At 43.7% G+C, this 72,089-nt stretch overlaps 1 protein-coding gene across 1 annotated transcript; it reads left to right on the plus strand.

The window, feature by feature from the left end:
- The first annotated feature begins 16,369 nt into the window (after positions 1-16,369).
- On the plus strand, positions 16,370-53,875 carry LOC122938492 (beta-Ala-His dipeptidase-like). Its single transcript, XM_044294042.1, has 12 exons — positions 16,370-16,443; positions 18,154-18,264; positions 23,000-23,143; positions 23,239-23,401; positions 29,312-29,394; positions 31,724-31,921; positions 34,287-34,371; positions 38,057-38,217; positions 43,872-44,036; positions 45,621-45,762; positions 50,692-50,839; positions 53,284-53,875. The coding sequence occupies exons 1-12, from the start codon at positions 16,441-16,443 to the stop codon at positions 53,345-53,347; spliced, it is 1,467 nt and encodes a 488-aa protein (XP_044149977.1). The 5' UTR covers positions 16,370-16,440; the 3' UTR covers positions 53,348-53,875.
- Positions 53,876-72,089: the final 18,214 nt, after the last annotated feature.

Genomic DNA, 72,089 nt, shown 5'->3' on the forward strand with positions numbered 1-72,089 from the left:
TGGTCTTGTTTGAAAGCTGGTCATACAAGACCAATATGACAGCTAAAGTCCAAGCAAAAGAGGAGAAATCACTGTTAGAAATCGAGTCGGGAATAATCACGGGTAAAACCTGCTTTTACTTTCACTTTCAGCTGCACTCACTGCATCCTGATTTCTAACAGTGATATCTTCCACTGTAATAAACATATTGCTGTCATTCTGGTATTGGAATGTCAGCTTTCAAACAATACAAAGCCCATATCTCTAGCTGAGATATGAGCAGCTAAAGCAGCCCCCTCCCTGTCAGTCTGGAGGGAAATAAGGGAGCAGCTGCAGAGCTGACAGGAGGAGAGAAAGATAGTAAAAAAAAAAAAAATATATATATATATATATATATATATATATATATATAAAAAATGTAGAAATGTGACATTAACATCAGTGTAGTGACCCACATAATAGAATTATGTTATTTTTACCACACAGTGAACGCCGTAAATAAATTCCACAAAATAATGTAAAAATTGCAGTTTTTTAATGTTTCCCCTAAAAATAAAATAATAATACACTATATATACCCCAAAATGATTTCTAAAAAAACTTTTCATGTGACTATTAAGAGGCTAAAGCAAATGTAATGCAGGGCTTGTCTGTCTCTGGTTAGCTGTATGTGAGAGGATACACACTGCTTTGGGGTAGTGGGGGAGGTTTTCTGCATTCTGATTAGTCTTGTCTGTCTCTGGTTAGCTGGATGTGAGAGGATACACACTGCTCTGGGGTAGTGGGGGAGGTTTTCTGCATTCTGATTGGTCTGTCTGTCTCTGGTTAGCTGAATGTGAGAGGATACACACTGCTCTGAGGTAGTGGGGGAGGTTATCTGCATTCTGATTGGTCTTGTCTGTCTCTGGTTATCTGTATGTGAGAGGATACACACTGCTTTGGGTAATGGGGGAGGTTTTAGTGGGGGAGGTTATCTGAATTCTGATTGGTCTTGTCTTTCTCTGGTTAGCTGTATGTGAGAGGATACACACTGCTTTGGGTAATGGGGGAGGTTTTCTGCATTCTGATTGGTCTTGTCTGTCTCTGGTTAGCTGTATGTGAGAAGATACACACTGCTCTGGGGAAGTGGGGGAGGTTATCTGCATTCTGATTAGTCCTGCTAGTTCATGTGAGGAGAGCAAGTGCTTATGGGAATTGAGGGAAATACAGGATGGCCTCAAGGACATGGCAAAGATAACCACAAGAAGTGCTGCAGAGGCAATCTTAGGAAGAAGCTGAAATAGAGTCACAGAGAAATAGGGTTGCTAAGGGCTGAATACAGACATCAGAAAGATAAAATTAACTGAAAAATAAAGCTTCATGAATATCTTCCCTTCAGCATCACATGCATTAGGGATTTCATTTTTGGTGGTAAAATGGCAGTTACACTTTAAAGAAGCAATCTGCAGACAGTTGTTTCAGGGTGATTGCCCCTCGTCAGTGCAGAGCAGAGAGTTCTGGCTTAACTGGGTGAGAGGCCTAAGTCAGGATTTGGGGGGGTACTATCTCTCCTTGGGGAGAGAGCACCTTAATAGTCAAGTCATTTATCAAGGTCTATTTAAAGGGTCGAACATTGACTTATAAAATAGCTGCCTTACATCTGGTGGCATTAGAGGCAGAGCTTGTTAAGAGCTCATTTGCATGCCTTTCTTCCCAGAATTCCAGAAGAGCATGTATGGCCTATAAGTCCCCAGGAGAGATAGTACCCCCCAAATCCTGACTTAGACCTCTGACCCAGTTAAGCCATGACCATCTTTAAAATACCCACTAATGGTCAATTTAGTACTGAAACTATGTATTGTAAAGTTCACCTGATTCTGCAGTCACACTATCTTCCAAGTTAGGGGACATATTAAAAGTATGATTGCAGGATCAGACTGTACAGTTTGTTGTCTGTTACCATGGAAACACATCTCTATGGAAGCTGTAGACAATGTAATTGTTTTGAAAAGTGGCTTCATTTTTTATTTTAAATGAAAAAATTTGATTTGGGAGGTATACATAAAATAAAATCAACTAACAAAAAAAAATATATATATTCTGTGGTTTTCCTAAATGTATAAACAAAACTAATAAAACACAAAAATAGGATTATCCGCAGTGTGAAATACCTCAGTCACAAAATAAGTGGCCTAACGGCTTAACTTCATAAGTAATGCATTTTTCGGGTAGGAAAAAGCTGATTAAGAGATCAGATCTGAATTCCCTGCCAGTCTATCTGTTAATATCCAGAAAGGAATGCGTGATAGCTGTAAAATGTTAATCAGAATATTAAAAATAAATATAAAGCAAATGTTATGTACAGGTGAAACTCGAAAAATTAGAATATCATGCAAAGTTCATTTATTTCAGTAATGCAACTTAAAAGGTGAAACTAATATATGAGATAGACTCATTACATGCAAAGCAAGATATTTCAAGCCTTTGTTTGGTATAATTTGGATGATTATGGCTTACAGCTTATGAAACCCCAAAGTCACAATTTTGAGGTACTCTTTGCTCAGGGGGTATGGATTAATTAGCTGACTAGAGTGTGACACTTTGAGCCTAGAATATTGAACCTTTTCACAAAATTCTAATTTTAAGCTGCATTAATGCAATTAATTTTAATTTGCATTACTGAAATAAATGGACTTTTGCACGATATTCTAATTTTTTGAGTTTCACCTGTACATGCAGACATATTTAACTCAATTAATGACCTTTGTAAGACAATATTCACTGCATTTTCATATGTTATCACTAGAGTTGAGCGAACCCAAACTGCAAAGTTCAGGTTAGTACCGAACTCTGCGAGTTCGGGTACCCAGACCCGAACCCGGACTTTTTCACAGAAGTTAGGGTTAGGTGTTCGGGTGATTTTATTATTTTCCATTATAACATGGTTATAAAGGAAAATAATAGCATTCTTAAAACAGAATGCTAAATAAAATGTCTATTGAGGGGTTAAAAAAAAACCTCACCTCATCCACTTGATCGGGCAGCCGCTATCTTCTTTTCTTCATGACCTGCAAAAGGACCTGCAGTGATGTCACTGCAGGTCCTGCTGAATGAAGATAGAAGTATGAGGTGCGCGATCAAGTGGATGAGGTGAGTTTTTTATTTTATTTTTAACCCCTCAATAGACATTTTATTTAGCATTCTGCTTTAAGTATGCTATTATTTTCCCTTATAACTATGTTATAACAGAAAATAATAAAGTGAAGTTCGGGTCCCCATTGACTTGAATGGGTTCCGGGTGAAGTTCGGGTCAAGTTTGAGTCCCGAACCCGAACTTTGACCTAAAGTTCAGCCATACCAGGCAAACCCGAACTTCCACGTGTTCGCTCAACCCTAGTTATCACTGTTATGAAATGAATTCTTAGCTCTTCTCCCAGCTCCCCTGATGAATCCTGTATAACTACAGTAGGAAAAGCATAGAGGGGGCAGGGCTTTACAGGGACACAGAGAGAAAAGTATACAGATGGGACCACCTTTTTTACGGGTCTTGCTCTATACATCAACATTTTACGCTACATGCACACGACCGTATGTATTTTGCGGTCGACAGATGTCATCCATTTGCTATACAGGTCTGTATGTCCATTCCGCAGATAATAGAACATGTCCTTTTCTGGTCCGTAAAATGAGGTCCACATCCCCTACAGTTCCTGCTCTGACCTTGGACAGTGTATCAGTTTGCTCGTATCCTAGCTGCCCTGACCTTGGCCTGTCCCTGACTGTGGTTATACCTGTCCCTTTGGTGCTCTGCACCAGCATCTCTAACCCCGTGGATCAATGGTCAATCACACAGAGACTACTCCAGGAGGTAGCGGCTTGGTGTCTCCTGCAGCAAAGTCCAGATCCCTGTATAGAGGTTAAAGGGCATTTCTTTAATGGTGGCCACAACACACATCAATTTATATCTGGCTTTTACTGGGTGCACATCTATTTTTAGTTTCGTCTCCTCCTCAGGACCAGTATTCTACAGATACACTTTTTTCAGATGGCACACCAATTTGCAGTGTTCACAGCTAGCTATATAATATGTAATATGTAAATACCAAAGAACTGCCAGGGTAACACCCTTAGGTTTAGCCCAAGGTCTCCCACTGCCATAGCATAATTCAGGTATAGTCCCCATGAAGTCCAATCAGGAAAGTATTATAGGAAATGATATGCCATGTCATATAGCCAACTAGCCTGTTTCAAACTAGACAAACAGAATAGTTAATGGTTTAAATTCAGCCTTGACTGAAAAGATTCAGACAATGCAAGGATTACAGAGAAAGGGCCCCAAGGACCTTTCACCTAAGTAAACCTATGTTCACACTGCATTCAGACATTATATTTGTCCCATTTGCCACGAAAGCCACTCAGCGAATATATTGTATAAGATATATATATATGTATATATAAAAGAAGGACGTATATATATGTGTGTATGTATGTATGTTCCGCGATCACTCAAAAACACAACCATCAATTTCAACTAAACATAGTATACACATCCCTTGCTACCTGGAAAGAAATCTTGTGGGGGGTCATAAGCCCCTACACAGCAGCTGCATGGAGTTTGTATGCTCCAACTATTTTTGCTACACACATATTGCTCTGTACCTCAAAAACTCATCGGTCAATTTCTACTAAACTTGGTACACATTTCACTTATTATCTGGGAAAGAATACTGTGGAGGTAACATGCTGGTACGCAATGAGTTGTCTGTCTATTTTTTGTCCATGTGCAACCAAACGACTGGAGCAATCTTTACCAAATTTGGAACACAGATACATCGGGTGCCTGGGAAGGTTTTAGACTGGGTCTCAGCTCTCTAGGATCTACTGTTCCTGAGATATTCCCCAAAAATTACCTGCATAAGCCAATACAAGCTTGCAAGTCTTTCACTTATATCCCCAACTGCCATACACACGGTCACATGTCCCTTATCAGCCAATAGAAGCTTGCAGGCCCTTAGTCTCCACATACACACAGTTTTACTCCAGGTTTCCATAACAACCCAGCCATTTTTCTTCACTGCTGTAGGTCAGCTTTAGGCTATGGCTACACGACAACATGTGTCGCGCAACATAGATGTCGCACCAATGATGCGTGATAACTTTTATAATGATAGTCTATGGTGTTGCACTGCGACATGTGACATGCTGCAACTGCGACATGACAGTCACACAAAAATGTATCTTGGATGGATTTTTTGCAACTGTCGTGCCGCAGTCGCAGCATGTCACATGTCGCAGTGCGACACCATAGCCTATCATTATAAAAATTGTTGAGACAAAATGTTGCACGACACATGTCATCGTGTAGCCCTAGCATTAAAGGGACAGGGTGCTGTGGTGGTCACTGTTAAATGGGCGGGCACTTTGGAGGTCACTGTTAGGGGGCAGGGGCCACTATAAACGGGCAACTGCTGTGGACGTCACTGTTAAGGCAGCAGTGTACTGTAAAGTCACTGTTAAGGCAGCGTGGTAGTGTGGATGTCACTGATAAGGGGGCGGGCCCCTGAGGAGGTCACTGTCAAGAGAGTGAGGTGCTGTAAAACTCACTGTTAAAGGGGCGGGCTGCTGTGAAGGTCAAAGTTAAGGGGATGGTCTGCTGTGGAGGTCCCATTTTAAAGTGGCAGGGCACTGTGGGGGGTCAGTGTTAAGGGGTGGGGGACTGTGGAGTTCACTGTTAAAGGGGCGGGGTGCTGTGGAGGTCACTGTTATGGGGGATACTGTCGATATCTTTTAACGACACACACAAACATTAAATTAAACAGATGAAATATACCCGTGCAAAGCCGGGTCCTTCTGCTAATATATATATATATTAAATACATAAAGTCACATTATTATGACCACCAGCTGACTAACTGGCAGTGGGGCTGGAAGTGACTGCGGTGCATCCTGCAGCTTCTGTAGGGTGCATGGGGGAGGTCTCACAGATGCTGAACTGGGTTAAAATCTACGGAATTAAGGGGCCAGATTAGTACTTGGAAGTTTTGGTCCAACTAGCCGTGTCATATGCAACATTGTCTTGCTGAAAGATCTAATCCACCCCAGGGAAGACAATCACCATGTATGGGTGTACATGATCTGCAAGAATGGATTTATATCCAAATTGGTTGAGAGTGCCTTCCACATGCATGAGTAACACCACTTGCTTGTGTTCTTCCAGCGATGATTGCAGGGTGTTTGTTCTCTGATGTTTCTCGCCTGAAACGCCAATGTCCATCTATATGATGAAGCAGAAAACTTGACTTATCAAAGAAGGCAACCTTTTCCCAACCAGCTGAGGTCTAATTCCGATACTGCTGAAAAAATTTCAGAGCCCCATATTCTGTAGAGTTTGCTGAAATACTGTTTTAGACAATGGTGCCATTTGTCCACTCACTACAGGGAGTGCAGAATTATTAGGCAAATGAGTATTTTGACCACATCATCCTCTTTATGCATGTTGTCTTACTCCAAGCTGTATAGGCTCGAAAGCCTACTACCAATTAAGCATATTAGGTGATGTGCATCTCTGTAATGAGAAGGGGTGTGGTCTAATGACATCAACACCCTATATCAGGTGTGCATAATTATTAGGCAACTTCCTTTCCTTTGGCAAAATGGGTCAAAAGAAGGACTTGACAGGCTCAGAAAATAGTGAGATATCTTGCAGAGGGATGCAGCACTCTTAAAATTGCAAAGCTTCTGAAGCGTGATCATCGAGCAATCAAGCGTTTCATTCAAAATAGTCAACAGGGTCGCAAGAAGCGTGTGGAAAAACCAAGGCGCAAAATAACTGCCCATGAACTGAGAAAAGTCAAGCGTGCAGCTGCCAAGATGCCACTTGCCACCAGTTTGGCCATATTTCAGAGCTGCAACATCACTGGAGTGCCCAAAAGCACAAGGTGTGCAACACTCAGAGACATGGCCAAGGTAAGAAAGGCTGAAAGACGACCACCACTGAACAAGACACACAAGTTGAAACGTCAAGACTGGGCCAAGAAATATCTCAAGACTGATTTTTCTAAGGTTTTATGGACTGATGAAATGAGAGTGAGTCTTGATGGGCCAGATGGATGGGCCCGTGGCTGGATTGGTAAAGGGCGGAGAGCTCCAGTCCGACTCAGACGCCAGCAAGGTGGAGGTGGAGTACTGGTTTGGGCTGGTATCATCAAAGATGAGCTTGTGGGGCTTTTTCGGGTTGAGGATGGAGTCAAGCTCAACTCCCAGTCCTACTTCCAGTTTCTGGAAGACACCTTCTTCAAGCAGTGGTGCAGGAAGAAGTCTGCATCCTTCAAGAAAAACATGATTTTCATGCAGGACAATGCTCCATCACACACGTCCAAGTACTCCACAGCGTGGCTGGCAAGAAAGGGTATAAAAGAAGAAAATCTAATGACATGGCCTCCTTGTTCACCTGATCTGAACCCCATTGAGAACCTGTGGTCCATCATCAAATGTGAGATTTACAAGGAGGGAAAACAGTACACCTCTCTGAACAGTGTCTGGGAGGCTGTGGTTGCTGCTGCACGCAATGTTGATGGTGAACAGATCAAAACTCTGACAGAATCCATGGATGGCAGGCTTTTGAGTGTCCTTGCAAAGAAAGGTGGCTATATTGGTCACTGATTTGTTTTTGTTTTGTTTTTGAATGTCAGAAATGTATATTTGTGAATGTTGAGATGTTATATTGGTTTCACTGGTAAAAATAAATAATTGAAATGGGTATATATTTGTTTTTTGTTAAGTTGCCTAATAATTATGCACGGTAATAGTCACCTGCACACACAGATATCCCTCTAAAATAGCTAAAACTAAAAACAAACTAAAAACTACTTCCAAAAATATTCAGCTTTGATATTAATGAGTTTTTTGGGTTCATTGAGAACATGGTTGTTGTTCAATAATAAAATTAATCCTCAAAAATACAACTTGCCTAATAATTCTGCACTCCCTGTATAAACTTTAATTACAGCAGCACGTGAACAGTTCACAAACTGCGCACTTTGGCCCAAAAGTCAATAATCATTCCTTTTTCGACACTGATAAACTGCCTCTTTTAGCTACAATGAGGGATATGTGTGCAGACAGCCTATCGCACACCTTATATACCCACCAAGCCAGCTCACGAGACTTGACTTCCTTCATGAGCTATGTGTTGTCAACTTTGAAAGTAGGAACCCAGGTGCAAAATCCTCAAAAATCTTGGACTGGAGATCCTCAGTGTTGAAATAAGAAACAAAAGGACAGCACTCCGGATGATGTGGAAGAAAATGGATCCCTTTATTCACCAATTGCAACATTTCAACTGCTCATTGCAGTCTTTACCAAGCAGTAATGAATATATACGGTATATATTTTTTCAGAAGAAAGCAGCCCAACTGCACTTGCTCCAGGATCTAAGGCCAATGTCCTGCTAACAATGCTCCAATAAAATGAGGCAGCACTTGGCTTGACAAAAGGCATCATTGAACAGGGCTGAAATGTAGCATGGGTAAATAAAGGGAACCTTATTAGATATATATATTGTGACACAGTGAGAGGTTTGGACTGGGAAAATGTATTTTCCTTCCAGCATGTGCTGCTGGGCTGATTTACAGCCAGGTGAGGTCAAATACCGGACCGGATTTTAAATGCCCGTCCGGGTTTTGGCAGCACCTGTGTCACGGCCATGGTCATGGTTGTGACTCCTGAACCGCATGCTGTTGCCTGCGGTTTGGTTTGGTTGTTCAACCACAGGTGAGGGCCGCTAGTGTGTTGCCTCACTTGTGGTTGCCGCGGGCAACAAGTTGTTTTGTATTGTCGCAGTATAGCAGCCTGAGCTGGTGCTAGGCAGCTTGCTGATCCCTAAACCTGTCTGTTAGGTGTGTCTTTTGTATGTCTGGTGTGCACAGGGTTTTGTTATGTGTGCACTTTCCCCTTTAAGTGGTTTCACTTCCCTGGTTAGTGTTGGAAGGGTTAATTCCCTCTCCTGTGTGTGTCTGTGGGGGTGTGGCCACTTTGGGCTATAAAGCCTCTTTGGAGATCTGAAGCTGGGGGGTTCTTCAGCCATGCTTTGCTGGAGACATCCTCCTGGTTATTCCATCTGCCAGTGGGGGCCACCCTTGTTGTCATAAGTTTATGTGATGTTCAGTTGATGTTTTCCTTTGTTATTTGGTGCAGCTATGGATCTGGGTTCCTGTGTGTGGATGTGTGTTTGCTGGGTTCATTTAATGCGTGTGGACATCAGCTTGCCAGCACAGGGATCCAGTCAGCAAGGCTGTGGCAGGTGGCTGGAACTAGTGCAGTTCACCTGCCATATCCATAGGACTGTTTGTGTTCCCCTTTTCCCTGCAGCTTGGCCAGTGATACTCCTGTTCCTCCGTGTTCAGAAGGAACAGGTCGTCTTACCCTGCTCCTAGTTCAGGGATCGGCGGAGGGTGAGTAGGGATCCGAGGTTCCTGAGCATGGGCCCTCCTACCTTCAAGGTCGGCTCATGCAGCTAGGAGTTAGGGTCGGATTAGGGATGCGTTAGGAGGTGACCTGCTCCCTAATTCTGTCGTCCTGGCCGAGCAGCCATTAACATCTTCCGTCATCGCACGGCTGAGGGTTTTCCCCATCCTCAGCCGTGACAACCTGGCTGTCCTTAAATAGGTCTCTGTGTTGGGATCTTGGAGCCTTGTGTCTGGATGAAGGCTTGCTACCTGTTTGGTGTGAAAACAGGTTGGTACCACTATCAGCAACGACTTTGAGGCAGAATTGCCACATGGTGTGAATTACCACCAACACCGCAAGGTGACTTTTTGTTTGAATATGACTGCTTGTTTGTCACTTCCCTAAAGTGTGAATATAACACTGAACTGCTGGATCCAAAGAACTTGTTGTTGCCTCTGTACTGCGTCTGTCTAACAGAGCGAGTCCCCACAATATATATACATATACTGTGTGTGTATATATATATATATATATATATATATATAGTACAGACATCCTCCTGGTTATTCCATCTGCCAGTGGGGGCCACCTCTTGAAGCTCATCAAGAGAATGCCAAGAGTGTGCAAAGCAGTAATCAAAGCAAAAGGTGGCTACTTTGAAGAACCTAGAATATGACATATTTTCAGTTGTTTCACACTTTTTTTGTGATATATATATAATTCCACTTGTGTTTATTCATAGTTTTAATGCCTTCAGTGTGAATCTACAATTTTCATAGTCATGAAAATAAAGAAAACTCTTTGAATGAGAAGGTGTGTCCAAACTTTTGGTCTGCACTGTATATATATATATTTAGTAGGAAGGAGCATTGTATAAATATCTGTACACACACAGTCTTCAGACCCTTTCACTTTTTCCACATTTTGTTGCGGCCTTGTGCTAAAATAAATTAAAAAAAATTGAATTTTCCCCATCATTATGAATACTTCATAATGGCTATTGAAAACATAATATTCAAAATCTTTGCTAATTTATTGAAAAGGAAAAACTTTAATCTTTCATTGACACAACTATTGACCATTTTCTCAGTACTTAGTTAAAGCACCTTTGACACTAGGTTTGCACACCTGAATTTGGTGATTTCCTGCCATTCTTCTCTGCAGATCCTCTCAAGCTCAGGGGGGTGGGGACTATCGGAGGGCAGCCATTTTCAGGTCTCTGCAGAGATGTTTGATTGGGTTCCAGTCAGGGCTCTGGCTGGGCCAATCAAGGACATTCATAGAATTGTTCCTAAGCCACTCCTGCGTTGTTTTGTTGGAAGGTAAACCTTTGGTCCAGTCTGAGTTCCAGAGCACACTGGATCAGATTTCCATTAAGAATATCTCTGTACTTTCATTCAGTTTTCCCTAAACTCTGACCAGTCTACATGCTCTACTATACTTCAGTGTAGGGATGGTATTAGGCAGTGCCTAGTTTCCTCCAAACATGACACTTAGAATTGAGGCCATAAAGTTCAGTCTTGGTTTCATCAGACCAGAGAATCTTGTTTCTCAGTCTGAAAGTCTTTTAGATGCTTTTTTTGCAAACCTACATTTGTCTTTTACAGAGAAGAAGCTTCTTTCTGGCCACTATGCCATAAAGCCCAGATTGGTGGAATGCTGCATTGATGGTTTCCCTTCTGGAAGCTTCTCCCATCTGCACACAGGACCTTTGGAGCTCAGCCAGAGTGACCATTGAGTTCTTGGTCAACTCTCTTACCAAGACACTTTTCCCCCAATTACTTAGTTTGGCAGAATAGCCAGCTCCAGAGAGTCCCCGGGTTGCTCCACACTTCTTCCATTTAAGAATTACGGAGAACTTTCCATGCAGCAGAAATTTTTTGTACCCTTCTCCAAATCTGTGCCTTCACACAAACATCTTTCTGTGCTCTTAAGGAAGTTTTTTCCTCCTCTTGGCTGGGTTTTTGCTGTGATATGCTGTGAATCCTTATATATATATAGGGTGTGTCTCAGAATGTGACTGCTGCCGCCAATCAAAGTCCTAAACAGTATACTGCTGAGGACAGTGATTGACTGCAACGGTGACGTAATGATGCCTATATATCACTGCGGCAGTTTGTAAACAAGCAGCGTCATGGAAAATGGGAACTGTAAACCAGAGAATGGTGCTGGAGAAAGTGGTAAGTATACAATCATTTGATATTTTATATCATTAAAGGGGAAGTCCGAGATTTTTAATTGTCTCGGACAACACCTTTAATTATCTGCTGAATGTTCACTATGGCTCCTCTGGCTTTGCAGCAGTCTCTACTTACACTACTAGATGGGCCCAAGAATGGAGACCTAATAAAAAAACATTACATTCTTCTTTTTGACAATACACAACTAAATTCTACTTTAACTGTTAAGTACTGGTTATATTGTTTTTGGTTACATAATGTGAGAGGCATTCAATTACAAACAGGAATTTTCATGTTCTGTTCTTATAAAGAGTGCAAGATAGACATGACTCATTGGACAAACAGATGTATGTCTGAACTTTTTCTTAGTAGATTTAGCTGCTCTTTTCCCCCTTCTTGTCAGTTCTAATCAACATGTTGAAGTATAAGATACACAATAAAGTTGTGCATCAAATTATCATTAAATCTTTGACAAATGAAGATTAGTAGACTGATGTTGAAGCACTTCGAAAAAATCTGAGAATTACTGTTAACGAGATCTCTGAAAGACTTTAAGTGTTGGGAGTGTAGAAACAATAGTTAAAGGGGTTGGCCACCCTAAGTATCAAAAATCCAAAGTGCCCCAGACAATAGCCAAAACCATGAAGTATTTCTATCGTGACATGTACTGGCTATATGTCATTTTTCTAACCTGTTCACCATGACATGCCTCCCTGGAGGAGCTCCCTCATTCCAGAAAGTAAAAATCCCAGCATGCATTGCAGCAAGCATGTTCAGAGGAGCAGTCACATGACATCTGCGCCCACCTGTGTTTCCATAGAGACAAGAGCCCCTCAGATAATATCAATAACTTAGTCATCAGTGAATAACTGCTGTACAGACATAGCAATAGGAAGTACCCCCCAGTCCCAGCAGCACACAGGAATATGATGCTAATGTATCATACATATGTAACTGGGGGGAGGGAGGGGGCCCTGTTCATAAACTTGCTGTAGGGCCTAGTCATTTTTAGTTGCACCATTGGATTTAAGCCATGATAGAAGGGGAGATTTAGCATTTCCATTGTTTCTAAAAAGTGGTGTTAAAAAGTTGCAAACTATGTGTTTGCGACTTTTTAACTGTGCCTTAAAAAAAAGAAAAAGGGGGAGCGTGGCAATGGCCTGGAGGGGGCGTGACCAGTCGCCCCAACAAATTTGCCAATTTTTGACAGTTTTCTGACTCAAATGAAGCCAGAAATCCACGGCAGCCTTCTGCCTTCTCAAACAGCTGATGTCACCGCCAGTTCTGTGAGAAGGTCTGACAGACGTTCTTCTCTACCTCTTGTATGACGTTCTTTGTTTTGGTTTCACTTTGTCATCTCCTTTCCTTCTGCCAGGTGTCACTTATTTAGACTAATCGTCTTCCTTTATATTCCCTCCCATACTGCCTCACTTTGCGGTTTATGCTACTTCCTGGATGAAGTGTTCACTGCTGGAGGCTGCTGCTGCTGTTTGCTCAGATAAGTCTTTTCCTTTATTGTGTTTCCTTGCTGGCTTGATTCTAGGTGACCCTGACTCTGTCCGTATTAAGTGCAGGGAGCCGTTGGTCGTGTCCCCTCACTATTATAGGGTTTTCAGGTGTCACACAGTCTTAGGTACATGGGCATGCAATCGTCTACCATTGAAACCCTTGCATGTGCATAGCAGTCATGGAGAGCTCTTAGGGTTTTATAGGGCTCACCTATATGCTCCTTAGTTTGGGATCAAGCCAGTCGGTCATTTATTTATAAGTTCCAGCTATCTGCAAATTCATCCGTGACAGCTGATCGGCGGGGGTCCCGGGTGATCGGACCCCCGCCGATCAGAAGCTGATGATCTATCCAGAGGATAGATCATCAGTTTAAACAAAGTGCAGAACCCCTTTAAGAAGATATATTAGTAAGTGTAATATCTCTCTACTTTCTTTATAGTTTTAATAAGTGCTAACAGAGTGGCCAACCCCTTTAAAGGTCAGCTTACATTTGAGGAATTTTTTGGAGGAAAGAAATTCAATTCAAATGCAGAGGTTATTGACACTGTGCAAGAATGGGTCTACATGCAGTCAAAAAACTTCTCTTCTGCAATTCCTAAGATCTGGGACAAGTATATTGCTGTGGCAGGAGAACAGATAGAAAAAGTGTTGCTTTGTTGTATTCAATCAAGTGTAGTTCACACATTTCTGTTAATATTTAAATGCCTATCATATATTCCTCTCTATCATCATCTAAAGAGATCAGCAACCTCCATCACTCCAACTGATCTGAAACTACAGTTTCCAGAATCCTCCTTTCCCATCTATGGGAGTTACAAGAACAGACAAGTAAGTATGCATGCTAGGAGTTGTAGTTTCACAGCAGCTGAAGTGTCGAAGGTTGCTCCAAGTTTAAATTCAAGTAATTTGTTTTTTGTGTTAATTTCATTTATGTATAAAGATATGCTCACACATTCAGGGTTTTAATGACAAAAAAGAAGGAAGTGCACTCTTTGCCATTACCTGGCTTTCTGCATGGATTATTAATAAATATGGTTGGATTGTTATCCAAATCACAATTATAGACAACACAATCTAACCTAAACAATCTAAACTAATAACACAAAAGCAGATGTACTGATCAAGTCTTAGACAGTGTAGGATCCTCCAGTGGCCCCAGCCTTTGATGCCTTAATGGGCCCCAAAGATCCAGGAGAAAAAAAAAAACATTTGGCTGCCTTTGGAGCCAATCAGTTGCCACTAAGGTCTATTTCTGTGATTTAAAACCCATTAAACTTTATTGATGATAATAATTTCCTCTTGTGGGCCCAAGGAACCCCAGTCCGACACTGGTCGTAGAGACAGGATCAGGGCAATTACCAGGGATGAACTTTTCTATGAACACTTCACAAAAACTATCCTGAGAAAAGGTGCTGCCCACAAACATTGAATCGATTTGGGTATTAATGATCGCATTTGTGATCATTCTTCATTGATTCAGGGATTGATTGCTGCATGTCAAAACAGCTCTCCTGCGGCTCAACAATCTGGCAATGATCAGGAAAGAATGATTGATTTCCGATCATTGCGCTTTGCATTGCCCCATTTAAACAAGCAATTATATTGAGCTTATTGAGTGAACATCCACATTGTGAAGCCTGTAACCTGTAGATCTCCATTTAGCAGCAATCACCTCCACCAAACGTTTCCTCCAGTCTAGTCTCTTTAATTGAAACACTTTTTGCCAATTAGTTCTTGGAAAAGTCATTAAACAAGAGGTTGTGCTCCATTAATAACATGAAAGGTACAACTGTTTGTGGACTATTAACATTGTTAGATTGTGTTCTGACTTAGATAACAATTTTATAAGTAATCAATGCACAAATCCTGGTGATATTAAAGACTTCACTTAAAGGGAACTTGTCACCTGGATTTTGTGTATAGAGCTGAGGACATGGGTTGCTAGATGGCCGCAAGGACATCCGCAATATCCAGTCCCCATAGCTCTGTGTGCTTTTATTGTGTAAAAAAAACGATTGAGTCCTATATGCGAGATGAGTCAGGGACAGGACTCATCTCAGGTTAATTTGCATATGTATCAAATCGTGTTTTTTTACACAATAAAAGCACACAGAGCTATGGGGACTGGGTATTGCGGATGTGCTAGCGGCCATCTAGCAACCCTCAGCTCTATACACAAAATCCTGGTGACAGGTTCCCTTTAAGGCTCTAATAACATATGTCAACGATCGGGACATTTATTGGGGATAAGCGCTTGTACCAATGCTCATTCCCAATAATTGACCTGCATAAATATGGTGCCAATCACCCAGCAAATCTGAAGCAATTCTACGTATTTCGGACAATCTGGTTACAGTTGTCCATCACCCTGTGTGAGCAAGAATTTGCTGCCAACAAACAAGGAGACTGTATGGGGATGAATGATGGCAGTAATAATACAGCCTCAACCATTGCTGCATGTAAATGGTCGAGTAGACAATGATCGGGAAGAAATGTTCATAGGAAGGTTTGTTCCCGATCACTGCCCACCCTCTTGTCCCATGCAAGTGCAACTGTAAATTGGATTTGGTGCCTAAATCTTCATCATATGCAGTGAATGGGGTTCTTAGTACTGTGATTCACATGCAATGTAAATATTAGCATGTAATATTGACCATGTTGAGGATTTTAAAATCTGCAGCATGTTCTATATATATTATGTATGGAAAGCTGTGGATTAGCCCCGTTAAATAACAATAAGGCTAATCATATTGCAGATTCTCTGGCACGCAATAGATTTGCCATAGGAAAATCCTAAACCTGTGAACATCATGTATACCTATTTTTATTGTAATTTCTGTATATCCTTTGGAATCCCACTTTTCAGGAAAGCAATTGTCCCTAGACCCCTATTGCAGATGCAAAATGGCCATTTGTGGCATAAGCTTCTATAGAGAGGTGGCCACGCTTCCATTGGCACACTCTATGGAGTTATGGAAAGAGTCTAGCAAGCAGAGCTAAATAGGGGATTATATTTTAGTTATAGATTAGTTTTATACTCAAGGTTTTTTTCCTATTCTAAAAAAAATCTATTATTATAACGCCTTTATGTGCAAAGTTAATTTCAGCATCTCACAAATACACAATGTAAGGCAAATATAAAGCATGTGTTGCCAGATTAATATTGTTTGCTTATCAGGGATTACTAACCAAATATTTAGTATTACTTTATCTCTACGTAGCCTGGATTAGTGGGAGAGGACTGGTGCAAGGGAGTGGCTAGTCACAGCAGCATATAAGAAGTCACAAACCTCTCAGTAACATCCAGTGGTGATCCCTTCTGCAAGGACTGGACGACACTCCAACCATGGTAATACAATGATTATTTTCCTTATATCTATATATTTTCATGTATTTACGTTAGCAATCTGTTCAAAAAGGAATTTTGCAAATGTTTGTCAAATGTTTTAGTTAGTATTACTAGCTAGAATCAAATCCAATCATTTTCTATCTGCAGAAAAAACTTCTGATCAGATAAGCATGACTGCTATAATTGTAGCATGTGAACAGTGAGCGGACAGGGGACTGATATCATTCCCATAATATTCTTGTGTTTGCATGGCCAGACTTCCAGATTCATTACCGAGACTTCGGTTTGCACAGAACCGAAATCCTTCTCAAATTTTTTTTATTTTTGGGCAGTAAAGACGCATCACATAAAAAAAAAAAAAGCATGCCTTTTTATCATGTTACATTAGGGAGGTTTTGGTGACGATTTTTGTTCACATATTTTTGAAATACGCCTCATATAGCCGTGTTTCAGCATACTAAATTACCCCCTTATTTTCGGACCCCTGCTTCGAGTCTGGTAAGGGTCCAGCTACATAGCAACACATTTATGTTGCAGCAATGTTGTGCAACTTATTTTTTGTCATGGTAGTCAATGATCTTGCAATGCGACATGCTGTGACTGCGGCAGTTGAAAAACATCCAACCAAGCCAGATTTTTTTTGTGACTGTTGTATCACATGTTGCATTACAACACCATTGACTATCATTACAAAAAAAGATGAGTGACATTGCTAGCTGTAGCCTTTTTGTTGCACGACACATATCACCGTGTAAGCAGACACTAAATCTTCTGATAACACTAATCGGAGAAATAAACTAAATACAGTAAAATGAAAATGTCTGTCTGTGGGGCTCATTGAATAAAGCAGGTCCAGCTGCATAGGAGTGCTGCCCCACTGTATTCTCTCCAGGCGTTTTTTTATTTTTTATTGTAGCACTGCTTTCCAGATTTCTGGCCATCTTGTGGACCATATATAATATTAACACAATGCCTCAACACATTTGGGTATAAAGTATACACCACCATCTCCTTTCTCCTTCCCATTTCCCATAATTCTGCCAGCTTAGTGTAAGACTGTATACAGGGAGTATAGCTGTCTGAACACCTACAGTAGCTTCTGCTGACAGTAGCTCCGTGATATGAATATGGAGATAATATCAACACTTCAAAATTGTGAACATATGCTGTAGCAAGTTTTGCAAAATTTCCTGTATGTGTTAAATTAAAGGGGTTTTCTGGGGGTAAAATAATAATGACCTATTCTTAGGTCATATCAGTGGGGGTTCAACTCCTGGCACCTTTGCAAATCAGCTCTTTGAAGAGGTTGCGGCTGTCCGATGAGGGCCATGGCCTCTTCTTAGACCAGTGATGCCGCATTGATCGGTCACAAGGCCCATGTGCAGCTCAGTCCCATTTCTTTGAATGGGCTGGGCAGCAGTACCAAGCACAGCCACTATGCAATGTACGCCACTATGCCCAGTATGCTGTGAGACGGCAGCAGCAGTAACCGGACTCCACATACAGCTGATTGGCAGGGGTACCGGGAGTTCAACCCACACAGATCTGACATTTATGGCCTATCCTGAGTATAGGTCATCAATACTGTACTCCCGAAAAACAAGCAAGTAATTGGCCAGTGGGGGAGACCATAGTCTACAGTAGAAACTACATTAGGTACTTTTCTAAACTTATAAAAACACATTTAACTTCTCTTTTCTTGTTTTACAGCTTTTTCTAGTGTGCATTGTATCTTTGCTATCTAGTCATGCTCTTTCTTCTCCTGTGCCAGACGATCCCTTATTTAAGTACATTGATGATCATAAACATGAATATATTCAGGTAAGCCAAGTCGTTCAGAAATGACTATTAAGCCAATGCTATTCTAGTTTAAAGGGAATCTGTCACCTGCTTTTACCATTTTAAGCTGGCACCATCGCTATGTTCACTAAAGTACCTTATTTCCAGCAGTCTTTTTTTTTTACTTTATTTCGTTTTGTAGATTTGTTATAAAGGCGCTTTTTATGTTATGCTAATGAGGCTCCAAGGTGCCCAGAGGGGCGTTTTTTTTTAATTCTCCAGTGCCCAGTGACGCCCCCCTGCAGTGCCCAAGAACGCCTCCTGATCCTCAAATAACCTCCCACAGCCCCGGCAAACGTTCCGCCCCCTCCCCACGTCATAGTCTACATTATAGAAATGCCCCGTCCTTCTTCCTGTCTGCGGCCAGAAAACTCGCGCAGGCGCAGTACCGCCTGCAGCCTGCGCGATCATCAACCTCCTGAGGGCAACAGCGCTCAGGTTACATCACTGGGCTCGGCGCATGCCCAGTGAGACTTTTGAGGCTGTTGCCCTCAGGAGGTTGAGGATCGCGCAGGCCGCAGGCGGTACTGCACCTGCGCGAGTTTTCTGGCCGCAGACAGGAAGAAGGACGGGGCATTTCTATAAGGTAGACTATGACGTGGGGAGGGGTCGGAACCGTTTGCCGGGGCTGTGGGAGGTTATTTGAGGATCAGGGGGCGTTCTTGGGCACTGCAGGGGGGCGTCACTGGGCACCGGAGAGTGAAGAAAACGCCCCTCTGGGCACCTTGGAGCCTCATTAGCATAACATAAAAAGCGCTTTTATATCAAAAGGACAAAACGAAATAAAGTAAAAAGAAGACTGCTGGAAATAAGGTACTTTAGTGAACATAGCGATGGTGCCAGCTTAAAATGGTAAAAGCAGGTGACAGATTCCCTTTAACAGATTTAAAAAGGCTGTAAACAAATTAAAGTGATGGTGAGGTGCAATATAAAGGCCCCCATACACATTAGGCTACTTTCACACTAGCGTTTTTACTGGATCCAGCAGGGTTCAGCAAAAATGCTTCCATTACTTATAATACAACCATCTGCATCTGTTATGAACAGATCCATTTGTATTATCTTTAACATAGCAAGGACAGATCTGTCATGAAAATCATTGAAAGTCAATGGGGGACGGATCCGTTTTCTATTGTGTCAGGTTGTGTCAAAGAAAACGGATCCGTCCCCACTGACTTGCATTGTGGGTCATGACGGATCCGTTTTGCTCCGCATCCCATGACGGAGGTTTGCTCTCCTATATGGGAACGCAACCAAATGGAATGGAATGCTTTTTGGAGCATTCCATTCTATTCAGTTACGTTTTGTCCCTGCATTGACAATGAATAGGGAAAAAACTAAAGCGTTTTTCTCTGGTATTGAGATTCTATAACGGATCTCAATACTGGAAAACAGAAATGCTAGTGTGAAAGTAGCCTTAGACTATTGTCAGGTAAAAATATTATTGTCAGTGGGACCAGCCAACAATCTAATGTGTATGGGGAACTCCAAAGTATCTGCCGACAGATAATGTCTGGAAAGTGAAAGATCAGGCGTGTTGAATTATAACGTCAAATCTTATCTATTCTTTTCTTGTACAATGACCTCTGCACAGGTCACAGAGCATGCTTAGAAAACTGTCCCACAGAAGTCAATGAGGTCCTCCCCTGACCATTGTATGGCCCATGGGGCTGCCATAAACCAATTTTCTTAATGCTTTCTAAATACTGTTATGAACAGCTCAGGGAATTTTCTGTAATCAGAAAATAACAGATTAGAAGAAAATATGTATTGCAATCTGGTTTTAACTGGCATAGGATACTTTGACACTTGCGGTAGCCATTTCCGGCAGGCTCTTCCTGCGGACAAAAAACTGCAACATGCTGCGGTTTTTGTCCGGCCACCTCTTGGCTTGTTTGCCGTGCTGTGGCCAGACCTCCGGCCCGTCCCCATTATAGTGAATGGGGCCAGAGTGGACTTCCGACGGCATGGTGGACTAGCGGTAGCACGGATCCGGCAGACTGTTTCCCTACAGCCTGATGGAAAAGGCTACCTCAGGTGTAAAAGTAGCCATATAAAAGTTTTGATGACACATTTCCTTTCAAGCTAGGAAGGGCAGGTATCAAAATTAATTAATGCAATGGGTGGATGCAGTAAGTGAGACGTATCACAACTGCCAGACACTGTAGTTTTGAGCTTGAGAAGTTTTCTAGTTTTGACTTTCAAGTTACTAATTACAATGCAGCTTGGTTGGCATAATGTCATGAGCATACAAAACTGACCTGCTGCAGCAAAAATAGCACAGCAGGCGTATTGGAGACAAGCCTTTAGCTAATGCTGAATCTCAATTTGTGCCTGGATTTCCACTTTAAATGTAATAACCATTAGAAAAAAATGCAGAATAATCTGTCATTTTCCAGACCACACAAATTTGGACATTTGTAAATGTAGTTAGGAAAAAATGTTGCTTTGAATGTGTATGGGCATGGCAAATAAACTAAGATATTAGAGAGAAATAGAATTAGATTTAGCCTTAGAACTCAAAAAGAAATTAGTAGTTTTCCCCTATCTTGACTTCCCCTTCCTCAACTCTTTGCCAATCTCATATTAAAATGTGAGAAAGGAATCTAAGTCTCTCTTTCACACCTCAACAATGGTCCCCAGCCTATAAAATTGCTTTAAAGCTTTACCTGAATTTTCAAAAAAAGTTTGCATAGTAGCTGAGCTTCCTTTCACAATCATAACTGTGAAGGGAGTTATGTTTGGGCTTCCCTAATGTTTTTTTTAAAATGTTTTATTCACCCATATTATTCCCTGTTTCAGCTGCACAGCTAGATACATTTCACTTATAAGGAGGGGGAAATCACATTTACAGACACATAGGAGGCTCCTATAATCTTCAAAAGCTGTGTAGAAGCAGTTCTTTTATCACGCTCAGGATCTCAGCTAGCTCTGACACAACCCCATTTTCTGTGAGCAATATTCTGTGTCTCTTCTACAAGGAAGGATCTTTCCTGACAATAGGCAGTGGATTCCAGTGTTAGGTAGAAGTGAGCCCCCTAGTGGCCATGAATTCACAGCTTTTTTTCAGGTGGATGCAGGCATATTTTTTAAATGAAGTGATTAAAAAATGTGCTAGTTACACCATTCTCTAGTAAATGTAAAGGTGTGAAAGCACAGTGACTCTTACGTAGCACTTTCTGTGTAAATCACCATGAGATACACAGTATTTGTAATTACTTTATCATTGGTGTAAAACACTGTACAAACTTTCTAAAATGTTTCCAAACATTCTTATGGATTGCTTGACAGGATATGATCAAGTCAGAACATGTTATATTTTTGGTGAATGCCCAATGCTTGTACCATTTTTGAAAAATGTATCCATTTTCTCAAAAGCATTACTTACTCTACGCATCAGTCAGAGGAAATTTTGGGCTAATCTGTTAGAATTTTTGTTTGCTTGTAGGGGTAGAAAACTAGTGACAGGTTTCCTTTACGCTTACTAAAGGTCTAATTACTATAATTAGTGATCCATTTGATCCAAAAAACCCCAAAGAATGATACTCTGTCATATCTTAAAGGGGTTGTCCCATCTCCCTGTTTCCAGAGCGAGATGGGACTAAACACCAACTTCAGGTGGCTGGGCTTATGGAAACACAGTTCCACACATGCTCCACAGTTTCTGTAACACTCACTGTAGTGAATGGGAGCTACGCTGCTTCCATAACTACTGAAAAGGGGCGTAGCTATAGGGGGTCCAGAGGTAGCAGTGGGTACCGGGCCCAGGAGCCTGAGGGGGTCCAAAGACCTTTCTGCCACATAAAAATACACCAGTAAATGCTTGATGGTCAAGGTACACCTCTGGCTGGAGGGAAGGGATTAAGTCAAGAATTTGGCATGAGGGGGTGCCGTTTAAATTTTACCTCAGGCAGCATGAAGGCTATGTGCTTCTCTGCCCCTGGTCACAAAGAACTGAGGGAAGTGGGGCCCAAACTGAACTCTTGCACCAGGGCCCATGAGCTTTTAGCTATGCCCCTGCTCCTGAACCTCAGCAGTTTACTCTCTGGTTCAAAAGTGGAAGTCTAACACCATTCCTACTCACCCGGACATAATCCTTAAAGAGCATGTGTCAGCATGAACAACTCTATTAAACTGGTAGATAGGGTTACTTGGTAGGGTTAATCATGCTGAGTTGTACAGTACCGTATATGTGTCTCTACATTGACCTGTTCCTGAGAAAATTTAATTTTGATTAATATGCAAATTATCGAGAAGCCAGTCAAATTACCATCTTGGAGCACCTCTCATTTATTGCCACTCAACCCTTCCTGTGGATTGACAGGGATAGACATGGTTCTATGTCTCAACGCATGCGCAGTGGATTTGTTGCTGTTTCCCAAGAAGGAAAGATACCTATTGAGCATGCACCAAGACAAAAAATCATAGCATAGGCGCAAAAATATGTAGGAGTTGAACTAATTTTCACTTCATAGTTTATGATGATGTGTCCTCAATTCTATTATAAGTTACTAGCATTGTTAATCATACAGGCTCATAAGAAACATAATGAAACAGAAAGTGGGGAATAATACAGAAGACCTAATTAATGTTGATTAAATATATGGTCTACATCCTATCTGTAGAAAACTTGTTAAATAAAGACCTTAGCAAGCATGTTAGAAAAAATATGATCAAAATAAGCATCTACTAATCTAAATATGCATATTTTTTGCAGCGATTGAAGGAAATGGTGGCAATAGAAAGCGATTCCAGTGATCCTTCAAAAAGAGATCAGGTTTTACAAATAATGCAAGTCACAAAGGACTACATCTTGCAGATAGGTGGAAAAGTAGAGATGGCAGAGCTTGGTGAGCAAGAGGTCAGAATGCTGCATCATCTTCTTATATGCTATTTTTATTAAGCTGGCACAATTCTAATAATTGCCTATCTAATTATTAAACAAATTTATTGCAGTTTTCGCCAGGTGTAAAACTCCCTCTACCACCAGTGATTCTTGCAGAGTTTGGAAATGACACAAACAAACCAACTGTCTGTTTCTATGGGCATATGGATGTACAGCCAGCAAAGAAAGTTGATGGATGGAAGACAGATCCATATATCCTCACAGAGGAAGATGGCAAGTCTTATAATACTTGGTATTTGTCATGAAAGTGATACTAGAAGTAGTCTACAATCAAAAAAACTTGAGCGTCACTGAGCATGGGCAAATATAAGAATCTTTCTAATAAGTCTTATCAGAGAAAATTGTATTCGTTTTGGAATGTTTGGCTCAAAATTCGTCACATAGATTCTCAGCACAGAATGTAGATGATCGCCGGTGAGCTGAGATCTTGAGGCAGGTTTTGCTCTCTTCTGAGGCCCGCTCTCTTATTGTTATTAAATGCAGTCCTTACTAAGGGGATACCTTCCACTGAGGCCTGCTCTCTTATTGTTATTAAATGCAGCCCTTACTAAGGGGATACGTTCCTCTGAGGCCCGCTCTCTTATTTGTTATTAAATGCAGCCCTTACTAAGGGGATACGTTCCTCTGAGGCCTGCTCTCTTATTGTTATTAAATGCAGCCCTTACTAAGGGGATACGTTCCTCTGAGGCCTGCTCTCTTATTGTTATTAAATGCAGCCCTTACTAAGGGGATACGTTCCTCTGAGGCCCGCTCTCTTATTTGTTATTAAATGCAGCCCTTACTAAGGGGATACGTTCCTCTGAGGCCTGCTCTCTTATTGTTATTAAATGCAGCCCTTACTAAGGGGATACGTTCCTCTGAGGCCCGCTCTCTAATTCTTATTAAATGCAGCCCTTACTAAGGGGATACGTTCCTCTGAGGCCTGCTCTCTTATTGTTATTAAATGCAGCCCTTACTAAGGAGACAACGTTCCTCTAAGGCCCACTCCCTTATTGCTATTAAATGCAGCCCTTACTAAGGGGATACGTTCCTCTGAGGCCCGCTCTCTTATTGTTATTAAATGCAGCCCTTACTAAGGGGATACGTTCCTCTGAGGCCCGCTCTCTTATTTGTTATTAAATGCAGCCCTTACTAAGGGGATACGTTCCTCTGAGGCCCGCTCTCTTATTTGTTATTAAATGCAGCCCTTACTAAGGGGATACGTTCCTCTGAGGCCCACTCCCTTATTGCTATTAAATGCAGCCCTTACTAAGGGGATACGTTCCTCTGAGGCCCGCTCTCTTATTGTTATTAAATGCAGCCCTTACTAAGGAGATACGTTCCTCTGAGGCCTGCTCTCTTATTGTTATTAAATGCAGCCCTTACTAAGGGGATACGTTCCTCTGAGGCCCACTCCCTTATTGCTATTAAATACAGCCCTTACTAAGGGGATACGTTCCTCTGAGGCCCCCTCCCTTATTGTTATTAAATGCAGCCCTTACTAAGGAGATACGTTCCTCTGAGGCCCACTCCCTTATTGTTATTAAATGCAGTCCTTACTAAGGGGATACGTTCCTCTGAGGCCCGCTCTTTTATTGTTATTAAATGCAGTCCTTACTAAGGGGATACGTTCCTCTGAGGCCTGCTCTCTTATTGTTATTAAATGCAGTCCTTACTAAGGGGATACGTTCCTCTGAGGCCCGCTCTTTTATTGTTATTAAATGCAGTCCTTACTAAGGGGATACGTTCCTCTGAGGCCTGCTCTCTCTCATTGTTATTAAATGCAGTCCTTACTAAGGGGATACGTTCCTCTGAGGCCTGCTCTTTTATTGTTATTAAATGCAGTCCTTACTAAGGGGATACGTTCCTCTGAGGCCTGCTCTCTTATTGTTATTAAATGCAGTCCTTACTAAGGGGATACGTTCCTCTGAGGCCCGCTCTTTTATTGTTATTAAATGCAGTCCTTACTAAGGGGATACGTTCCTCTGAGGCCTGCTCTCTTATTGTTATTAAATGCAGTCCTTACTAAGGGGATACGTTCCTCTGAGGCCTGCTCTCTTATTGTTATTAAATGCAGTCCTTACTAAGGGGATACGTTCCTCTGAGGCCCGCTCTTTTATTGTTATTAAATGCAGTCCTTACTAAGGGGATACGTTCCTCTGAGGCCTGCTCTCTTATTGTTATTAAATGCAGTCCTTACTAAGGGGATACGTTCCTCTGAGGCCCGCTCTTTTATTGTTATTAAATGCAGTCCTTACTAAGGAGATACGTTCCTCTGAGGCCTGCTCTCTCTCATTGTTATTAAATGCAGTCCTTACTAAGGGGATACGTTCCTCTGAGGCCTGCTCTTTTATTGTTATTAAATGCAGTCCTTACTAAGGGGATACGTTCCTCTGAGGCCCACTCCCTTATTGCTATTAAATGCAGCCCTTACTAAGGGGATACGTTCCTCTGAGGCCCGCTCTCTTATTGTTATTAAATGCAGCCCTTACTAAGGAGATACGTTCCTCTGAGGCCTGCTCTCTTATTGTTATTAAATGCAGCCCTTACTAAGGGGATACGTTCCTCTGAGGCCCACTCCCTTATTGCTATTAAATACAGCCCTTACTAAGGGGATACGTTCCTCTGAGGCCCCCTCCCTTATTGTTATTAAATGCAGCCCTTACTAAGGGGATACGTTCCTCTGAGGCCCACTCCCTTATTGTTATTAAATGCAGTCCTTACTAAGGGGATACGTTCCTCTGAGGCCCGCTCTTTTATTGTTATTAAATGCAGTCCTTACTAAGGGGATACGTTCCTCTGAGGCCTGCTCTCTTATTGTTATTAAATGCAGTCCTTACTAAGGGGATACGTTCCTCTGAGGCCCGCTCTTTTATTGTTATTAAATGCAGTCCTTACTAAGGGGATACGTTCCTCTGAGGCCTGCTCTCTCTCATTGTTATTAAATGCAGTCCTTACTAAGGGGATACGTTCCTCTGAGGCCTGCTCTTTTATTGTTATTAAATGCAGTCCTTACTAAGGGGATACGTTCCTCTGAGGCCTGCTCTCTTATTGTTATTAAATGCAGTCCTTACTAAGGGGATACGTTCCTCTGAGGCCCGCTCTTTTATTGTTATTAAATGCAGTCCTTACTAAGGGGATACGTTCCTCTGAGGCCTGCTCTCTTATTGTTATTAAATGCAGTCCTTACTAAGGGGATACGTTCCTCTGAGGCCTGCTCTCTTATTGTTATTAAATGCAGTCCTTACTAAGGGGATACGTTCCTCTGAGGCCCGCTCTTTTATTGTTATTAAATGCAGTCCTTACTAAGGGGATACGTTCCTCTGAGGCCTGCTCTCTTATTGTTATTAAATGCAGTCCTTACTAAGGGGATACGTTCCTCTGAGGCCCGCTCTCTTATTGTTATTAAATGCAGTCCTTACTAAGGGGATACGTTCCTCTGAGGCCCACTCCCTTATTGTTATTAAATGCAGTCCTTACTAAGGGGATACGTTCCTCTGAGGCCTGCTCTCTTATTGTTATTAAATGCAGTCCTTACTAAGGGGATACGTTCCTCTGAGGCCCGCTCTCTTATTGTTATTAAATGCAGTCCTTACTAAGGGGATACGTTCCTCTGAGGCCCACTCCCTTATTGTTATTAAATGCAGTCCTTACTAAGGGGATACGTTCCTCAGAGGCCCGCTCTCTATATGTTATTAAATGCAGTCCTTACTAAGGGAACACATTCCTCTGAGGCCTGCTCTCTTATTGTTATTAAATGTAGCCCTTACTAAGGGGACAGTGTTCCTTTGAGACCCGCTCTCTTATTATAATTAAATGTAGCATTTACTAAGGGGACAGTGTTCCTTTGAGGCCCACTCTTTTTTTTTTATTAAATGCTGCCCTCAATAACAGTACTCCCTTTATCTGAGGCCCGCTCTTTTAAATTGCAGTCCTTACTACCATGGCGTTCTTTGCCATGGCTTCACACGGTGCTCTAGTTCTTGCATATGTCATCACAATGCAGTGTAAGCATATGCACCTCACAGCCAATGAGATTAGCTGATAATCTGATTGGCTGTGTGGCGCACATGTTTATAGCGCGTAGCAATGACATATGTGCAGCATGCTATGCGAGAATTGGAGCACCTCGTGGAGCCGTTGCTAGGAACGCCATCGTAGTAAGGACTGCAATTTAAAAGTATAAAGCAGCATCGCCGGCCAGAGGTTGGGCACTACTGTGCTAGAGCTGTCAGCTGTTTTCTCAACTCGCATATGCACACATGGTACCTTATTCAGAAAAGTCACCTGAAACTATAGGTTTGCTTTAAAGAGGTTGTCCACACTACAGATATTGATGACCTATGCTCAGGATACGCTCAGGATCATCACAACCAGATCTGTGGCGGTCTAACATGGAGCACCCCAACTGATCAGCTGATTCAGGCAGCTGCAGTGCCAGAAACTATACAGCATATGGAGTGGAAGAAAACGCCTCAAGACACAGTGTAGTTTCTGGTGCTGGCATACTGCAGCACATCTCTCATTCACTTGACTGGTATCTGAGCTGCAGTACCCTGCCAAGGCTACTACACCATGTATGGAGCTGTGCTCCATACACAGTATAGATTCTGGCTCTGTTGCTGCCCAAAACAGCTGATTTGTGGGGATCCTGGGTGTAGGACTGATGACATCTTTAAGTTAACTCCAATGTTTTACTTCTCCTTTTGCAAGGGGGTAATAAGTCAATTCTAACAAAAAATCTAATCAGTGGCTAGATGCATTGTTTTAACTGACCCACTATATTATTTGGACATCACAGAGAAGGGAGGTTCAATATTTGTGTCCTTTCACAGTGGAGAGGTGCTTGATAGTTCTACCTGGGCAGAATTTGAATGGAAATACTACATTCCAAGCAGTGGCGTAGCTAGAAATGACTGGGCCCCACAGCAAATTTTTAAATGGGGCCCCCTCCCCCAGTCATTTATTCGCAACCCCTTCCTTTCATACCGCCCCCATTCCTGTAGCTAGTAAAGATCGCTCTCTCAGACCAGGGCCGGCAGCTGTTCCATCCGTTCCCTACACGTTTGTCTATACCGTCACTGTGTATGAGTTAATTGTGTAATACTGTTGAGGGGGCCCTGACAAAATCTTTTAGTCCTCCTCCTCCTGGATGGGCCCCTTCTGGGTCAGAGCCCCAAAGCAGCCACTTCCCCTGCTTCCCCTACAGTTACGCCCCTGATTCCAGGTACAGTAGCTGGCCAATCTCAGCCTACCCTGGCGATATCGACTGATTGTCAAGGGTTTCAGCAACTAGACATGCTGAGCTCAGCTGATTAACAGGTAGGGAATTGTTCAGATGAACTGAAATGAACCCAAGTTTTGTGGTATATTAAGGGTGGCTTCAGCAACAAAACATGCTGTCAGACGTGCTGGGAAAATAAACCAGTACAAGTGATTGTGCTTTATTAGGCCAGCTTTTGGATAGGGCTTTCATTTGAAAGTTTACTGTACTGACAATGTTATACTTCATGATTTGTTTTTGTTTGTTGTTCTTTTTTTTTTTTGTGCAAAAAAATCTACAGTCTGAATTCCCTCTTGCAAGTGTTGGATACCCTTTCTCTAGCAGTAGTGACTTAGTAGTCAGTGATGCAGTATATTATTAAATGTTATATCTAGAGATGAGCGAATTTCATGTTATGAAATTCGTTCACGCTTCGTTTGGTGGTAAAAGCAGAATTGCGTTATGGATTCCGTTACCACAAAGCATAACCCAATTGTATGACGGAATGCATAATGGAATGCCTTCAGAGGCATTCCGTTATTCATTCCATCATAATAGAAGTCTGAGGGCTGCATAATGGATGTAGGGGAATCCTCTTCCTCATAACGGAAACGGGACGGATCCGTTATGCAGCCCATAGACTTCTATTATGATGGAATGAATAACGGAATGCCTCTAAAGGCATTCCGTTATGCATTCCGTCATAGAATTGCGTTATGGTCCGTGGTAACGAAATTCTGCTTTTACCACCAAACAAAGCGTGAACGAATTTCAAAATATGAAATTCGCTCATCTCTAGTTACATTCTATGCTTATACAAAGCATATTGCCAGTGACCCATTTTTTTTCATTACATATGTGTATGTTCTCTTGTTTTAAAGGTAATCTGTATGGCAGAGGAACTTCTGATGACAAAGGACAAGTTCTGGCTTTGCTTCATGCAGTGGAATCTGTTAAGGAATTTGTATGTCATTTAGCTCCATACCAGAGCATTTACTGATTTCTTTTTATATACTTGCAGCCAGAGAAATTAGGATGTACTGTAAGGATATGACAATTTAGAGAGCTTGTCTCATTGGAAAGGGCCAGGGCAAATTAAGTAGGCAACTGCATTATCTACAGTGTCATTATACTTTCATTACCAAAATCCTTCCTACTGGAAGCAGTGGTGATCTTTAAGAAGATACCAGAAAGTTAGTAGGTGGTCTCTAAGCTGGTGATAAAGGTGCATTTACACCCCTCGAGAATTGAGTAAATTATCTGGAATGACTGTTCCCGACAATCTGGTCATGTAAATGTGCTGCTGATCACCAGACGAACTAGCAAAGCAGGCACCACCAGTCATGGCTTCTGGGCAGCAGAACGCGCTGTCCAAACAGCAATCTTCTGCTCATAAACCATGATTCTGTATGAGGACGAGGGATTGCTATAGCCATTCCTCATCCTCATACAGTGAAGGAGATCGCTGCATGTAAATGCAACGGTCTCCTTCACTGAACAAGCAGCTGACTGTCGGGAAGGAACAATTCCTTCCTGACAATCGGCCGCTCAGTTGGCCCATGTAAATCCATCTTAAGACCAGGGGCGTAGCTATAGGGGGTGCAGAGGTAGCAGTTGGTACCGGGTCCAGGAGCCTGAGGGGCCCAAAGTCCCTTGTGCCATATATGAGGACACTGGTATTATAGAAAGTACATGCTGATCAAGTTACACCTCTGGCTGAAGGGAAGGGGTTAGGTCAAGAATTTGGATTGAGGGGGGGTGCCTCAGGTGGCACAAAGGCTATGTGTTTCCCTGTCCCTTGCCACAAAGTAGGGGGCCGAAGCTGAACTTTTGCACCAGGGCCCATGAGCCTTTAGCTACGCCCCTGCTTAAGACCAAGGGCGGACTAGGAACTTAAAGCGGCACATGATATAAAACCCTTCTTTACTGGGAAGCTGGATACTGAATCTATTAATACATCGGTATGGATCGTAAAGTCTATCCCTTTTGCCTGTGTTTATTGCATGTCTTATTTGAAGATACTGATAAAAAGTATTATTCCATTTTAAGACGTTTAAATGTCTTGATTTTCCCCCATCAATGATATGGGCTAGTGTATGTATTCCAGCCCTCCTCCTGATTAGAATAGATTCAATATCCAGCACCCCAGTAATGAAGGGTTTTATATCATTTGCGTATAACCACCTATTAATGTCATATCAGGAAGTTTCCTTTAAAAACCAAACAAAAATGGGAGAATGATGTTGGCCCGATTAATGAGGATAAATGGAAGGATATACTAGCACTAACACCTCAACTTGCTTTATTTGAAACTATTAATGAGATGGAAATTTTGTATTACGATTCAAAATCTATTTATGCTTTGTTCTCTTTGCTCCTTTTTTTTCTTTTTCTGTATTTATTGGGAATAATGTAAAAAAAAAATTTTATAAAAAAAACGATCTGACAATATTGCGGCACATTATACTGCCCCAGCAGAGCCAAATACCATAATGCATCACAAAATACAACCACAAAAACGAACCCTTTTTGGTGGCCTGCACCAGCTGCCACATTCTGTCTTGCTACTTTAGTTGCCTTAAGATGGCAATACAGTTGAATTCAGGAGTTAGGAGGGGGAGCATCAGATCATTACTTAACCTGGCTGGCAGCCCTGAGGAGGGCTCAGGCGGCCACCTGAGCATCAGCCCACCGGGAAGTTTCCCTGTAAGGTCTATGGCCAGTCTGCCCTTGCCTAAGACCAAATCTGTTTCCCATTGGCTGTTCTTCTCTAGTGTTGTATAACTGCTGCTCAGGGGCGGGACAAAGCTCTGTGGTGCCCAAGGCTAGATTTCAGAATACCGACACAACTTCATCCCTGTTCAGCAAGTCTAATAGACAGTCATTCAGCCCACAGCCCTGATTCCTCCAGTAATATGCACGTTAGGCTTTGCACTATCCCAACATCCAATTTGTTGCACCAGGAAATAAAAAGGCAGAGCAAACTTATTTTTACAGCCATAATTGATACCCTCTTCTTTAATGGAGCCCTGGACAGCTGCCTTCTCCTCAACTCAGCTTTTCTCCAGCTTGAAAGGAATGGCAGATAATGTCTGAAGAACCCCCCTCCCCCCAGCAATGCTTAGCACCAATACTATGTCAGTTACAGAAGGCTTAGAATGCTATGTATACAAAAATGCTGATTATTTTACAAAGAAGATTAGCCACTCAGTAGTACATGGAATTTAGGATTCTTGAATGACTTAGGATGAATGAATGGTTGAATGTATACTACTATATACTTTATTTTTCAGGGTCTGCCAGTCAATGTGAAGCTGTTCATTGAAGGGATGGAGGAAGTAGGGTCAAATGGTCTTGAGCAACTTGTCGAAAAGAAAAAGGACACTTTTTTCTCTAATGTTGACTACATTGTGGTAACTGACACACCATGGCTAAGCACAAAACCAGGCATCACCTATGGAGCTCGAGGAAACTGCTACTTTTTCATAGAGGTATATTATTCTATATATTCTATCAGTAATAAATATAGAGTATACACTGGGCTAAGCACAGTGGCTCAGTGGTTGGGGGTCCTGAGTTTGAATCTGATCAAGGATAACAACTGCATGGGGGTTGTTTGTTCTCCCCATGGGTTTCCTCCAGGTACTCACTTTTCCTCCCACACTCCAAAAAATATACAATTGGCTTTTAACAAAATTGACCATTATGTGAGTTGTGTGTTGGGGTTGGGAGTCTATTTGGTAGCCACTGACTTCCCAAGGAGTCACCCTGGCCACACAACTATCCCTGCACTTTGGGGTACCTGTGAGAAAAGCGAATTATAAATGTTTTTCATTTATCAGCAAAGCGTCAAATTTACTAGAGATGAATATCATGAATTAGACAAGTAGTAATCTGTGCAGACCTTATATTAGAGGACTAAGGGGGTCATTTATTATCCTGAAATACACCCAAATTAGGCGTTTTTCAGCTGCAGATTGTAGCGCAACGTCTAGTTGCGCCGCTATCTGTGACTTTGCCCCGCTCACGCCAGGTCTAAAATTGTGGGTGTGGCGTGGGCAGGGAAGAGGGCAGGCGGGCCATTTCTATGCCTGTTTTAGGTCTAGAAAAAGGTCTAAATGTGAGAAAGCTTGGAACATGTCTTATAGTTAGACTGGTACTGAATGTGCCTAAGTTATGGAGAGGACCGCCAGAGCAAGGCCTTTATTAAGACCGGTGTCTAAAACGCCTTATTAAATGTGCCCCTAAATCTTTTCCCTGTTTCTCTGCTGGACCAGCACTTAAAGGGTACGTCAATACGCAGTGGAAATGCGGCAGGATTTCCATTCAGATTTGCAGCTAGAAAATCTGCTGCACTTTATGCCATCCCCACCCACACAGCAGAAAAATATCTGCGTGTAAATTGACATGCAGGGCGGATTTTACATTCACAGCATCCATTCTTTCTGTAGATTTTCAAAGCAGATATCACCTTTTGCAATGCAATTCAAAAGTGCAAAATTTGTGACAAAATCTGCATGTAAAACATGCAGATTTCGCAGTGACTTCGCCATGGTATTTGTGGTGGAAAATGCAACTGACTGGGGGAGATTTATCAAACTGGTGTAAAGTAGAACTGGCTTAGTTGCCCATAGCAACCAATCAGATTCCACCTTTCACAGCTCTTTTGCTATGGGCAACTAATCCAGTTCTACCTTAAACCAGTTTAATAAATCTTCCCCATTGTTTCCATCTAATTTGGACGTACCCAAGGCTCTGTTTATCCACAGTGACTTTGTCAGAGTAGTGAGTGGGCTTTTATGAATTTGCATTCACATAGTTTGTTTAAAACCATATACACAGGCTACTAGTAGAGTGTTTGTCCTGTTTTATTTTTGTCCATGGTTTTTCCATTACCTTTCTTAAGGAAAACAGCAGCATTGAAGACTGCATGCAAAAAATTGTGACAAATTGTTACGGAAGTGGGTGTGGAACTAGTGTGTTAACCAACAGATTTGACAGGGCTAATCCAAAGGGCATTATCTTGGCAGTCCCCTGGTATTCACCCTTTAATCCCTATACAAGAATCTGGACTTTGCAGCAGGGGAACCACCAGGCTGCTACCTCCTGGAGTAGTCTCTGTGTGGTTAACAGCTGACCAACAGGGGTCAGGCAGAACCATAGTCACAGACAGGTTGGGTTCAAGACTGGTAGAGTACATGCAATAGGGGAATGAGTCCAAAGTTAGGGCAGAAAAAATAGAAATAATATCAATAATCAGGCATAGATCTGGTCTGGCAGCTAAGGGTCAATACAGTTACAGGCACATGTCAGGTCAGGCAGCGAAGGGTGAACACGGCTAAACAGGCAGAGGCTGGTACACAAGCAGACACCAGAACGGAACACATTAGCAGGAACCTGGAATAAATGAGAAACCTATTGCTCAGGCACTCTCCAACTGGGGAATGTGCCTGAAGTATCCCAGGTTAGCCAGCCATTGGACTTGTTAGCCTTTAAGAGCCAGAGGGAGCACATTTCCTACAGGCAGGGGAGGAGAGCTCTTGCCAGCAAATAGGCCTCAGCCTGTCTGGAGGGAGTGAACCTGGGTGCCGAGCCCGCCTGGAGCGTGGCAGCAGGAGGCAGGTCCAGCCCACCAGGTAAGTCTAACAGAGCAGCAGTTGCTTGCAGCCTCCGCTGTAACATTAATTGAACGCAATCAGAGCAAAAAGTGCCATACCATCACTTCCCCATATGTGCCCATAGACATGGACTGCAGTTGTTATGCAGCAGAAAAAGTCTATGTGGTATAGCATAGCTTATATATAACTAGGTCTGTCCATTAGAATGTAATCTCAATTTGTCTTTATCATCATGCAGGTTGAAGGTGCAAGGCGGGATCTTCACTCTGGAGGTTTTGGAGGAACGGTTTATGAACCAATGAATGATTTAATTTATTTACTAGGTAATATACAAAGCTTTTGCTTCAACAAAGACAACTAGCCTCTCAGCCCTTAGCCTCCTTTGTGCAACATGACACATACATAAAATTAAAACCAACTCTGTAATATTAGGTAGGACCTATTGTGCTGTGAAAACAGCTCTGACCTCTGAAAGTGTCCAGTGGTATCTGGCACAGACATGCCAACAGTATAACAGTTCTTATTACCCTCCACTGATATTAGGACATGATTCAGGCAGAACAGAAACATCTCCTATCCAGTTCTAAGAAATAAATGAAAAACTATGGTGCAGGCAAAATAGGTTCAGTCCAATGGCATCAGCCCCTTGTCCCAGGTATTTAGGAAGACACAAGTAAGGAAGGGCTTAGTAGACTACAGTCTCATAATGCATAAAAGGCCCAATGAAAGATTTATTTATACACACAACTGAGTCAGATAAAAAAGCATAGAATCACACTTCAGATCCCCAGTGCATTTTGTAATTCCACGCAACTCAAGTTTGACCCAGCTTATGGCTTCTTCTGGTGCAGAATAAGCTGGAAACTTGGTGAAACTTGAGTTGTGCAGAGTCATAACATGCAGTGTGGACTTTATATAGGATCCTATGCACTTTTATCTGACTCATTTGTGAGTGTGTACATGTGCAAGTGATGCACACTGCTGACCACATGATGCAAAAGAAAACATAAGACTTAAAATCGGGCCATCATCTTCCATTGCTCAATGACCCTGTTCTGATGGCCACATTCCCATTGTAGGTGCTTTCAGTAGTGGACAGGATGCACCAAAGGCCCTCTGACTGCTCTGTGGCTATGCATCCAGCTGCGATTCACTGTGTATCGACACCTTTTTTTTAATGAAGCAGGTATTAAAGTTGGTTGGCCCACAAACAACAACTATTATCTATTTATAAGATAGGTGATAAATGTATGATTGTTGGGACCCCCCACAATCATGAGAATGGGGGTCCCTTGTGCAAATGAAGTGGTAGTGTGCATGAAGGACCACGGCTGGAGTAGGCCAAGCACTGTACTCAACATGATAGGCAAAAAATTGTTGTTCATGGGCCAACCACTTTATGTTTTTGTTGTGCTACAGTAGCTCTTTTGTGGTACAGGTTCTGATGGGGTAGTCTTTGCTCCCCACACATCAATGACTCTTGGGCGCCCATGATTCTGTCACTAGTTCACAGGTTGTCCTTTCTGGATCCCTTTTGACAGGTACTGACCACTGCAACTGTCATTTAAGAGATCCTCTGACCGGTTCTCTAGTTATCACAATTGGCTCTTCTTCTCCAAATTGTTCCGATCCTTAAAGGGGTTCTGCACCTTCATTTAACTGATGATCTATCCTCTGGATAGATCATCAGCTTCTGATCGGCCGGGGTCCGACACCCGGGACCCCCGCCGATCAGCTGTTTGAGAAGGCAGCGGCGCTCCAGCAGCGCCGCTGCCTTCTCACTATTTACCGCCGGGCCGCCCGCCCACTGACGTCACGACTTGTATCAACTAGAGTGGGCGCGGCTAAGCTCTGTTCACTTCAATGGAGCTTAGCCGCGCCCACTCTAGTTGATACAAGTCGTGACGTCAGTGGGCGGGCGGCCCGGCGGTAAGCAGTGAGAAGGCCGCGGCGCTGCTGGAGCGCCGCTGCCTTCTCAAACAGCTGATCGGCGGGGGTCCCGGGTGTCGGACCCCCGCCGATCAGAAGCTGATGATCTATCCAGAGGATAGATCATCAGTTAAATGATGGTGCAGAACCCCTTTAAGCTTGCTCAATTTTCTCAATTCCAACACATCAGCTTGAAGAACTAGCAGTTGACTTGCTGCCTAATATATTCCACCCCTGACAAATGCCACTGAAAACCTGTCAGTGATGTTAAAGGGTTTGTACAGAACTAGAAAAACATGACTGCTTTCTTCAATAAACAACCACACCAGTACATGGGTTGTATCTGCTATTGCAACACAGCTCCATTGAGGTAAATGGGGCTTGGAAGTAATACCATGCAGGACAGGTGTGGCACAGTTTTTGGAACAACAAAGCTATGTTTGTTTTATTCTGTAAAGCATTTATATATGTATATGTATGTATATATATATTGTAAAATATGTATAGATGCTATTATTTAACCACATGAATATTTTAGAAGCTGTGATACCACTTAAAGGGCATCTTTCTACAGATTTGTACCTATGAAACTGGCTGACTAGTTGGGTGTGCACTTGGCAGCTGAAGGCACCAGTGTTGATTCCATGTTAATATGTGCCTGCATTGCTAAGAAAAATGATGTGTTATTATCTACAAATGAGTCTCAGCTCTCTCTTTAACTGTAGCATTCTCTCCACTTTGATCGACAGAACCAGATGTGATGATGTTTTCACTGCCAAGCCCTGTCAATCAATGTGCAGAGAGCACACCAGTTGCAGAGAGAGCAGAACCTCTAGGTGTAACAGCAATGCCCCCATTGATCCTAGAGGTTCATTTGCATATATTAAACATCATTTTTCTCAGCAATGCAGACACATATGGACATGGGACCAACACAGATGCCTTCAGCTGCCAAGTGCATATGTAACAGGCAGTGGCACACATGGAGAAGTAAGGGCCCCGTATCAAGGACCAAACCAGGCCCCCCCACAAAGGACAGAAGGGTTTCTGCCTAAACACTTTTCAATGACCCTTTGGCCATTTTTCCACTGCCTCATTTGCGAAAAGTTGTTTCTTTAGAGGGTAGAGTCCTGACCAAGTTTTTACCAACAGTAGAAGAGGGGATGATCCAAACTGGGCCCCCTCTTGCCCTGGGCCCCATAGCAGTCGCATGGTCTGCCGCTATGGTAGTTACGCCCCTGGTAACAGGTCAGCCAGTTTCAAAGGTACAAATCTGTTGACAGATGCCCTTTAAGGGGGTTGTTTCACCTGCTCATTTCAGTCGTCGGTGCACGGCTCCCGTGACACTTCCCGAGCTGTAGTGGGGGCGGTGCCTCTGCGTTGATTGATGCAGCAGGCAAGCGGTGCTTGGATAATATAATCCCGCCCCTTGCCTGTACATGCAAACTCCGGAGGCTGCTAGTGTATCAGAATCAATAGCAGTCTCAGTGGAGCAGACCCTGTATAGATCGTGACAACCAATGATAAGAGGTTGCTGCGATCTGTTTCTTACATGAATGTGGACATTGAGAGGTGGCCGGAAATGGGAGCTAATGCGCATGAGCGCGGCAGCATGCGCGTGCTTGCTCTCTCCATCAATTCCCGGCCACCAGAAATGCCAGCTTTTTTTCTTTCTGAGCGCAATCGCGGCCACCACTGTTGCATTGCAGCGGTGGCCATAACCCCTAGAGACAAGCAGTCTACAAAGAGGAAGTTGAAAGAAGATAGTGGGGACCAGAGGCATTACTGCTAAGGAAACTACATTAGTAAGTTACTTTACTCAGTGGTATAAAGATAATTAATATAACTTGATGAGGTGAGACAACCCCTTTAAGTCCCAAAAATCATTTGGAGGGTATTGCATGAAAAAAATCACTTACTCCACGCATGCAATTTACAGAGCCAAGTAATATTGTTTATACTTGATCTCTGTGGTTTGTTATAATCTGATGGGATAAAATGCCCTTTTTGGCACAAAACATAGGGCTTTTTTATCCATATGTATAGAATTATTTGATTATAAAATCCATCCTTTTCTAGGTACACTTGCGGATGTGGAAGGCAAAATTCTGATTCCAAGTATTTATGATGATGTTTTGCCTGTTACTGAAGAAGAAAAAGAATTATACAAAGATCTTGTATTCGACTTGAAAGATCTGAAGAGGGACACAGGAATCGAGACATTTTTGCATAGCACAAAGGTAGGAATCATCTCTAGATGTTAATTACTATACAGTTTGTCAAGATTAAAGAACAATTACTATACAATTAGGGAACAAATAGCAAAGAGCAGTAACAATATGTGGCATAAAAAAGTAATTATATTATATAAAAAAGACTAATTACTTTGGTGAAAATAGCAGGAATAACAATATATTTTTTTTTAAAGGGGTTCATTATTTCATTTGAAAATTGGGTTAGAATGACTTAAAAAAACAAAACAAATGATCACTGGCTGATCAACTGACCTCACTGATCCCCCACCGCCTCTGTCCAACTGCTGTTCTGGTCCCCACTCCTCTCCACTACCTAGTCTCTGGCTTGACATGCAGAAAATGGCTTGGACTGTAAGCCGACCACTGGATACATCATCGACGTGCCTCAGTGTCAGTATTTTTAAGTCAAATGCAGCAGTGGCATATAAACAGAAAACACGAAGTATAACACAAAGATGTGTACTTCTTCCATATTTAGGTTCCACTCCTAGCTGTCAAACACTGATGCAAACTACTAAAAGTACAGATGTTTCCTCCCTTAAAGGGAGTATCCTATGACTAATGTGAAAAAGAACATCAGCAATCATATGGCACATGACAACCTCTTTCTATCAAACTTAGAACCAGCCCTGTACCTCACATGGATCCAGAGATCTGCCCATTTATTGCTGCAATTGCTCTGCTAGATTTATTCCAGGATGGTAGCTCAGGGGGTGTGCATTTTATCAGGGTGTGTGTCCTTTCTGCTGCAGCTGGTGGCAGTTGAATGATGGAACTGAGCATGTATGTCAACCCCAGTGAGCTGGACAGAGAATTTAGAAAGAGGCCAAACAGAAGGTGAAGCCATACAGATAGATTTCAATGAATAACTCCCTGGCTAGACTACATTTTTAATTACATGCAATTACAAAGTATTCAGATGCAGGTGGTGGTTTGAAAAATGTAGAATATTTTTCATGGGACCAACCCTTTAAATTTTCTGATAAAGGGGTCTTTTCCATCAGAAAGGAGTATTTTCTGAACTTAGTATTAACGGACAACATTTTGGTTTTAGAATTTTGGGCTTTAATTAAATTTTAGCAGTACTATGCAATTGAACATAGCAACATATTGTCCTTCTATAGCCGTCAAGCACACATGATCAGACCTCCTATATCCTTCCTTTTGTTTCTGTGGAAATAGAACAGGTTGTTACAGAATAATAGGATGGTACAGGAGAACAGGATGTTACAGAATAATAGGATGTTACAGAAGAACAGGATGTTACAGAAGAACAGGATGTTACAGAATAATAGGATGGTACAGGATAACAGGATGTTACAGGATAACAGGATGTTACAGAATAATAGGATGTTACAGAAGAACAGGATGTTACAGAATAATAGGATGGTACAGGATAACAGGATGTTACAGGATAACAGGATGTTACAGGATAACAGGATGTTACAGAAGAACAGGATGTTACAGACGAACAGGATGTTACAGAACAGGATGGTAAAGGATAACAGGATGTTACAGAAGAACAGGATGTTACAGAATAATAGGATGGTACAGGATAACAGGATGTTACAGGATAACAGGATGTTACAGGATAACAGGATGTTACAGAAGAACAGGATGTTACAGACGAACAGGATGTTACAGAATAGGATGGTAAAGGATAACAGGATGTCACAGAAGAATAGGATGTTACAGGATAACAGGATGTTACAGAATAACAGTATGTTACAGAATAACAGGATGGTACAGGATAACAGGATGGTACAGGATAACAGGATGTTACAGAATAACAGGATGTTACAGAAGAACAGGTTGTTACAGAATAATAGGATGGTACAGGAGAACAGGATGTTACAGAATAATAGGATGTTACAGAAGAACAGGATGTTACAGAAGAACAGGATGTTACAGAATAATAGGATGGTACAGGATAACAGGATGTTACAGGATAACAGGATGTTACAGAATAATAGGATGTTACAGAAGAACAGGATGTTACAGAATAATAGGATGGTACAGGATAACAGGATGTTACAGGATAACAGGATGTTACAGAAGAACAGGATGTTACAGACGAACAGGATGTTACAGAATAGGATGGTAAAGGATAACAGGATGGTACAGAAGAACAGGATGTTACAGAATAATAGGATGGTACAGGATAACAGGATGGTACAGAAGAACAGGATGTTACAGAAGAACAGGATGTTACAGAAGAACAGGATGTTACAGAATAATAGGATGTTACAGAAGAACAGGATGTTACAGAAGAACAGGATGTTACAGAATAATAGGATGGTACAGGATAACAGGATGTTACAGGATAACAGGATGTTACAGAATAATAGGATGTTACAGAAGAACAGGATGTTACAGAATAATAGGATGGTACAGGATAACAGGATGTTACAGGATAACAGGATGTTACAGGATAACAGGATGTTACAGGATAACAGGATGTTACAGAAGAACAGGATGTTACAGACGAACAGGATGTTACAGAACAGGATGGTAAAGGATAACAGGATGTTACAGAAGAACAGGATGTTACAGAATAATAGGATGGTACAGGATAACAGGATGTTACAGGATAACAGGATGTTACAGGATAACAGGATGTTACAGAAGAACAGGATGTTACAGACGAACAGGATGTTACAGAATAGGATGGTAAAGGATAACAGGATGTCACAGAAGAATAGGATGTTACAGGATAACAGGATGTTACAGAATAACAGTATGTTACAGAATAACAGGATGGTACAGGATAACAGGATGGTACAGGATAACAGGATGTTACAGAATAACAGGATGTTACAGAAGAACAGGTTGTTACAGAATAATAGGATGGTACAGGAGAACAGGATGTTACAGAATAATAGGATGTTACAGAAGAACAGGATGTTACAGAAGAACAGGATGTTACAGAATAATAGGATGGTACAGGATAACAGGATGTTACAGGATAACAGGATGTTACAGAATAATAGGATGTTACAGAAGAACAGGATGTTACAGAATAATAGGATGGTACAGGATAACAGGATGTTACAGGATAACAGGATGTTACAGAAGAACAGGATGTTACAGACGAACAGGATGTTACAGAATAGGATGGTAAAGGATAACAGGATGGTACAGAAGAACAGGATGTTACAGAATAATAGGATGGTACAGGATAACAGGATGGTACAGAAGAACAGGATGTTACAGAAGAACAGGATGTTACAGAAGAACAGGATGTTACAGAATAATAGGATGGTACAGGCTTTTTCAAGCCAACATAATTACTTCCCAACTCCTACAGTTTTAGCGACACCCTAAAAACATGTCTATTTAAAATGGCTTATTACATCCCCTAACCAAACTCTCCATTCACCCCCCTATTAGCATTATTCCTCAGTACCTGATCCGTCATCCAACTGTATCCACCATACCCCAAGCACTACAGATATCTTCTGGTGACTGGTTCATGCACTTTTATATGTACATTCTTATTTTGTTAAGATGGCTGGACCATTGTACAACACAAGCACTTCTTACCTTATGTGTCATACATATTTCCTCATAGATTGTAAGCTCTTGTGATAACAGTAGATGTAGGATTGGGATGACAGTATGACAGCTCTATTGTTCCTTGATACTCCTAGATAAATATGCTCATTGTATTAATTAGTGTAATGTGATGCTTTGATTGAGTAACTCACCTCCATCCTCTCTGGTCCAACTGAAAACCAGGTGTACTGTGATGTATGCGGCGCAGTAAGGGAGTCCACAGCCGGCGAGCATCCCTTCTTCACTACGCCTGCACTGCATACTAAATGGCTGAAGATTTCCCTGAACTCAGGGCCAGGCAGGAGGACGTGACCACTGCCTGGCCCTGTCAATCCAGTGTAGCAGGGCATGGCCAGAGGTGGGAGAACAGAGCCTCTAGGAACAGGAGCAACCCCCCTCTTCTCCTAGAGGCTAATTTGCATATTATAAAAGTTATTTTTTCTAAATAACGGAGGCACATAGTGAAATGGGACTAATATAGTTATGTTCAGCTGACATTAGCACATCACTAATGTCAGCCAGGTTAATACCCATTTTTCTGATGACAGAAACCCTTTAAATGAGACTGTCTGCTGAGCTACAAGTCCATAAAAAGGAAATTAAAGAGCCTGGACAGGAAGTAGAACACATGAAGTGACTTAAAAAAAATAATATCCAAAAAAACATCCTTTTTTTATAATAACAAAATACATAGCATATTCATAAATAGGTTGTTAATATGCCGTAAAAAAAAAAGTGTTGATGGAAGTGTTCCTCAACATATCCCGAGATGTACCGTCATGCAGACTCCCATATTAAAAGTATCGGGTAATGTTTATCAAAACTAGGAAAAATGGTTCTACATAGCAACCAATCAGATTCCATCTTTTATTTTTCAGAGCTCCTTTGGAAAAAGAAAGGTAGAATCTGATTGTTTACTGTGAGCAACGACAGCTTTCCATTGCTCCAGTTTTGATACATCTCCCCCAAAGTTTTTTTTTTACTGAGTGGTTCAATATTGTATTGATTTTGAAAAGTATTTATCACCTATCCGCAGGATAGTACTGATGTAGACAACACTGCATCAGTCCCATAGAAGTGAATTAGGCAGTGGACTGGAAGTGACAACGAACGGCCAAAAGTGATGCGAGCAGATCACGTGATTGCTAGGCGGCTGAAAACCGGAAGTGACTCAGGGATTGCCTGACCCAACCAAAGGGATGTGTATGTGGCATAATCATTGATCAACAGTGAGGGCCTATCATATGGTAGAGAGCATCATACAGCAGGGCTTTATGGCCATTCTGTCATGCGATTAATGCATATGTATATGGAACACATGATGCCAAAAATGATAGATAGCAGCATGCGAGTGACGAAAGTGACCTAGTTTATATCTAGTGGGTGTACCTTGGCCACAATTGACCAACTCATCTGAAGGGTTAAATATTTGTGCTTGGCGCTATTGGCACAGAATCCCTACGGCTATGGCGCCTGCTGCACTTGCGAGCGAGCACTATTTTTAAAGGCTGGACTTCAGCCGTACATATATGGTGGAAGCTATAATAAAATAGATGTCTTAATAGCTTAATAGAGGAAGGCTGACTTGCCAGTGATGTAGTCCACCTCACTGGTATCTATTATTGGAATCATTTCCTTCCCTGAACTAAGTTTCCCTTTGGGTCTACATTTGTTCTATACAGTATACTCAGTGGACTGGCATGTGCACTACTGTTCTATTCAAAAAGTGGACTTGAGGACCCTCCATTCTCAAGATCCATGGTGGTCCCAGTGGTTGAACCATTTTATCCATCTGACAATTATCACCTATTCTGTGGAGGAGTCTCAGCTCAGTTTGTATTATATTTCAGGTCCCTTGATATACAGTAATATGGAAATATTCTGTTAGATAAAGGTTAGCAATGGCAGATTTATATTAATTGCATTGAGTTCTGACGCTAATACTTTAATAAAACTGTTTATTTCACAAGTAGAAATCACTGTATCGCTGTACATGATAAGATAAGAACTCTGGGTACTCTACAAGTAAACAAGCCGCATTACATGAATACAAAAAAAAACCTCTTTTTATCTTTTCTACACAGGAAGAGTTACTCATGTACAGATGGCGATTTCCTTCTTTGTCAATCCATGGCATTGAAGGAGCTTTTTCTGGTTCTGGAACTAAAACAGTTATACCTGCGAAGGTCATAGGAAAGTTTTCAATTCGTCAAGTTCCTAAAATGAATCCATCTGTTGTAGAGAAGCAGGTATGTTTATAATTGCTTATAATGTATTAGGCTGCATTTATTTATTATAGTATTTTATTATTTGTTACATTTATATTTGTGGAAACATTATCATGAATCGACAGATGATGGAGAGTTAACTGGTTATTTTTATATATATATATCTATATCTATATATATATATATATATATATATACACACACACTGTATTTTTCATCCTATAAGACGCACAGGCCCATAAGACGCACCGAGAATTTTGAGGAGGAAAAAAATAAAAAATATATTTTGAACCAAAAGGTGTTCTTTTGGTGGGCTTTGAACTAATGGTAGCCTGTGAATGACACTATTATGGGGGATCTGTGGATGACACTGTTCTGGGGGATCTGTGGATGACACTGTTCTGGGGGATCTGTGGCTGACACTGTTATGGGCGTCTGTGGCTGGCACTGTTATGGGCGTCTGTGGCTGGCACTGTTATGGGCGTCTGTGGCTGGCACTGTTATGGGCGTCTGTGGCTGGCACTGTTATGGGCGTCTGTGGCTGGCACTGTTATGGGCGTCTGTGGCTGGCACTGTTATTGGCGTCTGTGGATGACACTGTTATGGGTGTCTGTGGATGGCACTGTTATGGGCGTCTGTGGATGGCACTGTTATGGGGGCATCTGTGGATGGCATGACACTGCGATGGGGGCATCTGTGGATGGCATGACACTGCTATGGGGGGGATCTGTGGATGACAGATGAATAGCATCTTATGCGATGTGTCATCCACAGATCCCCCCCATAAGTGTCCCTGTGTATTCTGAATGACCCCCCAATACAGGAGGTGGGGGCTGGCATCTACACTAGTTTTGTAATGGCAGCGGGACCCAGTGCAGTCATTGTATTCTATTGCACCGGGCCCCGCTCACTGTACTAATCGTATTTAACTACAGGCAATGTTTAACTATAGAATATCTTCAATCCAGCAGCCTGTACTGACGTTCGTAGCAGGTAGCAGGCAGCAGGCAGGAGACTGGGCAGGCACTGGCAGTGTAACTCACTACGTCACGTGCCCGCGCCGCCTGCTTCATTCATAAAGTGGATGGAGCAGGTGCGTGATGTAGTAAGTTGCGCTGCCAGTGCCGCCCGCCCAACTTCCTGCTTCCTGCCTGCTACGGACGTAAGTACAGGCTGCTGGATTGGAGATATTCTATAGTTAAACATTTCCTGCAGTTAGATACAGTGAGCTGGGACCCAGTGCTATAGAATACAATGACTGCACCGGGCCCTGCTGCCATTACAAAACTAGATGCCGGCCCCCAGCCCCTCCTCGCTGATACATCTCTGACCGCGCTGTGCAGCATGCGGTTGGCGGTGTATCTGTGCAAACTGCAGCATTCGCCCCATAAGACGCACTGCCATTTCCCCCCCACTTTTGGGGGGGGGGGGGAGTGTGTCTTATAGGGTGAAAATACAGTATACATATATGATTTAAGAAGGATTACATAGAAAGTTAGATAACATACGGTGTTCTTTACACGTAGGACATTTCTACATTGATTTCAGACTTCTAATTCCATTACAACTTTTCATTCACAATGTAATGTTTTACAATTTTACTAGGTATCTGACTACTTGGAAAATAAATTTGAAGAACGGAAGAGCCCGAACAAAATGAAAGTATCCATGGTCATAGGTGCACAACCCTGGTTAGCAAATATGGGTGAACCCCAATACCTGGCTGCTCGGAAAGCAGTCAAAAGAGGTAATAAAGAAAACATCTGTTTAGAGCATTCAGGATGTGAAGCAGCATTTCATATTAACACATAAAATATTGTGGCATAAGATAAGGATGATTTAGAAATAGTAAAGTGACTTATGCCTTAACCATATAGACTGCTTGTCTAAAAATGTTGGTCCAGTATAGCCAATATGGTAATGGTTGCAAAAAAATAAAAACATATATTTGTATTAAAATATAAGCCCTACTCCAGAAATAATCCCTATATACAGTAAGCGTAAGCTCCAACAGCGCTAGGTCATGTTGCGTGAAGTCACGAACAAGGAGAATAGGGTTACGGTACTGTAGCTAGCCTTATACAGGACGGTAACAGACACGATCCACTCATCCAATCACTACTGTAGATGCATCTACTGCCTCTCGAGATACTGTACCATAGAAAGGGCATGGTGCCACTGTCAGAGTGGCTCCAGAGTCCTACTCCCAAGTGCAGAGAGGAGATAGGGCATGCTTCCATTGCCTATGAGAGAGAATATTAGAGAGAGAGTGCTATCCACTGACACTACACCACCAATTGTGATTGTAAGTTAGGGTTATGGTTACTATGGTAACCCTAACCATTAACATTTTTTGTTCGAGCCTAAATGTGTGATTGTTGCTCATGGAGCCAAAATAAGCCCTACCCCGATAATAAGCCCTAACCCTTTTTTCTAAGGAAAAAATAATATAAGACCCTGTCTTATTATTAGAGAAACACAGTATATATACAGTATGGAAATCTATATATATATATATTCATGTATATAAACTTTTTGGTGTCCATCACAAGAAGTCTGCAATGTGTGCCTCAATTTGAAATCCATTAATGATCAGTCCTTGGTCTATCCAGTTTTTAAAAAAAAGTTAGTACACTCACGGATATAACCTGCATTAGTTGAAATATAATATTTGTAGCAACAGTCGGGGAACTGGAGAGGAGCTACTGTCCATTTTTACATATTGTATATTACAAACTGTCATAAAGTGGTTTTCTGAGAATATGAACTGTTAAGGGTTAGCCCCTAGGCTGCATCACCTCCTCAAAGATTCATACTCAACTGCTCCCTAGCCTCTGGTTCTGTGCGCTGGAAAATGAAAGAACTGGGGCCAGCGCACTGTACCAAAGAGTTGGGGACCTGCTAGGTTTGAAGACTTAGGCGCCTTTCACACTGGCGAGATTTCCGTGTGGGTGCAATGCGTGAGGTGAACGCATTGCACCCGCACTGAATCCGGCCTGACCCATTGATTTCTATGGGGCTGTGCACATGAGCTGTGATTTTCCCACATCACTAGTGCGTTGCGTGAAAATCGCAGCATGCTCCTCTTTGTGTGTTTTTCACGTAACGCAGGCCCCATAGAAATGAATGGGGTTGCGTGAAAACCGCAAGCGTCCGCAAGCAAGTGCGGTTGCGGTGCGATTTTCACGCACAGTTGCTAGGAGACGATCGGGATGGGGACCCGATCATTATTATTTTCCCTTATAACATGGTTATAAGGGAAAATAATAGCATTCTGAATACAGAATGCATAGTAAAATAGCGCTGGAGGGGTTAAAAAAAAAAGAAAAATAACTCACCTTAATCCACTTGTTCGCGCAGCCGTCATCTCTTCGGTCTTCATCTGTGAGGAAAAGGACCTTTGATGATGTCACTACGCTCATCACATGATCCATCACCATGGTGATGGATCATGTGAATGACCATGTGATGAGCTCAGCGTCAAAGGTCCTTTTCCTCACAGATGAAGACAGAAAAGATGACGGCTGCACGAACAAGTGGATTAAGGTGAGTTAAATTATTATTTTTTTAGCCCCTCCAGCGTTATTGTACTATGCATTCTGTATTCAGAATGCTATAATTTTCCTCTATAACCATGTTATAAGGGAAAATAATACAATCTACACAACCTTGAAACCAAACCTGAACTTCTGTGAAGAAGTTCGGGTCTGGGTGCCACATTCAGTTTTTTATCACGCGCGTGCAAAGCACATTGCACCCACGCAATAAAAACTGAACAACAGAACGCAATCGCAGTCAAAACTGACTGCAATTGCGTTCCTACTCGCGCGGGTTTGCCGCAATGCACCGGGATGCATCTGAAGCTAATCCGGACACGCTCGTGTGAAAGAGGCCTTAGGGAGGCAATGCAGGCTAACGGCATTCTTTTCCAGAAAACCCCTTTAAGGGTGGTTTAACCACAACTTAATTATGAATTGATTTGTTCACTATCATTGTTATTTATTTATTTACTGTATAGTACAGGCCAGAATTAGGGCTGCAGGCCGCGCAGGCCCTAAGGGGTTGGAGGAAGGGTTCATCGGGGGTGGATCAACGTCGACCGGTTTCGTTCGCTTTGTTGGTAGATATCATGGGACCGCTAAAGCGGATTTGTGGGTCGGCGGGGGAGGTCGGGCTGTTTAACCCCTTAACCAGCTCCCGACCGCCTAACGCAGGGATGCGTCCTGCGGGCGGCCGGGTTATTCCTCCTAGATGCATCAGCGTGTCTTCTCATGAGACGCGACATTTCCTGTGAACGCGCGCTCACTGGAGCGCGCGTTCACAGGATCGGAAGGTAAACGAGTTGATCTACAGCCTGCCAGCGGCGATCATTCACTGGCAAGCTGTAGATGCGATTTTTTCAACCCTTGAAAGGCATATCAGACGCTGTTTTGTTAACAGCATCTGATATACCTGCTACCTGGTCCTCTGGTGGTCCCTTTTGCTTGGATCGACCACCAGAGGACACAGGCAGCTCTGTAAGTAGCACCAAGCACCACACTACACTACACCCCCCCCCCCCCTGTCACTTATTAACCCCTTATTAACCCCTGATCACCCCCCTGTCATTGATCACCCCCCTGTAAGGCTCTATTCAGACGTCCATATGTGTTTTACGGATCCGAAAAACACGGACACTGTGGATCTGCAAAACACGGACACCGGCAATGTGCTTTCCACATTTTGCGGATCCGCACATTGCCAGAACTATATAGAAAATGCCTTTTCTTTCCACAATTGCGGACAAGAATAGGACATGTTCTATAGGCTCTACAAAAAACGCAGTGTTCGCCCGATCAGGCCTGATCTTGTGCGCACACTTGCGTTCAGTCCGCCCCACCGCAGTGACAGCAATTTTTTTTCTGATCACTGCAAAATCACCGTAAAATCGCTGCGGGGCTATTAAGATCACTTTTGAGGGGCATGGCGAGTTCATAGAAGATTTTTTTTTTTGTCACTAGTTAGCGGAAATTGATTTTATTTTATTTTTTTAATTACTATGTCTCATATTCCACTAACTTGTGACAAAAAATAAAATCTCACATGAACTTACCATACCCCATTTTGGAAAGAAGACACCCTAAGGTATTCCGTGAGGGGCATGGCGAGTTCCTAGAATATTCTTTTTTTTGGCACAAGTTAGCGGAAAATTATATATTTTTTTTCTCTTACAAAATCATTTTCCGCTAACTTGTGCCAAACTCGCCATGCCCCTCACCGAATACCTTGGGGTGTCTTCTTTCCAAAATGGGGTCACATGTGGGGTATTTATACTGCCCTGACATTTTAGGGGCCCTAAAGCGTGAAAAGTCTGGAATCCAAATGCCTAAAAATGCCCTCCTAAAAGTTACTCATTGGAATTTGGGCCCCTTTGCGCACCTAGGCTGCAAAAAAGTGTCACACATGTGGTATCGCCGTACTCAGGAGAAGTAGGTCAATGTGTTTTGGGGTGTATTTTTACATATACCCATACTGTGTGTGAGAAATATCTCTGTAAATGACAACTTTAAAAAAAAATGTATACAAAGTTGTCAATTTACAGAGATATTTCTCTCACCCAGCATGGGTATATGTAAAAATACACCCCAAAACACATTGCCCTACTTCTGAGTACGGCGATACCACATGTGTGACACTTTTTTGCAGCCTAGGTGCGTAAAGGGGCCGAAAGTCCAACAAGTACCTTTAGGCTTTACAGGGTTGCCCACAATTTAGCCCCGCCCAAAATGCCAGAACAGTAAACAAACCCCACAAATGACCCCATTTTGGAAAGTAGACACCCCAAGGTATTCGCTGAGGGGAATATTGAGTCCATGAAAGATTGAACTTTTTGTCACAAGTTAACGGAAAGGGAGACTTTGTGAGAAAAAAACAAAAAAAAATCAATTTCCGCTAACTTGTGCCAAAAAAAACAAAACTTGAACTCGCCATGCCCCTCATGGAATACCTTGGGTGTCTTCTTTCCAAAATGGGGTCACATGTGGGGTATTTATACTGCCCTGGCATTTTAGGGGCCCTAAAGCGTGAGAAGTCTGGAATCCAAATGCCTAAAAATGCCCTTCTAAAAGGTACATCGCGCTGCCTTCCATGCCATCGGGTCCCCCCTACAGCCGCATGGGGACCCGATGGCTCCGCCGCCCCGCCATATAAGGTAAAACCGCAAACCGCAGGTCTAAATTGACCTGCGGTTTGCGGCGATCGCCAATGCGGGGGGTCACATGACTTCCCCTGGCGTTGTTACAGGATGCCCGCTAAATGATTTCCATGACCTACTTGCAGTTTACCAAGCACATTGCCATGCATTGTATAGTGGCTGTACTTAGTATTGCAGCTCAGCCCCATACACTTGAATGGGACTGAGCTATAACTAGGCCATTAGATCGACGACCGTGACGTCACTGGCCTAGGAAAAGGCTGCGGCAGTCTCTTCAAACAACTGTTAGGCATGGATGCAGGAGTCAGACCCTCATAGATCAGAAAGTGATTGATCTATACTGAGGATGGCGAATCAGTGTTAAACACGACTGTCTAAATGTACATACCAGCAGCACACTTCTGTATTCAATGCAAATCACTGGAATGCTTAAAGTTATTTATGTTTACTGCTCGTAACCTGTTATATGTGTCTGTCCGCTAGTGTTCAATGTTGATGCAGACATGATCCGTGCAGGAGGTACAATTCCAATAGCAAAAGATTTTGAAGACATTTTAGGAAAAAGTGTTATGTTACTTGGTGTTGGTGGACCAGACGATGCTCCTCATGGCCAGAATGAAAAAATAAGCATGTAAGTTTCTGGATTTTATAACATTTAATGTGAAATTGTATCAGAGAAGATTGTATGTAAATATTTTCAGAATTATTGTATTTTTCGCACTATAAGACGCATAAGAGGCACCCTAGGTTTAGACAACAGAAAAATAAATATTTTCTACCTATTAAGACTTCCCTTGTGGGTGAATTAACGTAACTATCGTTAATAATCAAGGGTTGAGGGGCTTATAGTTTACAGTCAGCTTGTGTTGACCCTAATGTGTCATCTTCTGATCATTGAATCAAACAGCAATAGTGCATGTAGTCGCATGACAGGAGAAAATGTGTTGCTCTGTATTGATTTTACATGATTGTTCTGCTATATTATTTATGTTTTCTGCTTTTTTTAAAGTATTTTTTACCTCTCCCTATGTCCATGACAGTAAAAGAAATTCATAGCTCTGCAGCACATGCACTATACACACAACACTGCTACATGCATAGTAGATACACACAGGAATTCTGCACAATATTATCTTTAAAGAAGCACTCTGGGATTTTTTATTTGCCTAAGCAGGTGCAGATAGGCCATTGTTAAAGAGAAAGATATAGGCTCGTGTATACAGTACCTATTTTATTTGTTGTGCTATTGGTTGAAAAGGAAACATTTATATCGTGATTTGACATAAGTATTCAGGCCCTTTATTTGGTACTTACCTGAAGAACCTTTACAGTGATTATAGCCTCCAGTCTTCTTGGGTGTGATGTCACAAGGTTTAGGGATTTTCTGCCATTCCTCTCTGCAGAGCCTCTCAAGCTGTGTCAGGTAGGATGGGGACGGTATCTCCAGTGATGTTTGATTGGGTTGAAATGGTGCTTTGGCTGGGCCACTCAAGTACATTCACAGAGTTGTCCTTAACCCATTCCTGTGTTGTCTTGGCTGTTTGCTTCTCAAGATCTGTCAGGTTGGATGGGAACCATCGGTGGACAGCCATTTACAGGTCTTTGACTGGGGCACTCAGGGGGTATTCACAGAGTTGTCCCTAAGGCTGGGTTCACATGGGCGTTGCGGGAAAAGGTGCGGGTGCATTGCAGGAACATGCTCGATTTTTCCGAGCGAGTGCAAAACATTGTAATGCATTTTGCAGGCGCGTCAGAAAAATCGGCATGTTTGGGATCAGGGTTGTGTAGATTGTATTATTTTCCCTTATATCATGGTTATAAGGTAAAATAATAGCATTCTTAATACAGAATGCATAGTACAATAGCGCAGGAGGGGTAAAAAAAAATTTAAAATTTTTTTAACTCACCTTAATCCACTTGCTCGCGCAGCCGGCATCTCTTCTGTCTTCTTCTTTGCTGTGTACAGGAAAAGGACCTGTGGTGACGTCACTCCTGTGATCACATGGTCCATCACATGATCCATCATCATGGTAAAAGATCATGTGACTGACCATGTGATGACCGGAGTGACGTCTACCACAGGTCCTTTTCCTACTGCACAGCAAAGATGAAGATAGAAGAGAAGCCGGGCTGCGCGAAAAAGTGGATTAAGGTGAGTTAAATTATTTTTTTTATTTTTTTTTTACCCTTCCAGCCCTATTTTACTATGCATTCTGTATTAAGAATGCTATTATTTTCCCCCGTTAACCATGTTATAAGGGAAAATAATAATGATCGGGTCTCCATCCTGATCGTCTCCCAGCAACCATGCGTGAAAATCGCACCGCATCTGCACTTGCTTGCGGATGCTTGCGATTTTCACTCAGCCTTATTCACTTTTATGGGGCCTGCGTTGCGTGATAAATGCACAATATAGAGAATGCAGCGATTTTCACACAACGCACAAGTGATGCGTGAAAATCACTGCTCATGTGCACAGCCCCATAGAAATGAATGGGTCCGGATTCAGTGCAGGTTCAATGCGTTCACCTCACGCATTGCACCCGAGCGGAAAACTCGCCCGTGTGAAAGAGCCTTAGAGATACACTTTGAGTGAACCAAACATAAATCGTCATAAAACGTTAAACTAGCTTTTCATAACTATGAATTATACTATGCTTTATGCTTGGGTGGATATGTGGCATAGACACTTCCACTACAACTGGCCATAGTCAGTCTGATCTTTTCCATTCAGACTCTTATATAAGGTTACTTGAATATAAGGGTTCATGCAAATGGACCCATCGCAGATTATGGGGGCATTCAGAGGGTTTTTCTTGGCTAGATTTCAGACAAATGTAACAAAAAACTGCTTCTTTGCACTACCATACAGGTACCAAAAATGAGTTTTAAACCACCACACAAGTAAGGTGTTCCTGTATGCATTTCTGATCGAAACTGCAAATTGCGGTCCCCAATGCACGGAACGGACGCACAACGGCCGTGTGCATGAGGCCTTACACTGTATAGTTGTTTGCTTTATACCATAACTTAAACAAATGTTTTAATACACTTTTATATGTTTTTTCTTTATAGGCACAACTACATTGAAGGAACAAAATTGTATGCATCTTTTCTGCAAGAACTTCCATCCTTCTGATCACACCGCCGCACATACAGTACATACGGCTTTTCTTTTTAGCTACATCATCCATATGCGCTACATTTTTGGGAATAAGAAGAAAAGAAACAGTAAATAGTCATTGGCACTATCAACACCACAACATAACACAAACTAACGGAACAGGGAAAAAAATAACATTGTGTTGTGAAAGCCTCTAACATAGCCATTATATCTATGCACCGTATTGGCAGATATTAGTTTTATTGCTACTATAACTATGTTTATAGACAATACTGTATTTTCAGCATCTCAAGGCAAAATCCTGGCAATGGCATAATGCTAGTCTTTAAGAATATGAAAAATTCTAGATGCATATCACTAAGAGTCCAAGAATCCTTCTGATGAATGTTTCATTGCACTTTAACCATTCCTACTGCTGATAGTGACACTGCTGTGTAACCCTTCATGTGTGGTGTGCTTTGAATATGTATTTAGAGCTAATTAATTGGACTGCGTGCATCCTTGTGTGTAAAAAAATAAAACGTGTGTTTTGCATTTAGCATATTAAACTGTATGATACAATTATTTCTAATATAACAATTACAGAGGTGCATGGACGGAGCAGTACAGAGTGGCACACCACCGATATGCAGGCTAGGACTGGCCCACAGGGGTGGCACAGTAGACTGACTGCACTACATGTGAATAGGCAGCTTACACCTATGTTTCCATATAAAAAATTAGATAGATTTAACCTTTTGCCTACCACCAACCTTACACGTCACGGCAGTAGGCCGTAAGTATCTATCGCAGTGTAAATTGAAATGCCGACAGGAAGTGCTTTACCTTATGGAAGGGCGCCACAAGCTGGCTGTAAAATTAACTGCAGGCTTGAGTTATCTGCGGCAGGAAGTGGTTTATTCACTTAAAAAAAAAAGTAATAAAGAATTAATAAAAAGAAATACAGAAAATATATATTTTTAAAGTTATAGCAATAGTTACTAGTATTAGCAATAGTACAGCAGACTATGTACACACCAATTCAAACATCCTGCCCCTTTTTAGATATATTTATAAGTTTTAGCAATAGTATAGGGGATTTTGTGTGTGTAAAATATACAAACATGTATTCTAGGCCATTGTTTGAGAAAGATCCCAGGAAGCAGATCGAAACGTTGCATGCCTGGTGAATAAAGTCACTTCAATTATTTTACTCCTTGGATGTGCCGTGGAATTTCTTCTATTTATTCATTTGGAGCAGGATTGTCTCCTCAGCCACTGGCACTCCATCTATGCGTAAGAAACTGCAGTGCTGCCCAACTCTCATTTTTTTCTAGGTATTCATTTTAGCTATATTTTGTATAGCAGGTTTTTTGCGTAAACTATACAAACACATATTTTTATCTTCCTTACAAAAAAATGTAAAAAAAACTCTTACAATGTCCAAATTTCCCCAAGATAAATACCTTAGGGGAATACCTTGAAGGGGCTTGTAACGTTTTGGTGCTGCTCAACAGTTTACTTGCAGTACGGTGCCAAAATGCGCTCCAGTCTTTTAAAGTCTTGCGGTGGGCCCAACCATTAGATAAATTACATAAATAGTGTCTATTTTCAGGGTACAAGCGTACGGTAATGGTTTCAGAAATGTTTTGTAATAGAAAAAAATTGATAACAAAAAAATTATCATAATTTTCAGTTTTTCCATATTAAAAAAAAATATATTATATCCATCTAATGGCACAAAAGAAAGGTGTAATGTGTCCCGTGAAAAATATCAAATACATGTAGGTTGGCTCAAAAGTTAATCAGTTATTAGCACATAGATAGGCCAATTGCTACAAATAAAAAATTGGCCTGGTGTAATGCAAGGCACCAACAAACAGACCAGTGATGAAAGCAAAAAGGTGTTTATTCACCAGAAACATAAACGTCCAGGACACTTGCTGGTAACAAGGAATAATAACAAAAAAACAGGCAAGGAGATTCCAGGAATAGTCCCAACCAGTGCTGAATGATGCTGTGCACTTGGCAGTCGAGTCACTCCAGCTCTTGGGTCCGCTGTAAGGACAAAGTTCCTGGCAGTCTTCAGTCACTAGGAGTTGTGACCTATACCTGGTTGAGGGAAAATAACAGTGGGCACTGATCACCCTGAGAGACCTCCTTTTAAATGCCTGCTGACCAATCCCAGGGTGCCAAGTGTCCACTACCATAGGTGAACAAATTGCCCTGCACCTGAGTACAAGGCCTAAGGCAATCACAAGTTGATTAACCCATGGCTGGCTCCCTAATCCACTTTGCTCTTGTGAGTCAGTATAATATGCGCCACTGGTCGACGAAGTGCATAAGAAGCGCGTACTCGCGACCGTGTATCCCTTTGCGAACCTGCCCTCGTGCGTACGCACGGACGCACGATTGACTCAGCGCGAGTATGCGAGCGCGTGGACCCAGATGCGGAAACGGAAGTCGCAGGAGACACCGGCGACAACCCTGGCCGCGGCGTCTTGTCACTCGCCTGGCCACTCTGTCCCCGGGACTCCGACGGTCCTCCCCTCCGATGTCCACGCGAACGCATCTCCGCACTGGCTCGCAAAGGGGTCAGCGCTGGTGCATCAGAGACACGCATAACCTGTCCCGCAACTCCACGAGGACCCCTCTTGGTTCCCCTGGAGTGCAAAGCAGGTGAGGATCTTACATTACCCCCCCCCTCGAGGAGGCGGCTCTGAAGACTCCAAGCAAGCTTTCCCCGGATTATCCCGGTGAAAGGCTGCCACCAACTCATCCGCATGCACCTGGCGAGCAGGTATCCAACATCTCTCCTCTGGACCAAAACCCTTCCAGTCCACCAAGTATTGAAGAGACCTTTGGACAAAATGAGAGTCCAAAATTCTGTTCACTTCGAACTCCGGTACCCCTTGGACCTCCAGCGGGGATGGGGTCTGAATGAAGGGAGCGGAGTCGGCTGCCGATTTGAGAAGTGAAACATGAAAGGTGTTCACTCCTCGGATCGACGGTGGAAGAGCAACCTTGTACGTAACTCGGTTGATCTTTTGTGTCACTGGGTATGGGCCAATGAATCGAGGACCCAACTTGGAAGATGGCTGACGCAGTGGAATGTTCCGGGTGGAGACCCACACCTGATCTCCCACCTTAAACTTTTGCTCTACGGTGCGATGACGATCAGCAAATTTCTTCTGTTGCGCCACCGCACTGCGGAGATTCCGCTGGGCCGACGACCAAATGGGACGCCTATCCTTGAACCACTGATCCACCACCGGTGAGTCAGTGGAGGGTCCGGCCAAAGAAGAGAGTCTTGGATCCCTGCCCCCCACGCACCTGAACGGAGACATCTTAGTGGAAGCATGCTCAGAGTTATTATAAGCCACCTCCGCAAAGGGTAGATACGCTGCCCATTCCTCCTGGCAGTCTGACACGAAGCACCGGAGATATTGCTCCAGGGTCTGGTTAGTCCTTTCCGTCTGACCATTGGTCTCTGGGTGAAAACCAGAAGAAAAAGACAAATTAATACCCAATCGGGAGCAGAAAGAACGCCAGAAGCAGGAGATGAATTGTACTCCTCTGTCTGAAACAATGTCATCCGGCGCTCCGTGTAATTGAAAGACATGATTCAAGAACAGATCTGCCAATTCTCTGGCCGAGGGCAATCCAGGGAGTGGGATAAAATGGGCCATTTTACTAAAACGGTCCGCCACTACCCAGATTACCGTACTTCCAGAGGACCTTGGCAAATCTGTGATGAAATCCATGGAAATGTGAGTCCATGGAGCCTGGGGAATAGGCAGTGGGAGTAAAGTCCCAGAAGGGGCAGACCGGGACGGTTTACATCTGGCGCAAACAGTACATGCCTGGATATAGGCCTTAACATCCACGGACATGTTGGGCCACCACACATGACGTTTAACAAGGGCAAGTGTTTTTTTAACACCCAAATGCCTGGCAGACTTTGAGTCATGAAGCTGTCGGATGACCTCCAATCGAAGGTTAATGGGTACGAACCATCGACCCTCGGGTTTGTCAGGTGGACTCTCTGCCTGTGAGGGCTCAAGAAGAGAGGACAAGTCCTCCATTACTTCTGCGGCCCCCAGGGCAGCAAGAAAACATTTAGTTGGGAGAATGGTTTCTGGCTCAGAGTCCAGGACGGAAGCAGCCTCAGGGAAGCAGCGGGACAGGGCATCTGCCTTCACGTTTTTGGAACCTGGTTTATAAGTGAGGCGGAAATTGAAGCGGGTGAAAAACAATGCCCACCTGGCTTGTCGGGAGTTGAGTCTTTTGGCACTCTCTAGATACTCCAAATTTTTGTGGTCAGTGTAAACCGTGATGGGATGTTCTGCACCCTCTAGCCAATGTCTCCACTCTTGAAAAGCCAATCTTACTCCCAGAAGCTCTCTATTGCCGATATCATAATTACACTCGGCTGGAGAGAGCTTCCGAGAGAAGAAGGCACAGGGATGTAACCTCTCGGGGTCCCCAGAATACTGTGAGAGAACTGCCCCTACACCGACCTCTGAGGCATCGACCTCGAGAACAAAAGGTCTGCAGGTGTCTGGATGAGTAAGAATTGGTGCCGTGCAAAAGGCCTGTTTCAGCGTCTCAAAGGCTCTGACTGCCTCTCTCGTCCACTTAGAAGGATTAGCTCCCTTCTCAGTGAGGTTGGTGAGAGGTACTACTATCGCAGAAATTTTTTTAATAAACTTGCGGTAGAAGTTGGCAAAGCCTAAGAAACGCTGCAACCCCTTAAGATCCTTAGGTTGAGGCCAATCCAAGACAGCAGAAAGTTTGGATGGGTCCATAGCCAATCCCTTTTCTGAGATAATGTACCCCAGGAAAGGCAACTCCTTCACCTCAAACAGACACTTCTCAAGTTTGGCATAGAGGCGGTTCTCCCTCAGCTTCTGGAAAACCTGACACACGTGTCTCCGATGAGAGACCAGATCCGAGGAGTAGATTAGTATGTCATCTAGATAGACAACAACACATCTATCCAAGAAATCTCTGAGAACATCGTTGATGAACTCCTGGAAGACCGCGGGAGCATTACAGAGACCGAAAGGCATCACGAGATACTCGTAATGCCCGTCTCTGGTATTAAATGCGGTCTTCCATTCGTCACCCTCTCTAATGCGAACTAAATTATAAGCACCCCTTAAATCGAGTTTGGTGAAGACTCGGGCCCCTGCCACCTGAGAAAACAGATCATCAATCAGAGGCAGTGGATACCGATTCTTCACCGTAATCCGATTAAGGGCACGATAATCGATGCAAGGTCTCAAGCCTCCATCCTTCTTCTCCACAAAGAAGAATCCAGCTCCAGCAGGGGAAGTGGATGGACGAATGAAATTCTTCTCAAGGTTCTCTTTAATATACTCCCGCTGAGCCTGAACCTCAGGCCCAGTGAGATTATAAAGATGCCCTCGTGGTGGCATGGTGCCTGGCAACAGGTCTATAGGACAATCATATGACCTGTGGGGAGGTAATACATCAGCCCCCTGAGGACTGAACACATCTCGGAAATTATGATACTGCTGTGGTAAAGTACTTAATACTTCCATGGAGGCTAGTGACAGGTCGGGACAAATGCACTTAGTAAGGCATTCCGTACTCCACTGACAGATAAGACCCGAGCGCCAGTCCACTACTGGATTATGGAGCCTTAACCAAGGGAGACCCAAAATCACGGGAGTGGATGGCATGTCAAGGACAAAAAGGCTTAAGGTCTCCCGATGATCAGCCCCCACCGTTACCTGTATTCCCGGAGTCATCCACACTGCACGACCATCTTGAAGAGGGGAACCATCAATCGCGGTCACTGACATGGTGGTTTTCGGCTGGATCAACGGGATGCCAAGTCGACGAACCAAGGTTGAGTCCACAAAATTCCCAGCGGCCCCAGAATCGATTAGTGCTGACAACTCATGGACCTTGTCTTGCCACCGTAAGGATATGGATACCATCACCCGGCTTGGAGGAAGGATAATAGCACCTAGGGGGTTCTCCTCTATGCCCCCTAGGTTCATTCGTTTCCCGCCGGCAGGAGGGGACAGGTTTTAACGAGGTGTCCAGACTTCCCGCAAAATAGGCACAGGCCTTTCTGTTGGCGACGAGCTCGTTCTGCCTGTGTGAGATGGGAGGATCCAACCTCCATTGGCTCTTCGGCCGATTTTAGAGGCCCTGGATGTGGTCGAGAGGATGAAAACCGAGACGACCGTTCCACTCGCCTCTCACGGATTCGCCTGTCGGCATCGATTGCCTGAGAGATAGCCATTTCCAACGAGAAGGGGGTAGGTAAGGCCAAAAGAAGATCCCGGACCGCATCCGAAAGTCCCAAACGGAAGCGATGGCGTAGGGCTGCGTCGCCCCAGGTGGTGAAAGCTGCCCATCGCCTGAATTCTGCAGCGTATTCTTCAGCTGGGCGGCGGCCTTGTTGAATATGCTCAAGATTGGTCTCTGCGGTGCGAGTACGATCCGGGTCATCGTAAATCACAGCCATAGCCTCGAAGAAGGCATCCACTGACGAAAAAGCTGTATGGTCTTGAGGCAAGTTAAATGCCCAACGTTGGGGGTCTCCACGTAGCAGTGACATTACAATCCCAATTCTCTGCCTGAGAGTGCCAGAAGCCATCGGTCGTAACTGGAAATAAAGGAGACAGGAGTCCCTGAAGTTTAAGAACTCCTGTCGCTCTCCTGTGAAGGGGTCAGGCAGAGGGATCTTAGGTTCTCTTTGATGCCTTGCGATAGTGACGGGTAGTGCTGAGGCTCCCTGGATAAGCTGCTGAACCTCCTCCATCACAGTTGTCAGTTGCTCTTGGATTTGCGCTGCAGCGGCTGCTGGTATATTTGGGCGTCGTTGGAACAGCAGGTTAACGGCTCCCGTTAATTCATTCAGCTGCTGCTGGATCTTGTCCATGGCAACTGTTAGTTGGGCCCACTGTTCTGTAATGCAAGGCACCAACAAACAGACCAGTGATGAAAGCAAAAAGGTGTTTATTCACCAGAAACATAAACGTCCAGGACACTTGCTGGTAACAAGGAATAATAACAAAAAACCAGGCAAGGAGATTCCAGGAATAGTCCCAACCAGTGCTGAATGATGCTGTGCACTTGGCAGTCGAGTCACTCCAGCTCTTGGGTCCGCTGTAAGGACAAAGTTCCTGGCAGTCTTCAGTCACTAGGAGTTGTGACCTATACCTGGTTGAGGGAAAATAACAGTGGGCACTGATCACCCTGAGAGACCTCCTTTTAAATGCCTGCTGACCAATCCCGGGGTGCCAAGTGTCCACTACCATAGGTGAACAAATTGCTCTGCACCTGAGTACAAGGCCTAAGGCAATCACAAGTTGATTAACCCATGGCTGGCTCCCTAATCCACTTTGCTCTTGTGAGTCAGTATAATATGCGCCACTGGTCGACGAAGTGCATAAGAAGCGCGTACTCGCGACCGTGTATCCCTTTGCGAACCTGCCCTCATGCGTACGCACGGACGCACGATTGACTCAGCGCGAGTATGCGAGCGCGTGGACCCAGATGCAGAAACGGAAGTCGCAGGAGACACCGGAGACAACCCTGGCCGCGGCGTCTTGTCACTCGCCTGGCCACTCTGTCCCCGGGACTCCGACGGTCCTCCCCTCCGATGTCCACGCGAACGTATCTCCGCACTGGCTCGCAAAGGGGTCAGCGCTGGTGCATCAGAGACACGCATAACCTGTCCCGCAACTCCACGAGGACCCCTCTTGGTTCCCCTGGAGTGCAAAGCAGGTGAGGATCTTACACCTGGTAAGGAAGGGGGATAAACACTTGCAGTTAAGAGGCTAGCCCCTTTATTATTATAAGATGCATCGGGTGGCGGAGAAGACTTCTAGACATAGAGGTAGGCCAGCCACTATCTTCTTTCTCCAGGGACCTGCCTTCTCAAAGTCACTGCAAGGACCCCCAAAATCAATCATCTTGTGCGTCTTGCTGCTGCTGCATGTACTTGTACATTGGTTTCCCAGAATTAATTTTACTGATGATCCCCAAGCACCTCAGTCCGACACTGCTGATCTGACAGTATGAGTCATATTGCACACCAATTATCATTTATGCTTTGTTCTCAATTGCATTTTTTATTTTGGTCTTAAGGTTTTAATTGTTCATCAATGTAGCATATAAGGACTTTTTTGCAGGAAAAGTATTTTGTAATGGTAGTATTTGAGGTTCTATATAAGGTAATGGGACATATGGATAGATAGCGGCTGGTGCAGACTTCAGCTATAACTTACGCCAGTTTCTGGTGTGTTATAATAAATCTGGCGGGCTGCCCAAAGCTCTGCCACTTTTTTTTGCCACTATGGAAGTGTCAAGAAGCCTTGCTAATTATGATGCACATTTGGCGTGCACCATAATGTGCAACTTTTCTTCACCACAATAGTGGCGTAAGAGGCTTAAGTAAATGTCCCTCCTTACCTGTGTAACGCATGTGTGCCAGAATTTGTCAATCTTCAGGTGTATCTGCAATCTGACTCAATGGGGAGATTTATCATCTCCCTTGCACCTAAAAAGTGGTGTTAAAAAGTCACAGGTGCAACTTTTTTTAATTTTTTTTTTATTGTGACGTCTATCAGTTTTACACCGCCCTTGCCACTTTCACTAAAGAGGGGCATGGCAAGGGTGTGAAAAAGGGGCTTAGCCAGCCACCCCAACAAATGTATTCTCATTTACGCCAGTATAGGCGCACGGACTGCCAGATGTGATAAATTAGGCGCATCCTCCAGCAGTGCTAGGGAGATCAAGATCAGCGCTTTTGGATTTTTTTTATCTTACAGAATTCACCATACATAGTAACATTGTTTGTAAGGCCGAAAAAAGACATTTGTTCATCCAGTTCAGCCTGTTATCCTGCAGTTGATCCAGAGGAAGGCAAAAAAACCCTGTGAGGTAGAAGCCAATTTTCCTCACTTTAGGGTACAAAATTCCTTCCAGACTCCAATTAGGCAATCAGAATAACTCCCTGGATCAACGACCCCTCTCTAGTAGCTATAGCCTGCAATATTATTAGACTCCAAATAAACCTCTGATATATTTATACATAGTTATTAGATTGCCCTTTAGGCTACTTGCACACTGGCGGCAGCAGGGTCCGGATCCGTGCTTATGCTAGCCCACCGTGCAGTCGTAAGTCCGCTCGGGCCCCACTCACTATAATGGGGGCGGGCAGGAGGTCCGACCGCAGCATGGCAAACAAGCCGAGAGGCGACCGGACAAAAATCGCAGTATGTTGTAGTTTTGTTCAGCCGCCTCTTGGCATGTTTGTCGTACTGTGGCCGTAACTCCGGTCTAGCGTTAACACGGTTCCAGCCTGCCGGCGCCAGTGTGAAAATAGTCTAAGTCGTCTTTTTTCTAAAGTGAATAACCCTAATTTTGATAATCTTTCTAGTTACAGTCATCCACCCTTTCCAGTTATTACTTTAGTTGCCCTCCTCTGAACCCTCTCCAGCTCTGTTATGTCTGCCTTGTTCACAGGAGCCCAGAACTGTACACAGTACCCCATGTGTGGTCTGACTAGTGATTTGTAAAGGGGCAAGACTGTGTTCTCGTCACGGGCATCTATGCCTCTTTGGATGCAACCCATTATCTTATTGTCCTTGGCAGCAGCTGCCTGACACTGCTTTCTGTAGCTTAGTTTGCTGTCCACTAAAATTCCTAAGTCCTTTTCCATGTCAATGTTACCCAGTGTTTTACTATTTAGTATGTACAGGTGACTTGCATTATTCCTTACCATGTGCATAAACTTACATATGTCAGTGTTAAACCTCATCTGCCACTTCTCTGCCCAAGCCTCCAAAACGGCACTATAGCCTGCAGCACTTTTTGGCCGAAGGCTAAATCCTGCCCAGAACTAACATCTACCCTGTAGTGTTTGATAAGGGTATGCGGAGATGCCCATGTGGCTGCTCTACAGATTTGTTCAACCGAAGCATCAGCTTTTTCGGCCCATGAAGCCGCCACTGATCTGGTAGAGGGAGCTTTGAGGAAACCCAGTGGATCTTTCCTTGTTTTGTATACCTCAGAAATTGTGGATTTTACCCATCTAGAAATAGACCCTTTAGTAGATTTTTTCTCTTTATTTTCACCATGGAGCTGGATAAAAAGGAGATCAGACTAACTAAATGGACCTGTAGATTCTAAGTACTGGAGTACTGTTAGTCTCACATCAAGGGAGTGAAATCTACATTCCCCAGAGGATCTAGGATTCTAACAAAAAGAGCGAATAAAAAGTTCCTCCTGCCTATGGAATTTGGACACCACCTTTGGAAGAAAGGAGGTATCCAAGAGGAATACTATTTTGTCAGGGAAAACCCTGCAAAATGGCTTGATCATTTTTAAAGCCTGGATTTCACTGACTATGGGCAGAGGTGATGGCTACCAGAAAAACAGCTTTAAGTGTAACCAAACGAAGAGAAGCCTTAGACAGAGGTTCAGACGAGGATTCTTTGAGGCCTGACAGAACTATTTAGGTTCCAGGGGGGCACTATAGGTCTTAGTGTGGGACAAAGTCTGTCTGCTCCTCTGAGAAACCTGATTATCCACTGATGTTCAACTATTTTGACATCAAACACGGAGCTTAAGGCTGCGAGATGGACTCTCAAAGTATTGGGACGTAGCCTGATGGAACCCCAAGACTGTCTCGATGCGGTAAATACAGAGCAATCCTGGAGGAAAACCTGGTAGAGGCTGCAAAAGACTTTAGACTTGGGCAGAGGTTCAAGCCAGAAAGTTTAGATAAAAGCATGTCTATGAGTTAGAATGTCCCATTTAAAGTACAGACCTAAATCCCATGGAGAATCTGTGGCAAGATTTGAAAATATCTGTTCCTGAGATTCAGCTTTTTGGAAAGAAGAATGGGCAAAAATATTAGCCACCAGATATGCATAACTCAAAAGACTTGCAGCAAAAGGTGGTACTACAAAGTATTGACTCAGGGAGGCTGAATACAAATGCATGCCACTTTCCAGATTTGTATTTGTAAAAATGTTTTGTAAAACCATGCATTATTTTATTCTGACTTCACACATTTTTTCTACATAAAACGTGGGTGTAACATGAAAAAAAAAAAAACACCCATGGCATCAGTGGGGGCCGCCCTACAAGGTAATATTATCATTAGCCTATGTCAAAACTGATAAAATGACCTCTTTAAAAGGCTATACTATAATAATGCCTTACTATATTGAGAATAGTGTGTGTGTTTTTTTGCTAAAACCTATGACTAGTTTATTCACATAGAATATCTCATATATAAAGCTGAGTGTATGTCCGCTAAAGGAATCCACACCGTCGCATTTACTATCACGAAATTTGGCACACAGGTACATCAGGTGTCCGGGACTCAACTCTCTAGCTCGTACCGATATCAGATATTGCCACAAAATGCAAATATGGCACATCACCTACATTAGCCAATAGAAGCCTGCAAGTCTTTCTCTTCATATCCCAACTGCCATATACACGGTCATATGTCCCTTATCAGCCAATAGAAGGTCACAGGTCCTTAGTCTCCACATACACACAGTTTTACAGCAAGACACGGAGGCTCATATTGCTTTCTCCTTCTTTACTTTCCACCAATAGCAACAAAGAAGAAATTTACATAATCATAACAATAAAGGATCCACCCCTCTCAGATCCTATATCAATCGGCTCCTCTTCAGAATCCTCCTCTTTCTTTGCTGCTCCACCAGCTAAGTACACCTGCATTTTCTCTTGTCATTTTGCTATATTGCTGTTTTTCTTATAGGATTGTTTGTCTGCGCTGCTTTCATCTAGGGTGACTAACCCTTATGTGCAGCGCTTCCTAGTGGGTTATTTCCCCACTGTTTTTTATCCCCCTTTAGGTTCTGTATTTGCCTTCAGTTCTCACTGTCCCCCTTTTGGCATGTTTTTCATTTTTCATCCCCTTACCACACTCCGTTTCTGCGGCAGCGTTTCCCCTTCCCGACCGCTTGTCTCTACATCGGGAGGCGGGGCCTCCCTCCCCGTCTTCCTCGCTTCACTCTGCCCGCGATTCGGGCCTTGCTCCCCGGCCGGCCGCGAGATCTCGGCGGCCATCTTGGATGACGCGATTGTCCCGCGAGATCTCGGCAGGCCATTTTCGTTTTCTTGGTCGCGATTTCTCGTGGGCAGTTCATACCCAGCGTTCCCTGCTTGCTGCTCCTGCCGCCCTTGTTCTTCTAGTTGCGGCCCCTGTATTGTGGTGCCTTGCGCTGTGCTTTATTAGGCTAGTCATTGCTTTGCTTCCTCCCCCTTACTTGCGGCCAGTTAATTTCAGGTCTGTTTCCTCATTGTGTCCCACCCTGCCCAGTCTCCCACTAATGCCCCCCCCCTTCTCCTGAGGATCATAGGGCACCTGGGGAGGATGCACAGGCACAGGCTTTTCAGCGCTCTGTGTCTGATGCTATCATGGCAGCCATGGGCTCCGGGACCTCTATTCTGTCCCAGAGCATTACCTAGGCGCTATCTGCGCAGCCTACAAGAGTAGCTCTGCAGGATACCCAGAACACACCGCAGCCTACCTGTATTGAGCCTCCTGTTTCACAGGAGAACTTGACTGGTGCGCATCCTGCCACCCAAGGTAACGTGCATAGCTCACGTAAAAGGGCCTCATCACGCCAGGCAGAACGGGCGCGAACATGGAAGTGCGCTAGAGCACAATCCCCTAATATGTCTGACTCAAACAGAGCATCGGACGAGGAGGCTTTTGCGGATGTGGATTATGTGTCAGAGGAGGATATATCTTCCCCAGTTGAGGGCCCCTCAGTTTCCGCTCCTGCGGCCTCCTCTGCCAAGGACGTTGCGTCCTCCTCCGCCATGAGTCGGTCAGACATTCTGCTGGACTCAGCGGGTGAACCTATGTTCGACCCCGACACTTTGCATCACCCTAGATCGGCGGAGTGGCTTCCCACTAACATGTGGGTAGCTATTTGGAGCACTGAGTGCGTCGCCCCCTGAGCCGTGAAACACGGAACAAACTTAGGGCCGAGTGCCCCAGGCCACTAGTCCCCAATAAGGTATGTGACACCCCTGTGGTGGACACCAAGATGTCTTAGCTTTTGGCCAAAACTGGTTGGAACCCTAAAAAGGGCGTGGACTCAGCCCTGCACAGCTGCCGGGATAAAGTGCTGGATATCTTCGGCCCGCTGGCCAGGATTTTCGAGCTAGCTGAGGTAGCTAGGACTGAGGGCTCCCCTATTGACCCTGAAGAGTTGCGGGGTTGGACCCAAAGGGCGATCTGCATCGCCGGGAATGCCAACACCGCTTTGGCAATCGAAAGGCGTAAGGCCATTTTGTTTAAAATTGATCCCAAGTTGTCAAATTTGGCGCTTACAGAAGCGGGTAAGGACGTCCAGGGTCTCCTGTTCGGCGATTCCTTTATTACAGATATGCGGCAATTTGTTGGCACCTTCACCGCGCTAGACAAGGCCCACTCATCCATGCGCAGGGTATTTCAGGGACGGGTCTCTAATCCGGCCGGCAGTAGCAGGGGCCGCCTGTCCGGCCATGCAAACTTTCAGGCCCGTGGCGCAGGTAGAGGTTCCTTTGGTCAGCGACCTCCCTTCCAGGATCAACGCAACCCATCTCCTTTCTTCTCGACCAGAGGAGGCCGGTGGCGATCTCGCTCCTTCAGAGGCAACCCGACCTCTCGCAGATCCTTCGGTAAGTCCTCCTCTGATTGGGGATTCTATGGCCCCTTGCGTAGGGGGCAGACTTCCAACCTTTTTCTCGTGTTTGGAGCCTCATCACATCAGACCCATGGGTGCTGACCACAGTCAGTTTTTTTTTGTATAGAGCTCACGGGGTCCCGTGCATGCTCCCCCCCTCCCCTGCCCATACCAATGTCGCGCCCGGATTGCGCACTAGTGGATTCGGAGCTGTCTTCTCTCCTCCAAAAACAGGCGATAGAACGGGCCCCTCCTTCAGAGTGGGGGGTCATCAGGAATATATTCCTCAGTCAGATCTGACCGGTCATCAACCTTCGCGCCCTGAATACGGTGGTGCGCTACCGTCATTTCAAAATGGAGGGGATTCACCTCCTTCGAGATCTTTTGACACCAGGAGATTGGATGGTAAAGCAGGATCTAAAAGATGCTTACCTGACAGTCCCGGTGGACCCTCGTTCCAGGGACCTTCTCCGGTTCTTTTGGAGAGGAGGGATCTGGAGGTTCACTTGTCTCCCGTTCGGGTTGTCTTCAGCTCCTTGGTGCTTCACCAAACTGCTGCGTCCGGTCGTGTCATGGTTGAGGAGTCGGGTGCGTTCGCCTCATCATTTACCTGGACGACATCCTCCTGATGCACGAATCCAGGGCGGGACTTCTGGAACATCTGCAGTGGACGGCGGACCTACTGACGGACCTCGGTTTGCCTCCTCAACGCGGAGAAATCATGCCTCATCCCATCGCAGAGGATGGAGTTTCTGGGCTTTATGGTGGATTCGATCTCGGAATCCCTCAGCCTCCCAATGACGAAGTTACGTGCGATCCGCAAGGAGTTGAGACATGCTCTTCTTGTCCCTCACCTTTCATTACGCCACCTGGCCCGCATCGTTGGACTCTTAGCATCTTCAATTCAGGCCGTGTTTCCGGCGCCGATGCACTACCGTGCTCTCCAGAGGCTGAAGATTGCGCATCTTCGGATCGGTGCCTCCTTTGCGGACGTGGTGGTCTTGGACTCGGAAGCCCGGGAGGAGTTGCGTTGGTGGATCGCCAATCTGTGTGGAATGGCAGGGCGATCTTCGGCTTCCTTCCGGAGTTGATCATCGAGTCGGATGCGAGGCTCATTGCAACGGAGTCTCCACGGGAGGATCTTGGTCGGCGGAGGAGTCTCTCCTCCACATCAACGCCTTGGAGCTCCTGGCTGGTTCCTTCGCGGTCAGGAGTTTCTCCAGTGGGGTCGCCAATGCATGCATCAGGCTGCGGATGGACATCGCCTCGGCAGTCCGTTACGTCAACCGGTTTGGAGGTACCCACTCGGCAACCTTGGCGCGGTTAGCCAAGGAGTTTTGGTCGTTTTGCCTCTCCAGGGACATCATGGTGCAGGCAGAATACCTGCCGGGTCTGAGCAATGTCCACGCGGATTGGAACTCTCGCTACCTGTCGGATGGCAGCGATTGGTAGTTGGATCCGGATGTGTTCTCGGCAATTTCAAAAATGTGGGGCCCGATGACCATCGATCTCTTTGCTTCGCGGCTCAACCGGCAACTCACCCGGAAGCAGTGGCGGTGGACGCGTTCCTCCAAGACTGGTCGACTTCCCGCCTTTACGCTTTTCCCGTTACGCTTTCCCCCGTTCACAATGATCCCACGGACTCTCCTTCAGGTTCGTCGCCATTGGGCGGATTTGGACGTTGCTGGGGATCCTAGTGGAGGTACCTGTTCTTCTCCCGTGGACCTCTTGCGCAACCCTCAGGATCTTCACCATCCTCTCCTGCTCGGCGGTTCCCTTCGGCTGTTGGTGTGCCGGATCTCTGGACAACTGGAGCTGTCGATGGCATTTCGGAGGCGACTCGACAGTTACTGGACAACGCATGGGCTCCCGGCACCAGAAAGTCTTATCGTGCAGCCTGGAGAAATTGGGTTAGCTGGTGCTTGGAACGGGGCTTGGATCCCGTTTCAGCACCTGTAGTTCACCTTTTGCAGTTCCTCACCTCCCTTTTTGAGGCAGGTAAGGCGTACCGGACCATCAACCTCTTCAGGTCGGCTATTACCTCTACCCATCAGGGTTATGAGGGCGTCCCTGCGGGTCAACATCCTTCGGTTTCTCGCCTTTTGAGGGGTTCTCGGTTGGCGCGCCCTCCTCGGCCTCGTTTTTCGACTTCCTGGGACGTCTCTCTGGTCCTTTCCTTTTTGTCCTCTTGACTGGAGAATTCGGCTCTCTCTTTGAGACAGTTGTCCGCTAAATTGTTGGCTTTATTTTGTCTTATTTCTTGCAAACGGGTCTCGGATGTTCGGGCCCTCGACTTTGACGCACGTTCTTTTACTCGGTAGGCGTCACTTTCAACATTTTGCGTTGCACCAGGACTAACATCAATTCTGTCTCCTATCCCAGTTTTCCTTCTGCTCTGATTTTGTGTCCTGTGCCTTGTCTGAGAGAATATGAGTCCAGGACTAGAGCCCATCGTTCTTCGACTGTGTCTCATTTGTTCCTCTCTATTCGCCATCCTTTTGGCCAGGTTTCTAGTCCTACGTTGGCACGCTGGCTTAAGTGGGTCATGTCACTGGCTGGGATTTGACACTGCGGTCTTCATCGCGCATTCCGCCAGGAGTGCCTCTGCTACTTCTTTGGCAGTTTCAGGGGCCCGATTGGAGGACGGTATGCGGTTGGCGGACTGGTCTAATGTTACCACGTTTAGGGAATTTTATTTTCGTCCCCCGTCTCATTTGTTTTCTTCTATTATAGATCGGCTTTGAACTTGCAATATGAGCCTCCGTGTCTTGCTGTAAAACTCAATGATTTTCCTAGTCTACGACGTAAAGTCATAGTTTTATTAAAGACACGGAGGCGAGTATTGCCCACCCTGTTCCCGCCCTTGGGTCTCCTCACGGTTTTTTATTGCAGTGGATTTTTTCCTTGTTTTCTGATGATGGACGTTTTTGTTAATATTGTTATTATTATTGTTGTACCTTTTAGTATTACTGTTATCAGATCTTTTATGCTCTTATTATTTATATTGTTATTATTATGATTATTATCGTATACTGTTGATCTGTCATTCTATCCCTGTCATGTATGTTTGAGTACTGGGATTTCCGGATGTGACAGGTCTTGACATGTATGTTTCACCTGGGCCTATGGTCTGTTCTCTTTTTCAGGTTGAAGGTCGATTCGGAATTCGGTGCCGTTTTTCTGGCTGAGTTGCCACGGTGTCTATGGTTCTACGTCGTTCTGAGTTTACAGAAGTTAGCCAGTTTGGCTCGATTTTGCGGACCTGAATGGTGGTCGTTCCTCGTGTCCAGTTCCGGTTCCATTTTCGGTGTTATGGATGGATACAAAGAAAGAGGAGGATTCTGAAGAGGAGCCGATTTATATAGGATCTGAGAGGGGTGGATCCTTTATTGTTATGATTATGTAAATTTCTTCTTTGCTGCTATTGGTGGAAAGTAAAGAAGGAGAAAGCAATACTCGCCTCCGTGTCTTTAATAAAACTATGACTTTACGTCGTAGACTAGGAAAATCATTGAGTTATACACCAGGTTTCCATAACAACCTAGCCATTTTTCTGCACTGCTGTAGGTCAGCTTTAAAAGGGGCAGGGCGCTGTGGATGACACTGTTAATGAAGCGGAGTGCTGTGGAGGTCACAGTTAAGGGGGCAGGTAGGGTGGCTATTTAGGTCGCCCTCAAAAGACAGACTAAAAAACCCAGCCACCAGGTCCCGCTAAGCCATGCTCCTGACCCGGTTAGGCCGTGCCCATCCCATTACGCAGCCAACAAGGATTGAAAAAAACATAAATAGACTTACCGGTAATTCTGTTTCCTTGAATCCGCCATGACGGCCACAGCTGAGATTGACCCCCTTGAGGAATACACAGAGACAGAGAGTTTAAAAGCCCCCCACCCACTATCTCCCCTCAGTGTTTACAAGTTACTTAAGTAGGTGCTTTTTCAACTAAAGATTATCTATCTATACAGTCAGGTCCAAAAATATTGGGACATTGACACAATTGTAACATTTTTGGCTCTATACACCACCACTATGGATTTGAAATGAAACGAGCAAGATGTGCTTTAACTGCAGACTGTCAGCTTTAATTTGAGGGTATTTACATCCAAATCAGGTGAACGGTTTAGGAATTACAACAGTTTGCATATGTGCCTCTCACTTGTTAAGGAACCAAAAGTAATGGGACAATTGGCTTCTCAGCTGTTCTGTGGCCAGGTGTGTGTTATTCCCTCATTGTCCCAATTACAATGAGCAGATAAAAGATCCAGAGTTCATTTAAAGTGTGCTATTTGCATTTGGAATCTGTTGCTGTCAACTCTCAAGATGAGATTCAAAGAGCTGTCACTGTCAGTGAAGCAAGCCATCATTAGGCTGAAAAAACTAAACTAACCCATCAGAGAGATAGCAAAAACATTAGGCGTGGCCAAAACAACTGTTTGGAACATCCTTAAAAAGAAGGAATGCATCGGTGAGCTCAGCAACATCAAAAGACCCGGAAGACCACGGAAAACAACTGTGGTGGATGACCAAAGAATTATTTCCCTGGTGAAGAAAACAACCTTAACAACAGTTGGCCATATCAAGAACAGTCTCCAGGAGGTAGGTGTATGTGTGTCAAAGTCAACAATCAAGAGAAAACTTCACCAGAGTAAATACAGAGGATTCACCACAAGATGTAAACCATTGGTGAGCCTCCAAAACAGGAAGGCCAGATTAGAGTTTGCCAAAACATCATCTGTATGGCTGCCAATGGAACTGGTTCTCTTGTATTTATTGATGATGTGACTGCTGACAAAAGCAGCAGGATGAATTCTGAAGTGTTTCGGGCAATATTATCTGCTCATATTCAGCCAAATGCTTCATTGGACGGCGCTTCACAGTGCAGATGGACAATGACCCAAAGCATACTGCAAAAGCAACAAAACTGTTTTTTAAGGGAAAGAAGTGGAATGTTATGCAATGGCCAAGTCAATCACCTGACCTGAATATGATTGAGCATGCATTTCACTTGCTGAAGACAAAACTGAAGGGAAAATGCCCCAAGAACAAGCAGGAACTGAAGACAATTGCAG

Source organism: Bufo gargarizans, chromosome 5 (genome assembly GCF_014858855.1).
Source record: "Bufo gargarizans isolate SCDJY-AF-19 chromosome 5, ASM1485885v1, whole genome shotgun sequence".
Classification (NCBI taxonomy): domain Eukaryota; kingdom Metazoa; phylum Chordata; class Amphibia; order Anura; family Bufonidae; genus Bufo; species Bufo gargarizans.

What these genes read in the sequence shown, in the direction of transcription:
- LOC122938492 (XM_044294042.1), top strand. An exon ending in ATAAACATGAATATATTCAG is followed by an intron (nt 18,265 to 22,999) that starts GTAAGCCAAGTC and finishes TATTTTTTGCAG; the next exon opens with CGATTGAAGGAAATGGTGGC. An exon ending in CAGAGCTTGGTGAGCAAGAG is followed by an intron (nt 23,144 to 23,238) that starts GTCAGAATGCTG and finishes AATTTATTGCAG; the next exon opens with TTTTCGCCAGGTGTAAAACT.